The 68,633-nt window shown below is 53.8% G+C and overlaps 3 protein-coding genes and 1 long non-coding RNA gene across 14 annotated transcripts in view; 2 read left to right on the top strand and 2 right to left on the bottom strand.

Moving 5' to 3' along the window:
• The window catches only part of PLIN3 (perilipin 3), a 23,419-nt gene extending 12,839 nt beyond the window's left edge, over positions 1-10,580 (bottom strand). For all 4 annotated transcript variants that reach the window (XM_034996565.1, XM_034996566.1, XM_034996567.1 and 1 more), the window contains exons 1-4: positions 10,542-10,580; positions 7,394-7,476; positions 3,016-3,214; positions 2,762-2,844 (exon numbers count right to left, since the gene is read on the bottom strand). In XM_034996565.1, the coding sequence (XP_034852456.1) occupies positions 2,762-2,844; positions 3,016-3,214; positions 7,394-7,459 (348 nt within the window). In that variant the 5' untranslated portion in view covers positions 7,460-7,476; positions 10,542-10,580. The remainder of the gene's footprint in view (positions 1-2,761; positions 2,845-3,015; positions 3,215-7,393; positions 7,477-10,541) is intronic.
• Positions 10,581-16,370: 5,790 nt separating this feature from the next.
• Positions 16,371-22,803, top strand: LOC118006059. 7 transcript variants are annotated; one of them, XR_004677931.1, is made up of 5 exons: positions 16,371-16,612; positions 17,271-17,324; positions 18,651-18,785; positions 19,631-19,865; positions 22,004-22,803. It is a non-coding gene; the product is annotated as an uncharacterized LOC118006059 (long non-coding RNA). The 7 variants fall into 7 exon arrangements; XR_004677933.1 differs by having other exon boundaries at positions 21,969-22,041; XR_004677930.1 differs by lacking the exon at positions 22,004-22,803 and adding an exon at positions 21,253-21,609.
• Positions 21,681-35,595, bottom strand: ARRDC5 (arrestin domain containing 5). 2 transcript variants are annotated; one of them, XM_034998656.1, is made up of 4 exons: positions 31,311-35,595; positions 30,777-30,869; positions 29,456-29,661; positions 21,681-22,249 (listed from the first exon to the last, which is right to left on the bottom strand). In XM_034998656.1, the coding sequence occupies exons 1-4, from the start codon at positions 31,561-31,563 to the stop codon at positions 21,722-21,724; spliced, it is 1,080 nt and encodes a 359-aa protein (XP_034854547.1). In that variant the 5' UTR covers positions 31,564-35,595; the 3' UTR covers positions 21,681-21,721. The 2 variants fall into 2 exon arrangements, with proteins under 2 accessions (XP_034854547.1, XP_034854548.1); XM_034998657.1 differs by lacking the exon at positions 30,777-30,869.
• UHRF1 (ubiquitin like with PHD and ring finger domains 1) lies at positions 34,812-63,990 on the top strand. The gene is made up of 17 exons (XM_034998655.1): positions 34,812-34,919; positions 36,219-36,385; positions 44,906-45,169; positions 45,672-45,832; positions 47,801-48,016; positions 52,502-52,602; positions 52,715-52,901; positions 53,241-53,364; positions 53,460-53,567; positions 53,868-53,972; positions 54,778-54,884; positions 56,772-56,934; positions 57,021-57,158; positions 58,525-58,672; positions 58,760-58,914; positions 60,608-60,712; positions 63,628-63,990. The coding sequence occupies exons 2-17, from the start codon at positions 36,233-36,235 to the stop codon at positions 63,772-63,774; spliced, it is 2,382 nt and encodes a 793-aa protein (XP_034854546.1). The 5' UTR covers positions 34,812-34,919; positions 36,219-36,232; the 3' UTR covers positions 63,775-63,990.
• Positions 63,991-68,633: the final 4,643 nt, after the last annotated feature.

The following is a 68,633-nucleotide window of genomic DNA, read 5'->3' as shown; positions in this document are numbered from 1 at the left end:
GAAAGTTCAAAACCACACCACCCCCATCCTCACCCTTCTCAGGTGGCACCCCCTCTGAACACCTAGACCTCTCGTGTCCATGGGAATTCATTTCTTCGGGGTGGGAAAAGGTGCCCACTGGGCTGGCCCAGCGGACCACACCACGTCTCACAGAACCGGGGACCACTACCTCCTCCTGGGGCGAGCCCAGGGCGGGGGTGAGGTCACAGGAGTCCAGACAGCACTGCGCCTCTGAGCTGGGAACAGCTCTGTTGGATGACCTTGTAGAGCGTCACCCCGAGCTCATCCCTTCTATAAACAGAAGGAATGTTGGCCTCATGTGGTGGCAGGACAGGAGAACGCAAGCGCCCGGCCCTAAGGAGGTGGCTCCGTGGGGAAGCTTCTCCAGCCTTCTGTGAATTGGACAGTTTCCACCTTTAACGCCCAGCCTGTTAATGGCCTTTGCTGGGGAGACCCGCCTCCCCGGCTGCACTGAGCCCTGCATGAGCAGTGGGGGCCTGCCTCTGGGGGACGTGGTGTATAGCAGTCTCTGGCCGACAGGGGGCGCCCGATAGCGGGGGGGCCTCAGGGCAGAGCCTAGAACTGGAGTAGCGGCGGGCTTGCCCCGCTGCCCCTTTGGGGACCCGAGTTCTGGTGAGAGAAACTCGGATACGAAGAGCGTGGCCTCGTGTCCCACATGGCGAAAGTGGAGATTAAGTATCTACTCTGCGCCAGGCTAGCTGATGGGCGCCAGACAGAGCAACCAAGCAGTCTGTGCCCTCAGCCCACTTGGGAAGACAAACACGCAGTTAAAAAGCCCTTCAGGGCGCCTGGGTGGCTCAGATGGTTGGGCGTCTGCCTTCAGCTCAGGTCATGATCCTGGGGTCCTGGGATCGAGCCCCGCATCGGGCTCCTGGCTCGGCGGGGAGCCTGCTTCTCCCTCTCCCTCTCTCCCTGCTCATGGTCTCTCTATCTCTGTGTCTCAAACGAATAAATAAAAAATTAAAAAAAAAAAAAAATCCTTTCAGATGGCGTGGAACCTTACAAGCCCATACAACTGGGACACCCACATTCAGAGCAGCATGATTCACAAGCCCCAGAAGGTAGAAGCAATCCACTTACAGATGCGAAGATAAATAAACACTGTCCGTCCACACACTGGAATATTGGTCAGCCACGGAAAGGAAGGGACCCTGCCACCTGCCACGACGTGCAGGGACCCCGAGGACACTGTGTTCAGTGAGAGGAGCCAGACCCAGAAGGACACATCCCGCAGGACCCCACTCCCAGGAGGTCCCCAGAGGAGTCCCGTCCACACAGACAGAGAGGAGAGGGTGCGAGCCGGGGCTGGGGCAGGGGGTGGGGAGTCCGTGCTTCATGGGGACAGAGTCTCCGTGTGGGGAGATGGAAAGTTCTGGAGACAGAGGGTGGGGGTGGTCTCAGGACAGTGTGTGTGCTTCACGCCGCAGAGCTGTGCACTTAGAGATGTCATTAAAGATGACAAATTTTATGTTGTAGAAGAACTAATGTAACTGGTACACGAATGTCCAGCAGTATTTTAACAGCCAAGAAGTGGGAACCAGCAAAATGTCCATCAACAGATGAACGGATACACACAGTGTGTCCCCCACACACGGGCGTGTCACTCGGCTGTGGACGGGGGCCAGGCGCCCACACACGCTGCCCCAGGGACGGACCCCGAGCCCATGATGCTCAGGGAGGGAGCCAGACACAGAAGGCCACACGGGGTGTGAGTGCACGTGGCTGACACGTCCAGAACAGGCTCACCCACGGACAGGAAGTGGATGAGTGGTAGCCAGGAGTGTCTGGCAGGAAGGAGATTAACAGCTAAGGGATGTGGGGTTTCTCTTGGGGTGATGAAATGTTCTAAAACGGGTGGTGATGGTTATACAACGTGACTATACTTGAACCACTGAGTTGTAGACTTTGAATGAGCTCATTGTGCGGTCTGTGACTCACAGCTCAGGGAAGCCGTCGTGGTGGGTGCCAGAGTGATGCTGGCCACGGGCCACGTGCAGCTCTTCAACTTAAAATTGGTAAACTGAGTTCCTCGGTGACACCAGCCACATTCTAAGGGCTCCGTAGCCACGTACAGCTGGTGGTTTCCATACTGGACGGTGCGGACATCGGAGACAGTTCTGGACAGAGCTGAGCTAGAAGGACCTTCTTTAAGAGGGAAGGGAAGGCCTCTGAAGAGGCAGGATTAGAAGAGAGACCTGAAAGTCTGGTTCATGAAGAAGGAAGTGCACATGCAAAGGGCCTGGAGTAGGACTGGGATGGACGTGTTCACTGAATTTGCTTCCCTGGGCCTCCCCTGAATGAAAGTCCCACAACAGCAGGCACTCTGTTTCTACCCGTGTCCCGTCCACACAGGTACTGATGTTCCTCAACACGGACCACAGAGGCTGGCGGGGCTGGAGCAGGCCAGAGGAGGTGGGCAATGAGGGCTGGGGGGCTGTGGGGCCAGATCGGGGCACGCGGGCTGTAAGGACAGCCTTGGCTTCTGCCCCAGGCAAGGTGAGAGACACCAGGGGATTTTGGACAGATCTGACTGGTGTTTCGATCACTCCTCCAGGTGCTCAATGGGGAGCAGATTCAAGGTGGGGGTGGGGACAGACCGAAGAGGGGTCAGGGAGGAAGCTGTCATGTGGGTCTATTCTAATGGAAGCGGGGGTGGGACCACAGACTCCATCCCCCTGGAGGCCCCCACCCCCACTGAGCCCCCGTCCCCCAGGGGCTCCTGATGTCGGAGCTCAGTTACCTTCTCCGTATGCTGCTGCAGGATGGGCAGGTTCTCCTCCAGCTTGTCCAGCCCCCTCTGGGCGTACTCGCTGGCCGATGCGACTACATGGGCAAGACAGGAATCGTCAGTCCCAGCACGTGCGCACCCCTCGGGGCCTGGAAGGCCGGCCGGTGCTGGTTTGCGGCAACAGGGCCAGGGATGGGGCAGAACCCCTCCCCACACCCCCGGAACAGCCAAGAGGTAGGTCCCGGGCTCTCCGGGGCTTCACTCACTCTGTGGTTCCAGCTTGGAGAGGATGGGCTGGGCCCCACTGACAGCAGCCGCGGTGAGAGTCTTCACGCCCTTCTCGGCCGCGTCGCAGACGGTCTTGACGTGGGGGTGGCTCTCCTTGGTGGAGGTGTAGGCCGCCGACACCATGTCGCAGGTGGAGCTGATGAGGGGCATGCTGGCCACGCGGTCCACCACGCTCGGCTATGGGGACAAGCAGCTCAGCGGGCTGGTCCTGGGCCTCGGGTGCCCTGCAAGGTCGATTTCACTCCCGGCCAAGCAACGGCTCAGCCCATGCTTGCCTTGCATCCAAGTGGTTGCACAAGCCCATGGCACCTCCTCCACCTTAGCCCTGCCGCTCATCTGTTTGCACGTGCACTTGACACCCACTGCGGGCCGGGCAGACAAGAGCCCCACTCTCACAGAGCTTCGCGTCTACCACTGGGCCCCACAACTACGGCCCATGGGGCCCACACCTATTTTCTGATTCTTGTCTGGTTTTTCCTAACAGCTGAATCGAGAAGTTCACACATCAGTAATGCCACCATCTTACAACACACGATTCCAAGGTCTTTAGTCTTTTCGTTAGATTGTGCAACAGTCGTGGCTAATTCTAGGACTTAGCCATCACTCCAAGAAAAAAAAAAGTCACTCCTCATTCTCCCCTCCCCCAGCCCCCACGAGCCCCCTTCCCGTCCGTGGATGAGTCTGTTCTGGACGTGTCACCCATGTGGACTCACACCCCATGTGGCTGTGTGTGTCTGGTTCCCTGAGTATCATAGGCTCAGGGTCCGTCCCTGGGGCAGCATGTGTGTTTAATTTTTTTAATTGTGGTAAAATACACATAAAACTGGGTGCCTGGGTGGCTCAGTTGTTAGGTGTCTGCCTTTGGCTCAGGTCATGATCCCAGGGTCCTGGGATCAAGTCCCACATCGGGCTCCCTGCTCAGTGGAGAGTCTGCTTCTCTCTCTGCCTCTCCCCCTGCTCACGCTTGTTCTCTCTCAAAAATAAAATCTTTATAAAAAAAGACACATAAAACTTACCATCTTAACCATTTCAAGTGCACAGCTCAGCGGCATGAAGCACACTCACACTGTCCTGCAACCACCCCCGTCATCCATCTCCAGAACTTTCCATCTCCCCAAACGGGGACTCCCCACCCCCCACCCCAGCCCCGGCTCCCACTCTCTCCTGTCTGTCTCTGTGGACGGGACTCCTCTGGGGACCTCCTGGGAGTGGATTCATACAGTATTTGTCCTTCTGAGTCTGCTCATTTCACTAGGGATCGCATCCTCAAGGTCCAACCACGTTGTGGCAGGGCTCGATGCTTTATTCCTTTACGTGGTTAATACTCCATTGCTGGCTGGTTTTGTAAATGAAGTTTTATTGTTACACAGCCACCCCCATTCATTTACCCTCTAAGAGCAGAACAGTCATCGAGAGAGCCCTTCTGAGGCTCAGTTTCCCCACCCATCACATGGGGAGTCATTCCTGTCCAGTAGGAGTCACAAAGATCACTCGTGTGAAGGTGGCAGCAAGACGACTCAACTCACAGGGGCTGTGTGGAGAACTTGTGTGTGGACTCACTCAATCGCCAGTCCCGGGAGGTGGGGAGTGTTCATCCACTTTATGGAAGAGTTAACTGAGGTATGGAGAGAGTAAGTCACCTGAAGGCAGGTGGATCTGCTAGTGGCAAAGCTGGGCTTCAGGCTCAGGCCATCTGCCTCCAGGGATTACCCCGAGGCCTCTTGAGGAGTTCATCCCAAGTCTCCCCTGCAATCCAGCAACTCCGCTTTTAGGAATTTAACCCGGGACAGAAACACACGTCCACACAGGAGGCAAAGTGAATGTTCATGGCAGCCTCATTCTGAATGTCCAAGAAGTGGAAACAGCCCAGATGTCCACTGCTTGGTGAGAGGATTAAAGAAAATGTGGTAGGGCGCCTGGGTGGCTCAGTTGGTTAAGCGACTGCCTTCGGCTCAGGTCATGATCCTGGAGTCCCGGGATCGAGTCCCGCATCGGGCTCCCTGCCGAGCAGGGAGCCTGCTTCTCCCTCTGACCCTCCCCCCTCTCATGTGCTCTCTCATTCGCTCTCTCAGATAAATAAAAATAAAATCTTTAAAAAAAAAAAAAACAAAAAAAAGAAAATGTGGTATAAAGTATGTTTTTAAAAATTCGTAGCCTCGGGCGCCTGGGTGGCTCAGATGGTTAAGCGTCTGCCTTCGGCTCAGGTCATGATCTCGGGGTCCTGGGATCGAGTCCCGCATCGGGCTCCCTGCTCCTGGGGAGCCTGTTTCTCCCTCTGCCTTTCTCTCTCGCTCTGTCTCTCATGAATTAAAAAAAAATCTTAAAAAAAAAAATTCGTAGCCTCAGGGCATCAAGATGGGCTCACTCAGTAGAGCATGTGACTCTTGATCTCGGGGTCCTAAGTTCGAACCCCACGTTGTGCACAGAGTTTACTTAAAAAAGAAAAAAAATTACAGCCTCCAAATGGTCAATAGATACATGGAAGATGCTCAGCATCACAGATCAGTAGGGAAATATGCCAACACAACCAGATACCACCTAACACCCGTGAGGATGGCTACTATCAAAACGAAACAAATTAACAAATGATGGTGAGGATGGGGAGAAGTTGGAACTCTTGGGCCTTGTGGGAGGGAACGTTGAGAGGGCACAGCCACTGTGGGAAACAGTGTGGTGAATTAGAAAGAGTTACAAATAGAAATTACCCTATGAGCCCCCAATTTCACTTCTGTGTATATAGACAAAAGGATTGAAAACAGGGTGCCTGGGTGGCTCAGCTGATGCTCTCAGGGTCCTGGGATCGAGTCCCGCATCGGGCTACCTGCTCAGCAGGGAGCCTGCTTCTCCCTCTCCCTCTGCTGCTCCCCCTGCTTGTGCTCTCTCGCTCGCTCTGTCAAATAAATAAATAAAAACTTAAAAAAAAAAAGAGATGAAAACAGAATCTCTAAGAGATCCTTGGACACTCATGTTCAAAGCAGCATTATTCACAATGGCCAAATGGTGCAAACAGCCCGAATATCAGTCGATGGATAAACGGATGAACACAGTGGGGTCCATCCAGATAATGGAATACTAGCCGGCCTTACAAAGGACATCCTGACACCTGCCTCGATGTGGGTGGACCTTGAGGACAGTGGGCTCAGTAACAGAAGCCAGGCCCAAAGAGACAAATCCTGTAGGATCTCATTATGAGGGACCTAATGTGAAAGGTTCTACTTTCGCAAAAATGATTTTATGTTTCTACTTACATGAAACGTCCAGGAGAGGTAAATTCATAGAGAAAGAACATTAGTGGGTGCCAGGGACTGGGGGGAGGAGGGAATGAGACTAAATGGTAATGGAGATGGGGTTCCCATCTGGGGTGATGAAAAGCTTCTGGAATTCGATGGTGGTGGTGCTCATACATCATGAATGTACTGAATGCCACTGAACTGAACACTGAAAATAGTATATATATATATTTTTAAAGATTTTACTTTTCAACAGAAAGAGACACAGCAAGAGAGGGAACACAAGCAGGGGGAGTGGGAGGGGGGAAGCAGGCTTCCCACTGAGCAGGGAGCCCGATGTGGGGCTCGAACCCAGGACCCTGGGATCATGACCTGAGCCGAAGGCAGACGCTTAACAACTGAGCCACCCAGGTGCCCCAAAAATCATACTTATTTTTGTTATGTGTTATTTTACCATAATTTTAAGAAAGGAATGAAGCACCGACACCCACTACAAAGTGGATAAACCCCCCAAAATCGTGATGCTCAGTGAGAGAAGCCAGACACAAACGGGTCTCAGGTGGTTAGGACTCCATTCGAAATGTCCAGAACAGGCAAATCCACAGAGACAGACAGCCGATGAGCAGTTGCTGGGGGGGAGTTGGGGGGGGACGAGGAATGAGGAAGGAGTACTAATGGGGCGGGGTCTCTCTGGGGGGATGAAACATGTCCTAACCCTGTATGGCGTTGATGGCTGCAGAACTTGGTTGTTGACTAAAAACCACTCGGCAGCATCCTTCCCAAGGGTTCATCTTAACATATGCAAATGATATGTTAATAGAGTTGCTTATGAACTGTATATAGTTGTTACTGCAGCGAAGTTGTGAAGGGAGAGAGGAAATAGGGGTTGACTTCCTAGGATGACCCTCCAAGCACCTGCAGACAGGATAGCGGTGGGGGAGGGGGGAGGCAGGCGGTTTCAGAGAGGACCCCGGATCTCCCCAGAGCCTCCAGGGATTCCCAGTTCTGCCCCCACCCCCACCTGTCCGGGGTCTGCGTGAGGGCTCTCCATCAGCTGCAGAAAGAGATCGGTTGCCCCCCCCAAAGTGTGGGAAGCCTCACCCCACAGGTCCCAGCCCTCCCTCACCTGCTGGACCGGTTCTTCTGCTGTTGCCTGGCTGCTGGCAGTGGCTTCTGTCCCGTTGGTAGACATGCTTCTTTGAGTAGGCGCTGTGGTGGACAGACGGGCTAGTCAGGGTACAGCGTGCCCTGTCCCTCCCTCCAGGAGGAAGCCCACGTTCACAGCTGTCGTCCGACCCCTCACCCTGTTTCTTAGAGCCCTGCCTCTCAATTATTCACAAGCACCTGTGGGCCCATGCAGTGGCCGGAGCTGATTCAGCAGGACCAGGTGAGGCGGGCAGTCTGCATCCCTAACCAGCCCTCAGGTGCTGCTGACGCGGCGGGTATCAGGGCCGCACCTCTAGGGCCAACCCCACGGGCTCCACTTGGCCAACACTTCGGGGAGACACCTGCAGACACCTCTGCGGACAGCCATTTGCCAGTGGCTGCTTTTAAGAGTCATCAGCCCTGGGGCCCGGGAATCTTTTTTTTTTTTTTTTAAAGATTTTATTTATTTATTTGACACAGAGAGACACAGCGAGAGAGGGAACACAAGCAGGGGGAGTGGAAGAGGGAGAAGCAGGCTTCCCGCTGAGCCAGGAGCCCGACATGGGGCTCAATCCCAGGACCTGGGATCATGACCTGAGCCGAAGGCAGACGCTTAACGACTGAGCCACCCAGACGCCCCCAGGACCCGGGAATCTTGAGAGGATGGTCCCACACCTGTATTTCCACGTGGGCGGAGGTGTGTGCCTGTGTCGGCCACACGAAGAGCGTGGAAACACCCCGGTTCCCCAGCAGGAGGGCCCCAGGAAAACAAGGACCCAGCCCAGGGCAGTGGCCACAGGGTAGAGACCTACGCGTCACTGGCTGGACCAGGCTACTCCGAGACGAATAGTGTGCACGGGCTGAAAAATCTGTGCTTCGTTTGCACAGGGTCTTTAGACACAGGAAACTGTTAACAGTGACCACCTTTCAGGGAAGATCAGGTAGACGGGGCAGGCCTCTGACTTTTGAGCCAAATAGATAATATTACCAGTTCAAAAAAAAAAAAAAAGGTTAAGCATTAAAAACAAAACATAGGCACCTGGGTGGCTCAGTTGGTTAAGCGACTGCCTTCGGCTCAGGTCATGATCCTGGAGTCCCGGGATCGAGTCCCGCATCGGGCTCCCTGCTCAGCGGGGAGTCTGCTTCTCCCTCTGACCCTCCTCCCTCTCGTGCTCTCTGTCTCTCATTCTCTCTATCTCAAATAAATTAAAAAAAAAAAAAAATCTTTAAAAAAAAAAAAAAAACACCCCAGGGCGCCTGGGTGGCTCAGTCGTTAGCGTCTGCCTTCGGCTCAGGTCATGATCCCGGGGTCCTGGGATTGAGTCCCGCATCGGGCTCCCTGCTCTGCGGGAAGCCTGCTTTTCCCTCTCCCACTCCCCCGCTTGTGTTCCCTCTCTCGCTGTGTCTCTCTCTGTCAAATAAATAAATAAAATTTTTAAAAAAACAAAAACAAAAAAAAAACAAACCACCCACAAACCACGTCAGAGAGACCATGCCGGGCCTTACCGCAGACCAATCAAGTCAGACTCAGGAGGGAGGGCAGGGCAAGGGAGGCTCCCAGGTGAGGCTCAGGCCCACGTTCATAAGGTACAATGGGAGCCACCAGAGGTGCGCTCCGTTTTCCTGGCCAGGTGGGAGGAGGTGGGTAAACGGTCATCAGACTAGACTGCAGGAGCCCCAGCTCCGCCCACGCCGTACCGTGTTGGGCAAAGAGCCACCTCTTCCCTGGCCTCAGTCCTCTCACCTGTACAAAGGAGTTAAAGGTAGAACCTGCCCTCAGGGCTGGTTCCCCTGGTAATTCTGGGGTGAGCCTGTTGTGAACCCCTGACCTGGATTCTGAACATTTCCTTCTAGAGGAAGGGGGCCCCGCCCCCCAAGCAGAGCCCAGCAAAGTGCTAGAGTCCAAAGCGGCTCTAATCCCAGCTTTGCAACTCACTAGCAGTGGGAGCTTAGGAAAACAGCACCCTCTCTCTGAGCCTTGCTTGCCCCATCTGTAAAATGGGGATAACCATTCCCAGCTCCGAGTCCCTACAGATTGGCAGAGCGACATGGCGCGCTGAGCTCAGTGCCTCGCACATAGTAGGTGTTCAATAAACAGAACCATTTCACACAAGGGTGAAGCCAGCCAGGAATGTGCTTCTGCTTGGTACTAAGGTCCCCAAACTGGGAAGTGGAGGGAGGAGGCACGGCCCGGCCCTGGTGATCATCAGGAGTCAGTTATTCCCCTCACCCTCCCTGGAGCCTGAGCTCACCTGGGCATCTTGGAGGCCCATTCTCCCATCCCCTTTGCCCATCAAGCCCTCCTAGAGCGGGTTTAACCAAGGGCTGCCACTGCAGATGTCAGGACCCCACTGAAGTCCTTGGGGTCTGCAAGCTGTAGCGGCCAGAACGAGAGCTAAATGGAACCGGCTGCAGACGTCCAGCTGCACCCAGGGCACGCTAAGATACAACTTCCAAAGTTCCCAGAGACCGAGGTCCCAGGCCTGGCAGTTCCGGCACGATTCTGACAAAGGTCCCCAGCACTCAGATAAGGGGCAGGCCTTCCCAGCCGCCTTGAGCAATCCACTGGCCACACCCGCCTAAAGGAAGAGGGCGGGGTCTCCCCGCGAAATCGCCGCAGTCAGCTGGGGGACCAGAAACTCGGGCGGGGGAGGAGCTAAGCCCCCGGGCGGCAAACCCATTTGCCGAGGGGGGGGGGGGGGGGTCCTTGCTAGGCAGAAAGCCCCCTGATTGGGCGCTCTGAGGACCCAGGGAGGGTCGATTTCCTGTGCAGGATAGGCTGCGGCTCGCCTCCAAACTGCGTTTGCAAAGCAAGCACACTTTTAGCAGGGGGGGGATTTACCCCCCTCTTGATATTGCCACTTATGGGCTCTTTCACGCCCCCCCCCCCAACGAATGTCTCAGGAATTGGAAAAGGAGAGAGTTTGAAAGTTTGACTCTGCTCCAGGGGTTTTTTTGAGGGGGCGGAGGGGGAAGACAGGAAAGCTCAGCCCAAGCTGGAGACCCTTCCCCAGGCCGCAGAGACCACAAGAGCCCCCAGGAAGGTTCTCCTCGCTTCCTCCTGCCCTGGGACGCCCCGGGACTCGGCGGACCCCGCCCCCCACCTCAATCGGGCCCTCTCGTCTCACCGCGGTCAGCGGGACGTGCAGGACTCGACGGCCAGCTCCGAAACCGTCTTGGGCCGGCCCTGGGGAGGCTTTTATAGTCATGGGGCGGGCGCTCGGGAATGACGGACCGGAGGACCAATCGTATCGGGAGGCTGGCCGCCGCCGGGCCACGCCCCCGCTCGGTCCGGGACGTTAGAGCCGCAAGTGAAGTCCGGGAAGGGCCAGACTTTTGCGGGCGGCGCGTGCGTCGGGGGACCCCTGTAAGACGCCTGAGCCAGCCAAGGGCGCCCCCTCCCGACCTAGGGATCCTATGAACTCGGCCCAGGGAGGTGCTCTCCGAGTTCTGGGGTCCACGGGTCCCCCTTTTCTCCAGGGGCGGTGAGAACTCAGAGATCGTTGCCTGTAAGATCGTGGCATGTAAGAAACATTATTGTTTTCTGAGCCCCCAGCGCGTCAGGAGCCGCGCCCCAACCCTGGGCGGGAAGGTTATGCAGCCAAGCTCGACCCAGCAGTATGAGCAGCCTTCACCACAGCGGTGAACAGATAGGGAGTGCTTTCCTCCCACCCTGACCCGCATGGCACCATTCAATCCTCCCAAAACTGTTCTTTTATCATCCCCATTTTACAGATGAGAAAATTGAGGCCCGGAGACGGTCGGCCTAGGGCAGTGCGGGGATCAACTCTGGATCTAGGACTCCTGGATCAACCCCTTCCTGAAGCAGCACCACTTGGATTACCCCTCCCCCCATCCTTTATCCTCTTGGTCTATAAAACAAAGTCTCAAACTCAGATGGCCCCAGGGGCCAAAAGGAAGTAACTGCCTCCTCCAAAGTGTTGGCGGCATGGCAGAGTGTTGCTCTGTGGAAGACCCACCCAGAGATTCCCATATCCATGGGGATTCCAGAGTAAAGAAAGTGTCCTGCCTTTTAGAAAACCGTTGGGCCAAATAAAGCCCAACCGGGGCCATATTCAGCTCAGGAGCCACCAATGTGCCACTTCTGCTAAATTATGTGGGGTGGGGTGGGGCAGGGCGGGGCCTCTGGAACCTCTGGAAAGAACATGGAAGAAAAGCTGGTGTCTGTGACTAAGTGCATTTTTTGGACAGTGGCTACATTGCACCATGCAGCAGAGCTTCCTGAGATGCTGGGGATGCTCTAGAATTCTGCGCCATTTAGTATGGTGGCCACTGGCACAGTGGGGCTTTTGCACATCAAGAAACTGAATATTTACATCTAAGTAACCACATGCAGCTACTCAGATTCTCAAGTGAGTCTGAGGCGCCAAAAGGATTAAAGCAATCAGCTGTAACAGTTAAAAAATTTCACATTTGCAGGGGTGTCTGGGTGGCTCAGTCGTTAAGCGTCTGCCTTCGGCTCAGGTCATGATCCCAGGGTCCTGGGATCGAGCCCCGCATCGAGCCCCGCATCGAGCCCCGCATCGAGCCCCGCATCGAGCCCCGCATCGGGCTCCCTGCTCAGTGGGAAGCCTGCTTCTCCCTCTCCCACTCCCCCTGCTTGTGTTCCTTCTCTCGCTGTATCTCTCTCTGTCAAGTAAATAAATCTTTTTAAAAAAAGACTTCACATTTGCTGCTGGCCTTTTTTCCTACTCATGCATTCATTTTCCTACTCACTCATTCAGCAATTTTTACTGAGCTGCTGTGCTGGGAACACAGCAGTGAGTAAAACAGATCCCAGCCTTGTGGTGCTCACTGTCAGGGGCAGAGACAGACAATAAACAAGAGAAAGGAGTGAAACGCATAATGCGTCAGGTTACTGAGAAAAGCAAAGGACTAGGATGGAGAATCGGGGTGTGATTTTTTTTGTGGCACACCCACAAAAAATGGGGTGGTCAAGGGAGGCCTCCCAGATTGGCATATGAAAGCAAAAGTGAGGGAGGAGAGGAGAGAGCCACGTAGAGATCTGGGGAAACAGCACATTCAAAGGCCCAGAGGCAGACCATGCTTGGTAAGTTGGAGATGCAGCCAGGAAGTTGATGTGGCTGGAGTGGAGTGAGTTATTGGATGTATAGAGCTCAGAGAGGTTAAGTGAGTTGTCCAAGGTCACACAACTCCAAAGTCACTGGGAGAAATGTCTGGTAGCCTTGAGCTTCTGAGTGGCCTTCAGTGCTGGGATGTGGCCAAAATATTCCTGGTAAAGGAGATGTAACTCAATTCTGATTTGCAAAATAAAGTCCTGGTGATTTTGCCCCACATCTTTTCAACAAAAGAAGAACAGCTATGCTCACCACCTTTCCTAGTATGGCACTCAACCCCCACCTCCAGTTCCCTGTGAGTGCAATCAAGGGCGTTTGCCATTGCACATGTGCACATGGTGGGAAAGGGGAAAGAAAGGGCATTGCCCCACCGGCCCTTAGCACTTCCTTTCCAGCACCACTGCCGCCGCCTCCTGGAAGTCTTCCTGCCTACCTCCTCAGGCTCTCCCAAGGTGAAGGCTGCCAGACTAAATAGAGGATGCCCACTTCAATTTGAATTTCAGATCAACAAGGAATACACTTGGGGGTTATAAGTATATCCCATGTGATATCTGGGATATACTTACATTCAAAAATTATTCCTTACTGACCTGAAATTCAAATTGAGCTGGGGATCCTTTTAATTTTTTTGGTTTTGTTTTTGTTTTTGCTAACTCTGACAACTCTACCTCCAAACTCAGATCCCTTTTTCTGCCCCAGCTGTGTCCCCTGGAAAACTGTCACCTCCCAGCCTTGGTGGGCTCCTTGAGGGCAACACCTGTCCAGGATTCCCAGCGTGGCATGTAAGAAACATAGTTTTCTGAGCTATTTTATTACATTATTCAGAGGCCTCATTTTTATTCTCCCCATTTTCTGGATGAGGAAGCCGAGGATTACAGAGGTGATTAACGTGCCCCAGGTCGCACAGCCAGAAATAGCCTGAGTTTGTTTGAGATCTCAATGTACTCTCCTCCTCCTCACCCTGCCTCTTCTCCCTCTCTCCTCCTTCCCCCTCCATCCCCCCTCCTCCTCCCCACCTCCCTTTTCTCTTCCTCCTCTCTTTCCTCCTCCTCCATTCCACACTTTCCAGTGGAAGGGCTCTGAAAATTCCCCAGTTTTTTCCCACTGAGCCTAGGGGAATGAGAGACAGACCAGCATTGTGCCACAAGGTGGCGTGCTGTCCCAGATTGGTCTCCTGACCCAGGTGTCCACACGCCCCCCATCTACCCTCTGACCCTTACGTCCTTCCAACCATCCATCCATTTATCAAGTATCTCCTAATATTGTGAGCCAGGCCAGGCCTGGCCATGAGGACCCAGTGATTTACTGGATATGCAGTCATTCAACAAACAATTATTAAGCACCTGCTGTCTACCAGACCCATGCTGGGCAGCCCTGAGGATTCAGCCTCCACCTCCACCTTCAAGGCACTCATAATCCAATGGGGAGACATGCATGGGACCAGCAGGACTGCCTTAAGACTTTCACAGCCCTGGGGTGCCTGGGTGGCTCAGTCAGTTAAGCGGCTGCCTTGGGCTCAGGCTCATGTCATGATCCCAGGGTCCTGGGATCGAGCCCCATGCTGGGCTCCCAGCTCAATGGGGAGTCTGCTTCTCCCTCTGCCCCTCCCGTCCCCTGCTTGTGTTCTCTCACTTACTTGCTCTCTCTCAAATAAATAAATAAAATCTTAAAAAAAAAAAAAAAAAAAAGACTTTTACAGCCCTAAGGCACTTTTGCCATGGTGGGTCCCTCCCTCCATGAAAAAATACTGCAAATGATCTTTTACGACTGCATTGGTATTATATTCAATATTTTCTTCTGATTTTAAGATAAATTACAAACAAACCATTTCCATCGGCCCTTAGAAGTGTCATGGGCCCTGGGTCTCCTGTGTCTGACACATGAGTTGGCTCTGGTGACCAAGTGCATAAAATATAGGTGATCGGGACTGTGATGGGGGCTACAAGTACACGGGAGTACCCAGAGGAGAGCTGGCCCCAGGTTGTGGCTGGTGCTGGGAAGCCTCCAGGAGGAAATAATGTCTAAGCTGAGGCCTGAGAGAGGAATCAGCGTCAGGCGGGTGAAGGTACTGAAGAGGTATTCCGAGCAGGGGGAAACAGAGTGCGCTCCTGCACAGTGAGGCTAGAAGGTAGAATGTGGCGAGGGCAGGGTGTCAGGGAAGAGAAACGAGATCGACAGTTGGGCAAGGGCCAGGCTGTCAAGAGCCCTGAGGACATTAGGGAGCCACAGAAGGTTCTGAAGCACGGTCAACAAGGGCAGTTTGGAGCATTGAAAAGATGTCTTGGGCTGCCCTATGGATAAAGGAAATCAGGAAGAAGAAAATGAGCCCACTTGCCTCAGGTTAAGTCTTAAAGTAAAGGTGGAAGTCATAGAAAGATGGAAGAAGGGGGGTGCAGGAGGACATTCCAAGAACCATGATGAATTATTCATTCAGGAAGTATTTATTAAACACCTCTGGTGTGATCTGCTGAATACAGCAGTGAAACAGAGAAAAAGGCTCTCTGGAGGAGGTGTACTCCAGGCAACAGGGATAGCCTGTGCAAAGGCCCTGGGGCAGCACTGGCCTGGTGTGTTGGAAGAACAGTGAAGGCCCTAGCGGCCAGAGCAGAGCGATCCAAGGGGAGAGAGGGAGGGGACAAGGCGGGTGGGCTAGGAGAGGACTTGGGCTTGTACCCCAAGGGAGGTGGGTAGCCTGAAGGGCTGTGGGCAGAGGAGGGGGGCGTCTGACTCAGGTGGGGGCGATGGTCTGTACCGAGGGTCCTGAAAGATCAGGAAGCTTCTGGAAGAGGGGGCTGGGAACTGGGAGCAGAGGGTCTTGGAACCCTGCTGGGGAAGGGCTTGAAATGTCCAGCAGAGGCTTTGGGCCTTTATTGTTGGAGCAGTGGGGAGCCACTGTTGGATTCCAAGCAGGGAGGCCTTGTTTAGGTCTCTGGGGAAGGGGGGTGGAGTCTTCAAGATGCAGAGAAAGGCAGGGGTGAGGGCAGGGCAGGGGGGAGCTGATGGCCCATGACCAGGCCCGCAGGAGGTGGGGGTAGATTGGGAGAGACTCCAGCAGGGAGTGGGCAGGCCACGCTTCAGAAGGCGAGGCTGACTAGGGCCTCTGGTGAGGGACCCAGGGAGGTGGAGGACACCTGGGCCATCCCCAGGGCTAGGACCAGCAGAGGAACAAGTGTGGGAGGACATTGATGGGCTTAGTTTTGCCTCTTTGAGAGCCCGCGGGCTAGGGTTGCGAATTTACCAAATAAAACTACAGGATGCCCAGTTAAATGTGAATTCCAGAGACACAATGAACCGTTGTTAGCATAAGTATGTCCCAAATATTGTAAGGGACATACTTATGCTAAGAAATCTTTGTTTAACTGTCTGTTTACCTGATGCAGCTCCGGCCAGTGGCTGGACAATCTGACCAACGGTGGCCCGATGGCCAGAAGGCAAGGTTTTGTCTCCTTGGGCCGGCTCGCGGCTCGCGGCGGGGAATCGGGGGTCTTTTAACATGCAGGCCCTGGCCTGTCCCCGCCCCCCCACCCCCGCCCTCGTGGCGCCAGCTACCCCCTGTCCCCTGCACGGAGGCACGGGCTTGGGGGAGGGGAGCTGCTCCAAGTCCCACTGTCTGGCCCCTGGGCAGCCCCTCCCAGGCCAGGCAGGTCCCCCTGGGCATCCCTCGCCCCAGAATGCCAGATCAGGGGTCCCGGCAGCCAGAAGGGCTCCACGTGGCCTTTGTCCCCCCAGTGCTGGTGGCCCGTCCCCAGCTCAGAGCCAGAAGTCTGAGGCCCCGTGGCCTTTCTGTAAAGTCCTGCAGGCAGAGCGGGCTAACTTCCTCGTCAGAATGTACCGGAAGGACAGAGGCCTAGGGGGCAGATGACCAGGAACTAGATCCCTCAGTGCCACGGCCACCCCCTGACCGCTCCCACACTGGGTGGCCTTGTCTGGGGTGGCCAGGGCACGGCCCTCCAAGCGTCAGCTGCCAGGATGTACCAGTCACGCTGGCGGGGAGAGAACATGCCGTTCTTGGCTCCCCTGGCTGCCCCTTTGTTCACAGGCATAGGTGGGGGGCTGTTGTCCTGGCAACCAGCCCCTTCCTCCTCGAACGATCCCTTGAGGTGAGGATTGAAGGCACCTTGGGTCTGGGGGTTCTGGCCGAGACGGTGCCCCCTGCCCCCCAGCGGGGGCAAAGGAGCACCCTCCCCCCAGCCGGCCCTGGCTGCTCAGGGCTCAAGTGTCCTGGCCCATGGGGGAGGCCAGGTCACCCCCTTGGGATTGGAATGCCGGAGGTGGCAGCAGTGAGGGGGGAGGACATTCCCAGCGGGGCAGGCGCTGTGGTGGCAGCTGCTGGGCCCCCGCCTGTCCTGTGTCCCCTGAGTTGGAGGCTGCAGCTGGTGCGGTGGCTTTGGTTCCTGGGGGGAGGTGTTATTTTGGGGGTAGGGGTGCGGGAACGTGAGAGGCGCCTCCCCCCAGGGCAGGAAGTGGGGTGGTCCCAGCTGTGTTCTCCCGTTGGCCCACCTGTCCCAGTGGGCACCACAGGCCACCGCACAGGAAGTGTTCCCAACGCCCCGCCTGTGTGGCCTCCTGAATCTGGGGCCCAGAGGGGAGGCAGCCAGTGGGGAGGGTGCAGGGGCCCGCCACTGTGAGTCAGAATCTTCCAAAAGCCCCCAGGTGCGGTAACAGCAGTGCCTGTGGAGTAAGTGCTTATGCATTTATAGACTGTTTAATCCAGCATCTTGGGGAAGGAGGGACTAATGATGAATTTGAGTTTTACAGGTGGGGATACTGAGGCTCAGAGACGCAAGTGACTTGCCCGAGGTCACACAGCATGTAAGTAGCAGAGCTGGGAATCTCATTAGCATTTACTATCAGATACACTAACTCAACATAGACCTCCAACCCTATAATGTGGACAGGGGCTACCACCTGGGTTCAGTTCTGCTCCCAGAACCCTCAGAGATTCTGTCTCCACTGGGGTGTCTGGAGACATTTTTGGTTGTTCCGACCGGGGGTACTCCTGGCACAGAGTAGGTGGGACCACGGAAGCCCCCCATCCCCACAGTGCCTGGGACACCCCCACATAGAGTGACCCAGCCCCACATGTAGAGTTGTGCCAAGGTGAATAATAGTAATTAACATTTCATAGCAATACCAGCTATTATTATTAATCACATTATTTTAAGTATAATAATTATTTACCGGTTTTACGGATGAGAAAACTGAGGTCCAGAGAGCCTGTATTTTGGACCCCCAGCCCTTCTCAGGTACATGAATCCTGGCTGCTTCCATAACACCCTGTCAGCTTTGCAAGAAGGAGACCCGGTGCCAAGAGGGGATATAATGAAGACTCAAACCCACAACCCCAAAGACAGGCTCAGACCGCCCTGGGTCCCCATCTCAGCTTGGCCACGCACTGGGGGCCCAGGCTGGCCATGTCACCTGCCTCAGCTCTGTGAACCTGAGATGGGTCCCTCCCTCCTTAGCTGAAGCAGTAAAAATAAGAGTCTCCATGGTGCTCAGAGAAGCACTACCGAGGGTGGTTAGGGGATCTCATCCTGGCTTTGCGAGCCTGGGCACCTCCTGCACTTCTCTGAGCCTCTGTTGGCTCGTCTGTGAAATGGGGCATTCATGTCCTAACTCAGAGGATGGAGAGGATTAAATGAAGCCGTCCACAGCTTAGCTTGGTGCCTGGGGCACAGTGAGCACGATATAAGGCTTGGATATTGCTATGATTAAAAACATTTTAATGGTGGTAAAATACACATACGTAAGCTTACCTTAATTTATCTTAGCCATTTTTAAGTGCACAGCTCAGTGGTGTTAAGTGCATTCACATGGTTGTGCACCCATCCCCACCATCCCTCTCCAGAACATTCTCATCTTGCAAAACTGAGACTCGGGCCCATGAAACACTGACTCCCCATCCCCTGACCCAGCCCTGGTGCCCACCACCTACTCTCTGTCTCTGTGGATGGGACGCCTCTAGGGACTTCCTAGAGGTAGAAGTAGACAGGAATGTTCCGTTTGAGATTGGCCTACCTCAGTTACCGTAACATTCTCGAGGTTCATTTATGTTGTAGTGTGTATCAGGATTTCCTTCCTTTCTAAGGCTGAGTAATATTCCGTTATTGTGGATGGACCACATTTGTTTATCAGTTCATCCATCTGTGGACACTCAAGCTGTGGGACCAGCATGGTGATAATGGAAAGAGTAAGAGTCTAGAAGGATATTAAAGGTGGATCCAATGTGAGAGCAGAGCCACCTGGGAGGCCGCTGCCGTGATCATCCAGGTAAGCATTGATGGTGGCCTGGATTCAGGTGGTGGCAGGGGAGATGGAGAGAAGTGGACAGGTTAAGCAGTTACTTAGGAAGTAAAACAGGACTTGGGAGAATAAAAGGCTGAGGTGGGGTCTTCATAGACATGGGGAGCTGAAGACAGAACAGGTGGGGTAGGGGTGGGGAGAAGATGAGATGACAGGTTTTGTGTGGCTGCATTGAGTCCATGTCCCTGAAATGTCCAAAGGCCTCCATAAATGTAGCTACTTGTATGATAAGAGTAGACTAGGGGCTCTCAACTGAGGGTGATTCTGCCCGCCCAAGGGATTCTTGGCAGCGTCTGGAGAAATTTCTGTTGTCACAACTTGGGGGATGCTACTGGCATCTAGTGGGTGAAAGCAGGAGATGCTGTTCAACATCCTACAATGTGCAGGATCGTCCCCATAAAAGAAACATCTGACCCCAAATGTCAATGTGCAGAGCTGGAGGAATCCTAGGTAGACCAAGGGCTGAAAGAAGCAATTGTCAATTTCAGCAGCTGTTGTTTATTCAATAAAGTTTTATTCCTTGTCTTTGCAACAATCAAGTTTCCTGGGCAGCTCCCCTTCAAACATTCCACCCCAAGCAGCTGGCAAAAAAAGGAAAGAGAACAAGACTCCTGTGGCAAGTTTTTAATGGATCTGGCCTCAAGTGACTTAACATCACTGGGCCAGATCAATCACATGGCCACACCTGGCTGCATGGGATGCTGGGAAATGTAGTCTAGCCATGTGCCTGGGAGGAAGAAGGAAAGTGTGATGTGACTAGAGCTAGTCCTTGCCGTGGTGTTATTGTCCTCGTCATTTCTGTTATTATTTAGATCTGTCATCTGCAGAGATGACCCTTGAAAGTCATGCATGTTTCAGGACCTGGTAGAGGAGGGTGAGAGGTGCTGCCTGGTATGGCTGGAAGGCTTCCTGAAAGAAGGGGCATGGATGATGTGGCTTTGAAGAAAGCAGACGCCAAAAATCTGAGAAGTGGGAGAAGAGTAAGAATGGTGTGGCATCAGGAAGTCATTCCTTCATTCCTGACCATGCAGATCCTTGTAGGCCAGGGTGAGTGCCATGGGGACCCAATGGGCTGAGGTGGCCTGATTTGTGCTGAGAGTCTTCTAGTTGCTTGAGGAATCAGATCACCAGGTAAAATACAGGACACCCAGTTAACTTGGAATATCAGATAAACAACAAATGATTTTTTAAGCCTCAGTATATCCCATATGCTAAAATAGTATTGTCCATCTGAAATGCAAATGTAATGGGGCATCCTGGATTTTTATTTGCAGGGAGGACAGAATGTAGCAGACAGGTCAGGTGCAGGTGATTGATGATCATGGATGAGACATGGGCAGATGTGCAAGCCCTGTGTTGGGAGAACTTTGGCTTCTACCCTGAGTGAGGTGAGGTAGCCCTGAGAGGCTGTGAGTGTAGGAGGGCCATGCCCTGACTTGGGTAAGAGGCCCCCCAGACCCAACCCTGGCACTTGGCAACCACCTGCCCCTGTGGATTGCCCCAGCCCAGCATCTTTCCCCTTCAACAGTGCTGACATTTGGGGCCAGATCATTCTCTTTTTTTAAAGTTTTTATTTTAAATTTCACTTAGTTAACATACAGTGTAATATTAGTTTCAGGTGTACAATACAGTGATTCAACATTTCCATACATCCTCCCCCCGCCCCCCGCCCGGTGCTCATCACAGCAAGTATATGACTTAATCCCCATCACCTATTTAACCCATCCACTGACCCACCTCCCCTTTGATGACCATCTGTGTGTTCTCTGTATTTAAGAGTCTGTGGGGGCCAGATCATTCTTTTTCTTTTAAGATTTTATTTATTTATTTGAGAAAGAGTGAGGGCGAGAGCACAAGCAGGGGGAGCTGCAGAGGGAGAGGGAGAAGCAGGTTCTCGGCTGAGCAAGGAGCCCCACTTAGGGCTCCATCCCAGGACCCTGGGATCATGACCTGAGCCAAAGGCAGACGCTTAACCCACTGAGCCACCCAGGCTCCCCAAGGGGACAGATCATTCTTAATTGTGGGGGGCTGTCCTATTCACTGTGGATGTTGAGCAGCATTCCTGACCCCCACCCACTCAATGCCAGGAGCACTTGCAGTCATGACAACCACAAATGTCCCCAGACATTGCCCAGTGTCCCCTGAGGGGCAGGATCCCTTTGGGTGAAACCCACTGGGTTAGGGGATTCTATGGACCCCCAGGAGACTACATTCCATAACCATCTGACCGACTGAGGATATCCTGGGATACTGCAAATATTTAAATACACACACTGAGTGGGAGGGAGAGAGGAGGGAACTCACAGACACTGCAGGGTCACCCTGGTTTCCTCCACTTGATCCATTGGGGATTTATTCTGGTATTTAGTGTGAGCTAGGGATCAAACTGAATTTTTCCCCCAGATAATGAATGCACGTTTTCTCCCTCTTGGAGCTATGGACCTTTGGGGCCGGATCATTCTGTGGGGTGAGGCCAGCCTGGGCATCGCGGGACAGTGAGCAGCATCCCTCCCTGCTCACCCAATGCCAGGAGGAGCCCCTGTTCCCCTTGGTCGTGAAAACCAGGACCACCAGACTTTGCTAGTGCAGCTGGAAGGCAGAATCGCCCCAGTTGGGGACCCTGGGTCAAGGCACTGTAAGACCCCAGCACGGAAATGGGTCTGGAGCCCTAACCGGGGGGGGGGGGGGCTACTGGAAGACCTTGTCAGTTCCCTTCATCTTCTCCTGGCCTTCAGTAAACTATCTGGGGCTGGGAGAAACTGATGCCTAAGTGGCTGCATTGTGGGAAGTTTCAGACACGTGCCATCCACACCCCGGCCCATCTGAAGCCCATCTGTGCCAGACAAAAAAAAGGGCTGCCCATAGAGTCTGATAAAGCTTTTAATATTTAGAAGTTTGGGCACTTAATTCTGGCACTCCTGGCTCTCGGGAGATGCTGCCCCCTCCAGCTGTGGGCAGCTGTCTGGGTCCACAGGGGCACTGGTGATGATGATGGGAACCTTGGCCTTCACACTGGTCAGGGACCAAGGCAGGTGGACCGTGCTGACCAGCTCGTAGTGGGTACTCATGATCTCGCCGTCCCGCATGCCGCTGCTCACGGACAGCACCTGCGGGAGGTTGAGGGTGCTGACGATCTTGGTGGTGTTGAAGGGCGTGATCTGAGTGTTGGCCTCCTGCCGAAGCAGCTCACTGCTGTCCACCCGAGACCGCCGCTCCGCACCGGGGGTGAAGCCCTCATATTGCACGTGGACGTAGAGGGCGAAGGTGACCGTCTTGATGCACTTGCTGGTCTGGTTGTGGATCTCCGTGGTGAAAATGACCCTCTCCCCTGGCGTAAAAGTGTTCTTGTCCATCTGGATTTGGAGGCAGATGGTGCCCTGGCTGCAGCAGTTGTAGGAGACCTTCTTCTCAGCCTCCACCGACAGAGGGTTCTAGAAGGGGGGATGGACAGCTGTGAGGGATGGTGGCCACAAGATCTGCTCGCCTGCCTGACATTCCTCCATCAAAGCTCCTGCAAACCTTGAGCTTTTGGGACTCTCCTAAGTAAGAGGCACTGAAATAGGATCTGGAGCCTTGGGGATTTGGCAGCCAAAAGCCTGGCATGATCTCCCGGCTTGCCTTAATCAATACCCTTCGCCTTTCTGAGTACCAATTTCCTCATCATAAGCCTAAGAAATCCACAAGACCCTGGCTTGACCCTCACCTCCCATGCTCACTTGCTGTGTGACCTTGAGCAAGTGCCTTGACTTCTCTGGGCCTTGGTTTTCTAGAAGACAGGAAACGTCTCACAGTCTAAGCCCAAGACTTGGGGCTTACCCGGGCAGTTCAGACTTTAGGAGGAAATATTACGGGCTCTGAATCATGAAAGGAAAACCGTAGAGTTGAAAGTATGTAGTGTGTTTAAATAAATGCCTCAAAATGCAGCCATTCTATCAACGAGTCAGCTGCTGATTTGCAAATAAAGTCGCACATGCATTATATTTAATGAGTGGCTTCGGTGACATTTTACTTTTTATTTGTGGATAATATGTTAAAGGATTTGATGTGATGTGGCCGGGGGCAGGGGGGCTTAGAATGATCACTCTCCACTTTTGCTGGCTTCCGGTGTCTCCTTGCAGAGAAACGTGATACTTTTACAAGCGTGTGTGTGTGTGTGTGTGTGTGTGTGTTCTTTCAGCATACCGAGAGAGAGAGAGAGAGAGAGAGAGAGAGAGAGAGAAAATAGTGTGAAAAATACTGCTCAAACTCCCCTCCCACTTCCCATTAGTGACATCAAGTTGTTCACTTGAAATTGGCCCTGATGGGTGTTATTTTCACCAGGGAAATTGGGAAACATCACGGCTGCCCCACACCAGAGCTGCTTGTTAACCATTTCTTGGCATAGCACTGCCATATTCCTAAGACCCGCTTCATCAGCATTTACAAATTCTCCTGATTTGTTTCAGATCTCTGCTCATTTACAAAATAAGATTGCAGGGGCGCCTGGGTGGCTCAGTCGGTTGGGCAACTGCCTTCGGCTCAGGTCATGATCCTGGAGTCCCGGGATCGAGTCCTGCATCGGGCTCCCTGCTCGTCAGGGAGTCTGCTTCTCCCTCTGATCTTCCCCCTTCTCATGTGCTCTCTCTCATTCTCTCTCTCTCAAATAAATAAATAAAATCTTAAAAAAAAAATAAAGTAAAAACATGAGAGATCTGGTTGAAGGCCCCGCGGACCCCCTCCCTAATGCCATCCCCTCATACTCCTTGGCTCCCTTTGTCCCGAATTGGGGGTTTATTATATCTGGATTTTTAAAAAAGATTTATGTATTTATTTAAGAGAGAGTGAGCACAAGCAGGAGGGCAGAAAATTCTGCCTCTATCTGGTTGAGACCCATCATGGGATTGCTCTCGGCCATGAGTTGGTGAACTTTTTCTGGTAGGAACTGATGATAAATATTTTAGGCTTTGCAGGCCACACACAGTTATGTGTCATATACTATCCCCCCCCCTTTTTTTTTAATCACAGCTCATGGTTAAAACATAGATTTTAGTATCGTGGCAAAGAACACAAATCTGTATTTTCATCTGCATCGAGATCTATGAAAGAAATATGTTTCATGAACTACTACTTATGCCTGCTGGTACATTCTGCTTTATTCCATTTATTGTATGCATTTAAAAATGTTCATTGCGGGGTGCCTGGGTGGCTCAGTCGGTTGAGTGTCTGTCTTGAGCTCAGGTCATGATCCAGGAGTCCTGGAATCAAGCCCCACATCGGGCTCCCTGCTCAGCGGGGAGCCTGCTTCTCCTTCTGCCTCTCAGTGCCTCAAAATGCAGCCATTCTATCAACTAGTCAGCTGCTGATTTGCTCCCCCTATTTGTGCTCTCTATCAAATAAATAAATAAAATCCTAAAACAATATATTCATTGCAACCCTCTGGATTTGTTTTCCTGTTATGTTTAGTCTTTCTTTATTCTATTATTTTGCTTTATATAAAACCAACATTTTGTAAACATTAGCTGGTTGTAACCCACCAAATTAATTTTGTTCTGATAAATTCTATATTCAACTTATTCACAACTATTATATCCTGTCCAACACATTGATGTTATAAAAACAAAGCTGTTGCAACCCACCGTATTTATATTTTGTTCTATTCTTTCTTCTTTTTTTTTTAAAAAGTTGATTGCAAGGGGCACCTGGGTAGCTCAGTCATTAGGTGTCTGCCTTCAGCTCAGGTCATGATCCCAGAGTCCTGGGAGCCATATCGGGGTCCCTGCTCAGCGGGAGGCCTGCTTCTCCCTCTCCCACTCCCCCTGCTTGTGTTCCCTCTCTCGCTGTCTCCCTCTCTGTCAAATGAATAAATAAAATCTTAAAAAAAAAAGTCGATTGCAAGCCACCAACCATATTTTCTTCACTTCCTGTTCTACTTATTTTATTCTCTGTTCTGTTTTCTTATTCTATTGAAAAAAAAACACACACAATGTTTGCAACCCACAAAATTAACTTTTTTTTCTGATATTTTCTAGTTTGGTCTTGCGTATTCTTTCGTTTTATACAAATATACTTGCACCCCGCTAAACTGATTTTGCAACCCATGATCTGGTCGTGACCTGAGGTTTGAAAAACACTGCTCCGGATCGGATGCCTTTCCTCTTGGGAGACCTGGGGCTGACCCCTGACACCAGGTGACCTCACCTCTACCCTTGCCTCTGGCCCCCTTGCCTCCTCAGCGGTCCCCTCCCTCCCTCTCCTCCAGGAGGCTAATTGCAGGCAGTTTTATTCTAAATCCCTCCAGTCTTATTCGAAAATTCCTCGCATGCGTTAGGACCCTGCGGGCATTGAGGAACTTGCTGCCCTAACTCAAGGCCAAGCCGGTAGTCTTGGCCTGCACCTGAGACAGGGGCCCAGCAATTCCAACAGTGGCCCAGTGGAGACTCCCTCGCGAGGTCAGGCAGGGTGGCCAAAGTGCCCTGATTCCCAATAATGTCGGGGATACACACCCAACACTGGATTTCCTGGATCTGGGAGTGTTTGGGAGCCCCGCATTCCTTTGGCATGTGTGAAGCTTTGGGGGGATTCACCCAAACAGTATTTGTTGTTGTCAGCTTGGTGACAAGTCCAAGGAAAACCCATAGCAATTAAGACCAGCCTGGTCCCTGCTCTGGCGAAGGGGCGGGGAGGGGAGGGGAGACACGGACACACAGTCGGCTCGCTGAAAATGAAACAGGTCATTTCTGATCCGGACAGTGATGAGGTTGTGGCTGGAGGCAAACCAGGGGTGTGAACGAAGGAGAGGTACGGTGGGGGTTCCCTTGGAGCCAATGTTTAGGAAATGTCTCTGGGACAAGCTCCTCTCCCAAATAGTACCGACTGTCGGAAGAGACAACACAGGTCTGTCTTTCAAGATTCTAAAGGTACAAAGAGTGGAGAAGAGGTGGGGAAATTGGAGCCCGTGTGCAGTGCTGGAGGAAAAGTAAAAACAGTCCAACCACTGTGGAAAACAGGCTGGGGGTTCCTCAAATGTTGAAGGGAGTGATCATCTGACCCAGCAACTGCACTCCAGGTATCGAGCCAAGAGAAACAAGAAGATACATCCATGCAAACATGTAAGGGAATTTGCAGAGGCGTGATTCACAGTAGCCAAGAAGTGGAAACAACCCAAGTATCCATCAATGCACGAACGGATACACAAAATGGGGTCCAGCTGCGCAATGGAATGTCATTCAGCCATAAAAAGGGATGAGACACCGACCTATGCTACAAAGGTGAGTGGAATCAGCCAGACGCAAAAAGCGTCCATATCGTACAATTCCGTTTCCATGAAACGTCCAGAACAGGCAAATCCATAGAGAGAGGAAGGGGATTCGTGGTCACCATGGCCTGGGGGAGGGAGTGTGGGGAATTCGAGGGGTGAGAGCTAAGGGATCCAAGATTTCCTTTTGGTGTGATGACAGTATTCTAAAATCGACAGTTGGTGATGGCCACACAACTCTGTGAACACAGGGGAGGTCATTCAATTGTACACTTTCAATGGGTAGATTATAAGATATGTGAATTATAGCTCAGTAAAGCTGTTGAAAACAATTGGAAGGGGAAAATGTTTGCTCCTCCTAGCTCCCCGGCTCCCCTCCCAGGGGGGCATGTCTGTTGCTAGTTTCTGTGATCTCCTTCCGGACACGTTTGTTACACCTGCAAGGAAGTACATTTCTCGCATGTTCTGAACTTTGCTGTGCTCACTGAACCCAGTGACTTAGTAGAGGTCCTGATACTAAGAGCTGCCTTGTTCTGCCTCTGTTTCTAACTTACCTATAGCGCATTCCTTTGAATATTCCTTTGCTACTTTAATTCCCTTAGCAATGAACATTTAGGCTGATTCTAATTTCTTGCCGCGAAAACATTGCTGTGGGAGGTCACAAGTGAAAGAATATCAGTGGGAGAAATTTCTAGAAGGGAAATGGTTGGGGCAAAGTGCATGTTCATTTTAATTTGAATAGATACAGCTAAATTGCCCTCTGTTGGGGTTGTGAGAGTTTACTTAGCCACGTGAGTGCCTACATGGCTTCTGAACAAAGATCTGAAGGAGGAGGGGGAAGGATAGGAAGGTCATATTATAGTGTTCCAGGTGGAAGGCAACAGCCTATGTAAAGGCCCTGGGGCAGGACCAGGCCTGGTATATTGGAGGGAACAGCGAGGAGGCCTGTTTGGCGGGAGCAGAGAAAGCGAAGGGGAGAGGGGGCAGGTCATGCAGGGCTCTCTGGACGGGGGGTACTTTGGCCTTTACCCTGAATGAAATGGGAGACCGGGAGGGCTGTGGGCGCAGAGGAAGGTCATCACCTGACTGTCTCTGGCTGCTACGAGGACAGACTGTTGGAGGTCAAGACTCTGCCTCTACCCAGGGGTGCCTGGGTGGCTCAGTTGATTAAGTGTCTAACTCTTGGTTTCAGCTCAGATCATGATCTGGTGTTTGTGGGATTAAGCCCTATGTCAGGTTCTGAGCTCAGCATGGAGTCTCCTTCAGATTCTCTCTCCCTCTCTGCTCTTCCTTCTGCTTGCATGCGCTCTCTCTCTCTCGCAAATAATTTTTATAAATCTTAAAAGACTCTGCCTCGGGGTGCCTGGGTAGCTCAGTTGGTTGAGCGACTGCCTTCGGCTCAGGTCATGATCCTGAAGTCCCGGGATCGAGGCCCGCATCGGGCTCCCTGCTCAGCAGGGGGGTCTGCTTCTCCCTCTCACCCTCTTCCCTGCTCATGCTCTCTATCATTCTCTCTCTCTCTCAATAAATAAATAAAAGTCTTTAAAAAAAAAAAAAGACTCTGCCTCTACCTGGTTGAGCCCCATCATGGCTCACTGCACCAGAGTGATAACCTCTGTCCTGGTCCCCCAGCTCCTGCCCTCCCCCTGCCCCCCACTATCTATCCTCCCCAAAGCAGCCAGAGGGAATCCAATGATGACCCCTTGCCCACCAGGGCTCTTACCTGCATCAGGTTAAAGTCCAAGTCTTCCTGAGGCCTCTTATTACCTCCCTGCCCTTACCTTCTTCCCTCTTGCTTCCTCCTTCACTCTGTTGCAGCCATGTGGCCCCCTCACTGTTCATCCAACACGCCAGGCACAGTCTTGCCCCAGGACCTTTGCACGGGCTGTTCCCTCCATCTGGAACCCTCCACCCCAGATATCCCCATGGTTTCCCCGCCTCTGCTCTTTCAGTTCTCTGCTAAAATGTCACCTCCTCCAAAGGGCCTCCCTTGCCCAGTCTGGTTAAGACAGTACTCAGTAGTTGAAAAAACACGCTATTTTCATATCCTCAAAACTTATCTGTAATAACTCCTGTTGCTGCTACGACCTTGATTTTTAGAGCTTCCCACTTACGGGGGCACCTCCTGGGTGTGCAGACACCTCGCTGAGCACTTCGCGGTCTTCATGGGCACCCATCAAGGGAGGTATTACTCTTCTCATTGTACAGATCAGGACAGTCAAGGCTCTGGGAGGTGTTGTGAATTGCCCAAGGCCATCTAGCTAATGAAGTATCTGTCAACGAAATCTCAGGCTGGGTCTCACCCAACCCCAACATTTCACCCCAGTTTCTGCCTCGTGCCCCCTGCACTCTAGATTAGCTCTGAAGGGAAGGCCAGGGAAAGGCCACAGTCCGCTCAGGGTAACACAGGGAGCAGGTGGTCAAGCGGGCCTTGAGCTCAGGTCTGGTCATCGCAGGGCTGTTCCACCCCTCCAAGCATCTGCCCTTCCTGGGACCCTCCAGGACCATCCCAGGAGGTTGGCCGGGCTGGAGACGATCCCTGTGACACTGGTGGTGGAAGCAGCAAGATTCTTGGGGCCCATCCCCCAACCCATGCCAGGCACTGTGGGAAGTTCGGCAAGCTAGGCACTATCTCTCTGTCCATTTCACAGATGAGGAGATAGAGGCACAGAGAGGCAACGTCATTTGCAGAGGGTCGCACAACAGGAAGGTGGGGGCTCTGGGATTTTTACCTGGATCTTGAAAACTAAAATCCAACCCCCACCTCCGTCTCAGCTACCATGCTCTAATAACAGAGTCCCCAGGGGAGTGACTTGGGGCCAACGTCACTCCAGCCACCTCGACTTCTACCTCTGCACCTGGGCCTCCAGGAACCATCCAGAAAACCTCCTCCTTTGCTCAGCCAGACCACAAGCCACCCCTTTTCCTTGCTTCTTTTGGTGGGGGCACCATCTCTGTTGTCTAAGGGCTCAAAGACCCTGGAGTGTCACCGGGCGTCCAGGCCTCCCACCCCCAGGTCACAGGGGAGGCCTCTGAACAGCCTTGACTTACTATAGGGTCAAGGACATTGGGGCCCAGTCATTCTCTGGGGGGGGGGTGTCCTGGGAACTGTGGGGTATTGAGCAGCACCCCTGGCCCCCACCACCTCGATGGCCAACAGCCCCCCCAGTCCTGTCAACTGTAGATGTTCCAGATGGCGGGATTATCCTGGTTGAGGGGCTCCCGCTGGCTTTGTTCCTACCCTGGTTTCAGATTCACCTTTTGGGAACTCTCTGGACCCCCCGGGGGAGCCATCAGCACCTTTCCTTCTTCCTAGTAGGGGCCGGCTCTGTTCCCTGCCCTCCCACCTGCCTCTGGTGAGCTTGGAGGACAAGCCCCACCGCAGCCCCTCCCCCATCACTACCTGCAATGGGTTTTCTTTGTGGAAATCCGAAGTCCCTTGAACCAACAAGTACATTCTTTTCTTCGCCAGAATATGCTCCCGGCCCATGCAGGAGGCTTGCACGAAGTAGAAGACGTGGCCAATTTTGCTGGCGAAGGTAGAAGGAAGCCTGGGAGGTAAGCTGAAATGGAAGTCAAAGGTGTGGCTGCCTGCACTTAACCAATTATCTGAAAGCAAAACACACCGAGGCCATCAGAAGGTTCTAGAATCTTTTTCCTTTTTAACCCCCCCCCTTCTTTATTTGTTGTTTTGGCAGGAGCTTTGTTCTGGGCCTGGCCCACCTGTCCCTGAGCTAGGCTGAGTTCTGTGCTTTTAGGGATCTGCATGATCCACAAATATTAGGCCTAGGCCTCAGCTGGGCTGGAGGGAGGAGATGCCTGGGTGGATGAGGTGGCTGGGGTGCTCACCCCTACTCTGGGCCTGAGAAACTGGAGGTCCAGCACATTGGTTTAACAAACCCCTCTTGAGCCTCTTTCTGTGGGCCAGAGGCTGTTTTAGGCATTATTTTCAGCAGTGAACAGGGCCAGCACAGCTCCCTGCCCTCACAGAGCTTGGCCTCCAGTGCGCAGCATACAGTAGGTGCTTAACATTGGTTGAGTGGCAACTGAGGACCAGGGAGAAACTCACACGGCCCCCATTTCTGCAACCTCCCCCATTTTATTTGTTTCTTTCATTCGTCCAAAAACCTCTCATTATTGTGTCTTGCCCACTGGATGGCAATCCCAGTGACTCCAGGGACCTTGTTTGTTTTATCCATTGCCCCACCCCCAACCCGTGGCCCAGTGCCGTGTGCAGAAGGTGCTCAATAAATGTTTGTGAAATAAATGAATGAATCTGTCAGAGGCTTGGGCTTATGCTTTTGAGGGGAAATGCTTGGCAATGGGAAAGGGTGGTACCTGATGCTGGGGGTGTTAGGATGGGAAGTGTTTGGGTTGAAAAAACACAGAGCACTTACTGTATGCCCCACACTATTCTAAGCCCTTTATATACCATTCAGTCACTAAGTCCTCAAAGCAATCTTATGAGTGATCCCTTTTTCTGGTTCCCATTTTCCAGATGGGTTAATGGGACACAGAGAGGCAACAGGACTGCTGAGCAGTAAGGGATGGTATGTTGCCATTCCTCCCCTAGATATCTGCATGGCTGGTGTCCTTCCCGTCACTCAGATCTGAGCTCAATTCCCTCTTCGAAGAGACCTCTCCACGACCTCCCAATCTAAAAATTTTAAAAGTCTAAAATTAAACTTTGTTCAGCCAGGCGTTGGCCGAGAGTTGTGGCATACCTGGGAACACTCCCATGAACGCATTTTGGAAAGGACATGCGGCTCCCAGGCAGCTCAGCCTCCCTGACGTCTGTCCAGACCGTGGATCTGAACCTGCTGGAGTTGGGGCCTGGTTATTCTCTCCCTAGAATAACCTCCTCTCTCTTTCCCTGGGACCATAGGACTCCTTCTTTTGTCTCCTTGGCATTTCACTGCCAGAGGGAGATTTATCTGTCAAATAACAAGACAGATTTTTTTTAATTGGCCTTCCCAAGTGGTCATTGGGCTAAGGATAGCATTTATCCCCCCCCAGGGAAACAACTTTGAAAGTTCATTTCGAATATCTGGGTTCTGATCAGCTCCTCGTGTCTTATTATTTTCGTGTTAATGTGTATCTGATGGTCATTGTTATACATAGCTTCCCTCCTGGGGAGGAACCAGGCCTCTGCCCATTTCTGGTATCCCTGGGGGTTTGCTGATCCACTAGCAGATGTGTTTACCTTCCGGACCCAGGTTCCTATTATGGCTAGAGTTGGCTGCTGGCTTTGTCCTTACCCTCTACTGGGAATGTCTTCATCTTGTGCACGTAGTCGGCCTTGTTGTTGCAAATAACATCTCTACTATAATCACGGGATGCCCCGATTTCTTCATTCCACTCCACATAACCCCTTCCCACGAGCTCCACCTTCACAATAGGGTCCACCAGGGTGCTGTTCAGGATTAGAACCACCTGCCCTTTTATGCTGGAGCCGGCTAGGTAGACTGCATCCTTGGGCAATACTAATTCGATCGACTTCACCACAGACATGGGGGGTTGGGGTGGTAGAGAAATATTCTCCCTGCCCCCCCATGCCACTGCCCCCCCATGCCGGTTCCTTTGCCGCAGTGAGGTCACCTGTCTGTGACATCATCCAGCCAGCGTTCTGGGAAGGGGGTCCCTAGTGGCTGGGATGGGAGATGAGGCTGTTGTGCAGGGGTGGGACAGCTTGGGAATTCCAAAGTCCTCACTGGTGTATGAAATGATAGCCTGACCCCTTTTTCCTAGGAAATAACAGATAAATAAGCCAAACCAACCGCAAGGCCCTAGCGTTCCTGCCCCACAGGGAACACCTGTCATCATGCCGGGAGGTTAGAGGCCTGGGTGGGAAGAGCTCCTTACGAGCTCTACTTAGAGATGGGGAGGAATGAGGAATGAGCCCCAAGGTCTTTTCTGCTCTAACAGATGGCCCCCAAATGTGGTATGTGTGCTTCTCAGGGTTCATACACTGGTTAAGCTCATACACAGTCATTGTCATTTTAATGGCTCTCTCTCTATACCAACCAGTCCGTTAGAAAAAATTATAGATATGGCCAGGACATGAAATCTGGTGTGTCCTGACTGAATGCTTAGAGCACTGTGTCCTCCATCTAAACACGAACACCATCTCCTTACACGTCTGACATTTCTCTTTACACCTGTGTCTCCCCCATTGAATGGGAAGTCCTTGCAGGGTGGGACTTAGTCTCTGTAAGCTTTGTGCCCACCAACGTCTCCTTTACTCCGGGCCTGGTTCAGACAAGAGGGGTGTCAATAGGTTTGTTGAGTGACTTAACGACCTTCAAGAATGTATCATTTTGCAAAAAGGAAACTGAGGCCTTTCGCCCTCTGATGGGTTTCCTGGTGCCTAACTCGCCCATGGGCTGATGCCTAAGCAGGAGGGCCACTGGAGCAGAAGAGGTGTCAGGAAGTGTCCATTCTCCAGACTCTAGCAGGCCTCCTTCATTGTCTTTGTTGTATCTCGCTTTATTATTTCATGTGATGTCTTTTGTAGACATTGCCATCTTGTCTCCCTGAGTGGTTTGTAAGCTTCTTCTGGAGAGGCCTGGCATAGTCTTTCACTCATGTTTGTTAACGAACCTAGGCAACCTCTCCAACTTTCTCAAAATGACTGGAGAAATGGGGCCATTTCTTTCTGCAGGGAAAACCAGACCTCTTTTTGAGTTACTTGACTTGAGATATCCAAGGGGCCTGGGCTGAGCCCTGCTCCAAATACACCTGAAGAACGTATTCCCTCTTTTGGTCCTGTTGGGTTTTTGCAAAAGTATTTGCAAACAAATGATATGCTCTCACCAGGAATAGGCCAGGTGGCTGATTCTCAATGTGAAAGATCTCATCTGCCTCCCAGACTCAGGGAGGCCTGCCTGATACCTGCCTGTCCCTGAGATTGTGGTCTATACTCGGCTGATGACTGTGGGCCCAGAAAGACACTCAGTAGCACAGACGGAGTCCTGAAATTGGAGAAAGTTAACAGCAAATTCTGGACTTTGTATTTTGGACTCTATCTGTTCCCTATGACTTCTATAACAAATTCCCACAATTTTAGTGGCTTAAAAAACACAAATTTATTCTCCTACAGTTCTGGAGGTCAGAAGTCCAAAATGGGTCTTAAGCAGCTAAAATCAAGGTGTTCTAGGGTTCTAGGAGAGAATCTGTCCCTCACCTTTTCTGGCCCCTATAGGTTTCCCACATTCCTTGTCTGTTGGGTCTCATCATTCCAACCTCTACTTCCCTTGTCACTTCTCCTTCTCTGACTTGGCCCTTTTGCCTCTTTCACTTGTTAGGACGCTTGTGATGATTTTGGACCAGCCTGGATCATCTAGGATACTCTCCCCCACCCGGAGATCTTTAATTTGATCTCATCTGCAAAGTCCCTTTTGCCACGGAAGCTACCATATTCACAGGCTCAGGGATTAGGATATGACTAGCTTTGGGAGAGGGGGGACATTCTTCTGCCTACCACTTGGGGAAAGAACAGAAGAAGGACCAGTGCCTAGAAGGGACTCTGCTCGGGTCCAGAGAAAGCTGTACACACAGAAGTTGGAGGTCATCACTCTTCTGCTTACAGCCTTCCCGTGCTGCTCACTGCTCTCAAGAGATAAAGACCAAAGGCCCCCTTGAGGCCTTAGATGACACCTCTCTGACCTCGTCCCCTCTCTGCCCAGCTACACTGGCCTCCTGGCTGCTCCCCCTACATTTCTAAGCCTTTTCCGGCCTCTGAGCTTGCCCGTCCCTCCTCGACCCATCTGTCCTTGGTTTCTATCTCAGATCTCAGCTCAAATGTCATCCGTTCAGAGAGGCCCACCTCAACCAGAATGTCCTCTCTGCGCACCCCCACATGCCTCTCCAGCTACTGTCCTGTCTTCATTGCACGCAGTGGTATCTGAAATGATTTGCTTTACTTATTCATTTTTTGCCTGTCTCTCCAGAGAAGAAATTACCCTTCTGGAGACCACCAACAGGGTTGGCCTTGTCCATTGTTGCCGCCCCCCCAGCTCCGAACACTGTGTCCAGGCACTTTGTAGGTGCCCAGCATGGGTCACTGTGTGCCCGCCAAGACTGGCCAGAGCGGAGCAGGCAGGGTGGAGGGGGCAGGGCAGTCCTGCCCGCCTGGACAGCGGGAGAAGGCGGGAAAACGAGGCGGGAAAACCCAGCAAACAAGCCCTGCGGGTGGGTAGGGTGGGGAGCTCTAGCAGGCCCTGACGCCAGGAAATGGAGCGTGGGGCGATCAGGCTGGCCATCGGGGTACAGGCGGTCTCGAGAGGGGCCCCCACATTCTACTGCAGTGTTTAAACATTGATTCCGGCCTTCCTTACCCTACTGGTCAGCGCATGCCCGTGCTCCGGGAGAGGGGCTGTGGAAAAGGACTTAAAAGGTCAGGGGGACTCTACCCGGGGTCCCTGCCCCGGGGGGTCCTTAGGGCTCCTGAGGGACACGCAGAGTCGGGGGGGTACCCAGCTCCCGCCACTGGGCCGGGTCGCACACTGGGTGCGCCCAGCAGACCGCGCAGGGCTGGGCGGGGCCGTGGCCCGCTGGGCGGAGTGGGGGTGGGTGGAGGAGGGGGCGCCCCCCACCCCCTTTCTCGCTTCCCGCCACTGCGGCGGCCAATCACCAGGCAGGAGCCCGCCCCTGGCGCGGCCTCCCGCGGCCCCGCAACTCCCAAACGCCGAGTTTTCGCGGGAAAAAAAATCAGAGCAGCTGGCAGCGCGGCGGGCAGTGGTGGCCGTCCAGGCGTTCCGGGTCGCAGGCAGGTCCGCGCGGGGTCCGGGGCCACGCACGCGTCTCTATCGCCATCCCCAGCCGGGCCAGGCGCGCAGGCAGGAGAGCGGATCGGGGCGGCCGGAGAGGTGAGCCTGAGGACTGATCGGGGTGCCATCCTGGGCCGGGGGAAGGGCCCGGCGGCACCGGGCGCGGAGCCTTTGCAAAACTTTCGGGAGCGGCCCGGGGACGCGCGGCCAGTACCGGCGCACGCGTGCCCCGTAGCGTGGCTGTTCTCCACGCCGTCTCGGGCTCTGCCCCCGCCCCGCCGGCCCTCGGCAGTCGTCCCCCGCAGCCCGGGCGCCGGCAGGGGCGAGAGGAACATACCCAGAGCCCCGCGGGGGTCGCGCCGGCCGGGTGGGGGAGGGCCTGGCGAGCCACAGGGGAGGATGTCAGGCTCCGCGCCTGCGCGCGGGCTGCCCCGGGATTCAATTGTCGCGCCCGAGCCCGATTTCGCGCGCCCTTAGTTCCCCGGGCGCGCCTGGGCCAATGGGGAGCGGGCGGGGCGGGGCAGCCGGGCGCGGCGGAGCCAATGAGCGAGTCGGCTCAAGTGAAGGGGGCGGGACTTGGCGCGCGGGGCCCCTCGGCCCGTCCCGGCGGTGGGGGTGGGCGTGGGCTAGTTGGCGTGGCCCGAGCGAGCGGGCGGGAGAATAAGAGGGACTCTGGGCTCGTGGGTCGGGGTCCCGGGAACGCGAGCCTGCGCGTGAGGGCGCCGCCGGCCCAGGTGAGAAGCGCGGCGCGCGCGGGGGTGGCCGGGACGGGGCGGCCGGTTGCCATGGCCACCGCGGGGGCCGGCAGTGTCGCGCACGCGCGCGGGGGCGGCGGGGGCCGCGGGCACCCGGGGTTGGGGGCTCCAGGGTCGGGGGGGGTGGTCCTTCCCCTTCGGTCACACTTAGTTGAGTTACTGGGACTTCTGAAGTTCCAACCCGCGCCGGACTTTTGGGTTTTCCTCTTGCGTCAGTGTTAATCCAAGGAATGGATGAATGAATGAATGAATGAATGAACGAATCAATGAACGAACGAAGAAACCTGGTTCCTCGCTATTTGGCTGTGTCCTCCTTACTTCTCTGGATCTTGTGTGTGTCCCCCCCCCACGCCCCCGCCGTGCAAGACGGAGTGGGTTGGACTGAGCGGTCCGAGATGCCGTTTGCCTTCCCCTCCCTCCTCGTTCCTGCGCCGTTGCTGGTCATTAATGCGTTAATTTCATTTACTCCGCGGGGCCCTGGTCAGCGGTGGTTCTTCCGCGGACCAGCGCGCTGGGAGGGCGTCCTGGGAGTTTCCTAGTGTCCACAGACTGGACAAAAGCCAAGATGACCTGAGCATGGCACGGTGTGGTCTCGGCAGCAGCACGTGCCACTGACCCAGGGGTCCCGCTCTCTCGCCTTCAGCACCAGCAGATACCATGTGGATCCAGGTTCGCACCATGGACGGGAAGGTGGCCCACACTGTGGACTCACTGTCCAGGCTGACCAAGGTGGAGGAGCTGAGGAGGAAGATCCAGGAGCTGTTCCACGTGGAGCCAGGCCTGCAGAGGCTTTTCTACAGGGGCAAGCAGGTAAACCCGCCCTGCCGGCTGCCGCCCGCCCAGCACCTTTGTTCTTGCCTGGTCCAGGCATCGTACATATACTCTCCCCGCCCCTCGTCCGGTCCCGCTTCACGTCTCCACAGAAACCTCAAATGCCTGAGCCAGGAACAAAGGCTCCACTTGCAGATCGACATACCGGGCAGGAAGCTGGCACTCCAGTCCGTCGCTTTTGGGCTTTTAAGTCTGCCTCCCCTGTTTTTTTGAAGGTTCTCTCAATATAATTTCTAGAAAAGGAAGTTGGAGGTGGCCAATGGAGGACTGATGAATTTCGAGGAAGAGCCTAGAATCCATTCTCAGACAGTAGGACGGAAGGGACCAGGTTTTTCTTTGAAACATACACTGATGGCCCCACAGCCTGCACCTATTTAGAGTTTGACTCCACAGGGTCTGTTTTCGAGAAATTTGGATCAGCTTGTTCAGAGGCCGGAGATGGCGCTTGCTGGGCAGGAATTTCTGCCAGGAGCTTGTGCTTTCCTCGGGGTCTGCGGGCCCCGCTTTTCTGTGTCCTCTCTTCTTGCTCTCTCCCCGGCCCCTGGTAGTGTTTAAAATGGCCACCCTTGCTTTCTCAGCTGCCCACATTTGGGACACTTTCTCCAGGGGTAGTGGGGGGGTTTCCGCTTTTTGTCTGTGTCTTTGGTGGGGGGGGAACGGAGCATCCTACTGTGGGATTTCCCCTGGTAAGATAAGATGGCACGGCACAAAGTGTCGGTCCCGTCTGCGGGGGCCGTCGTGGAGTGGGGTGCACGGTAGGGACAGCGGTGGCTTAGGGACGGTGTCCTGGATTAAAAGTCTTCAGTTGGGCTGCGTGTGCCTGACTTTGTTGTTGTTGTGTTTTGAACTGGGTACTGCCGCCATCTGCTGTCTCCATTGAGAAATAAACGCTCTGCGCCCGGCCAGGATTTTTGGGGGCTGGGAGGATCCAGTTTGCTTAACTCGAAATGAGACCTGATGATTAACTTCTTGGGTTCGTGGTGCCCTTGGGGACCTTTCACCTCCTTCCTGGGAGAGACGCGATGACTCGAACGTCTTTAGAAGCTGAGTTCACCCGCCCTGCCTGGGGAGGGGAAGCCGGTCCCGCGGACTCATTCGCCCGCGCGGTGAGCAAAGGCAGGGCTGTGAGTAAGCTCTGCCGAGGTGCTCTCTCCCGCCGCCTCCAACGGCTCATCTTTTGTGGCATCCAGACTGACTTCGATTAGCCACTCGATCTCTTTGTTCAGCAGCAGGTCCTTTCACAGAGTTTCTGAGAACCCTCGAGTGTGCCTGCTGAGCAGTTCATGGTGTGTTTCAGAGGTGGGTCGGATGGAGTCCTCTGAAGTGGGGGGATCTGGGAGCGCCTGCCTCATGCCAGGCACTGTTGTCACGTTTCCATCCGGCAGAAAAGTTGCAAGAGCCACGAACCCCCAAACACCTACCCTTAGAGCTTGCCCCTGACACTCGGCCACATTCCAGTTAGCACGGCTTTCTCTGTCCTCCTGTCTGCCCACCAGTCCGTTGTAGTTTTTGGAGTGCGTTTCAAAGTAAGTTGCAGACGCGGGTTCACGCCAACCCTGAGCACTTCAGCATGCCTGCCATTAACTAGGGTCCAGTACGGGTTTGTGGGTCTCATTTTTCTTAGGTAACACACATATATAGCGAGATAACGCACACGTCAGGCGGACCATTTGGAGTCTGGACAAATGTCTACACCCACGTAACCAAACGCCCATCTCCCTTCATTTGTAACACGAAATCCGACCCATACAAAAGCGCTTACGCCCCCTTGGAAAGTTATAAAGCCTGGTGATACCAGGAACACCTGGGGGCGGGAGACGCGCAGGGTGTACCTTTAATTGGCGGGCCATCAGCGATGAGAGTCGGAGCTCTTGGTGCTGCTTGCTCACAACACGGCTTTCACATTTAGCACAGGCTTCCTGCTTCCCCCGTGACCTCTGTGACTGCCGCCCGATCCCCTGCCTGGCGCTCTGTCCCCGCTCGGCGGCAGCTTCGTGAGGGAACGTGCAGTCGTCTCTGTTTTCCGGCCGAGGAAGCCAGGCCTAGAGCGTGATGCAACTTCCCGGGGATGCTGGCAAGGCCCTGGCCTTGGGGACGGCGAGGGTGGGGGGACAGGGTAGGGTGGGGTGGGGCGGACGGGACACGGACAGACAAGGCATACGGCGGCACCTCCCAGTGAGCCAGTGAGTCGAGTCTGCAAACAGGCTAGGCTAACAGCAATAGAAAGCAGCCTAGTTTCCAGTGGGCGGGGCAAGAGCGGTTTTTACAGAATGTTCTAGAGCGTCTTCGCAATCCTTTTCCCCTTTTTTTTCTTCCTCCCTTTTAAAGAAACATGTCGTCGCAGCCCAAGGTCTGCAGTGAGGTTGATTGAGAAGATAAAGCAGAACATAGTTGAGCCTTTCTTCAGGATATGGGAGGGTTTCGTGGCCGGCTTGTTTGGGCTGAAGAGGTTGGCGGTTATGTCGTTTGATTGGCGGAAATGCAAGAAGCCAATGGGGGCAGGGACCCAGGCCGCAGGCCCAGCCTGGGCAAGGGCAAGAGGCATCTGGCGCCTTTTTCTTGGCTGCCCATAAAAATAACAATAGCTGTCATTTGTGGGGACTCCAGCACGCTCAGGTGCCGGGCTGTGCCCTTTACATAATCTTCCCCAGGTCCCCTGCCCAGGTGGCTGCGGCCCGAGCTCCGCGCAGCTCTCGCCAGCGTGGCCGGTGCGGGGCTGGGCCCAGCCAGCTTGCGGTAAAGGCACCGTGAATCAGCTCCGGGTTTCTCCCTGTCGGCCTTGCTGACATGCGAGGCTGGCTCATTGTCTGGAATTGCCCCCAGTTGAGAGGTACTAATTTAGTAGATAATTGATATTAGGAAAACAGCGAAATCGGCTCACTGGCCTCAAAGGCCATGTTAAGGTCCGTCAGAAAGATCAGGCTGAGATGGTGCCCTGGGAACGGCCTCGTGAGGGTCACTCGTGTCCTAGCACCCCACCAATTCAGAGTGGCTTTTCCCGAGTGTGATCCCTGAATTCCCAAAGGGCAGAGCGGGGCAGCAGAGTCCTGTCCTTAGGCTGTGTGATGGAGGGTCCCCTTCCCCTGGGAGGGCTCCCAGCTGGAGGGCATGCCCTTTAAGCCAGGCGTCAACAAACCCTTCATGTAAATATTTGTGTCTGTGAGGACGGTTCACTCCTGCCATTGGAGGGGGGAAGCAGCCACAGACAGGATGCAAATGAATGGGCATGTCCCAGTCCAATAAAACTTTATTTACCAAAACAGGTGCAGACTAGACCTTCAGGCTGACTGTAGCTCGCCAGTTACGCCCTATCGTGCTTCCATCCAGCGTCCTTAGTTGACGATCCAGGTTTTACTGTTAGGAACAGCACTGCTGTGGAATGTACTAGAACAGGTCCCCTAGGGCACTGTGTTGCAGTTTTTCTGGGGCAGGGTGTGCAAAGCATTTGGTCTCAGGACTCCTTTCCCCCCTCCACGACCAGTTGAAGACCCCAAAGAGCTCTTGTTGATGTGGAGGGGTCACACGTGGCTTTGAAGTGCCGTCCACTCCACTCGCTCCCCCCAAGGTGGGACGTTGTGTTCCCTCTGCCGCATCTGGGCTCCTGCTTCGTGCAGTTTTCTTCTCTCACATCGCTGTCCTTCTGTCTTGTCTGCATGTTGGGTTGCTGCCGAGCCTGGAGGCTGAGCAGGACAGGTGGGGGGCCGGGACTACAGCCCCAGGAAGGGGGGCGGAGCCGTTTCCTGCTTCCTCCCTCTCAGCCTCCCAGCTCAGCCCAACAGGCCCTCGTCAATGCTCCCTTTCCTCCTCTAGCTGTAAGTCCTACTTGGTATGAGGCTCACTGTCCCCTCCACCTCTTGCCGAAACGGCTACGTAGAGCCGACCCAAGAACCACCACTTGCCAAACTCAGGGACGTGTGTTTCCTGCCTCTGGGCAGCACCCGGCACCCTGTAAAGTATCCCTGGAAAATGTTACGAGGGGGCAGAAAGTGGACAGAAACGGTAGACATGGCAAGCTTTAATCTCAGTTTCCAACAGGAACCAACATGCGTAGCTGTCAGATTGTATACGTGTTTACTTCGCTTTTACACGGTGCGCGTGGCCAAAAATTCCAAACGTCCAGAAATGTCCAGAAAGCATACTTGGATTAAAACAGAGAGGAAGACATAAACACTGTGGGCAGTTTTGTCTTTCGACTTGAATCTGCTGTATAGGGTTACGTGCCCCAAATCATACATATGTGTCCTATTACAGGCGGTTTGAGGGATTTTCAGTGCAAAGTTTGCTTCTACGAGTTGTCAACTTCAGGTTTAATTTTAACATCAGGACCTCTAATGTGAGGTGCAGATCATCTGTTGTGCAGTGTTTGTAGCTTTTATTAATACCGTTATTCTTGGTTGGAATTTTTGGATTTTTTTTTTTTTTTTTAAGACTTTAAGTAATCTCTGCACCCAACAACCCCGAGATCAAGAGTTGCGTGCTCCTCCAACTGAGCTGGCCAGGTGCTCGAGAACTTTCAGATACTGATAATGAATCTGAATGTAGAACACGTTGGCGTGAGGCAGGCCTGGGCCTGGCCTCTCTCCCCCACTGTGGTTCCCAAACGTTTGTGCACAGCTTTGGGCAGGCAGGGTGGAGGGATAGGGGCACACAACACACACCCTCTCCTGTAGCAAAACAGTTGTGTAGCCTTCCTGTTGACTGCAAGGGCCCTTCTGGAAAGTTCTAGAAATGGCCGCAGGAAGCAGCCAGATAAGCTTGTACCGGGAGGTAGAGCCCTGTGCCAGCCTCCCCTAGCCTGAATGCCCCCTTCCCTGCCCCGTTTGTGCCTCTGTCTGCGTTCTTGCCTCAGTAGGCCCGTTGGCTTCCTGCACAGAGCCTGTGCCTGAGCCAATCCGTAAGCTGATGGAACCTGGCTTCCTGACCCGTCGTGGATGTGAGGGGCCCGGTCATGCTCCTGGTTCCAGCTTTCCCCCTGCCTCTCCGTTGTCCAGGTGCCTTGGTTTATGCTTTATTTCCCGTCCCCTGATTTGTCCTTGTTTCCCTTGATACATGCGGGAGTCGTGTCTGCTTTGCCGCATTTCCCCGTCACGTGCACCTGTGTGACGAGGCCACGCTTTTCCCCACAGTTAAGGCTGCTGTGAACGCCCTGTGAGGTCCCTGTACGTTTCTCTTGGGCACACACGTGAGGGTCTCTCTAGCTCAGTGGTTCTCCCCGGGGGTGATGCTGCTCCTCTGGGGATGCTTGGCAGTGTCTGGGGACGTCTGTGGCTGTCACATCTGGGGGTGCTCCTGGCATGGAGTGGGCGGGGCTCAGGGATGCTGCTCAGCCCCCCAGAGTGCCCAGGACGGCCCCCCACAGAGCGATTGGGCCCGATGTCCGCAGTGCCGAGGGGATGTCTGCCTCACGAGGTGCTGGGCCCCAGGGTACATGTGTCTTGTTCATTTCTAAGGCCATTTGGCCTGCCTTCTGCTGGTTTCCTTGTCCCAGTTATACTGGGGATGCTTGTGTTTCTTCATCTTTTCAAATTAACATATTTATCGGGCGCCTGGGTGGCTCAGTTGGTTAAGCGACTGCCTTCGGCTTGGGTCATGATCCTGGAGTCCCTGGATCGAGTCCCGCGTCGGGCTCCCTGCTCGGCAGGGAGTCTGCCTCTCTCTCTGACCCTCCCCCCTCTCATGCTCTCTATCTCATTCTCTCTCTCAAATAAGTAAATAAAATCTTAAAAAAAAATTAACATATTTATCGTGAACTTATGTGTTTATAGGCTTATTTACATTTACGTATTTGTTTCTGAGTCTTAGGTGCTTAACAGTATCAAGAGGGAGGTTCAGTGATCTCTCCTATATCCTGCCTCCCACACGCCCAGTCCTCCCAGCTACCAGCCTCCGCACCCGAGTGGCACGTCTGTTACATTCAATGAACCCACATTGACCCATAGTTGACATTAGAGTCCATTCCTGATGTTGTGCATCCTGTGGGCTTGGACAGAGGGAGGAGCCTCCCGGCCCTGAAGCCAAGGTCCTCTGTGCCCCACCTTGTCAGTCACACCTCCTCCCCCAGCCCCTGGCCCGCCCCCACTGATCCTTCTGCTGTCTCCACAGTTTGGTCTTTTCCAGAATGTCACAGAGCTGGCATCATATGGTATGCACCTTTCGTGGACTCCTTTTTTTACTTTTTGAAAAAAACAACAACAACAAAACGCTTTATTGAGATGTAATTCACATGCCATACGATTCACCGCCTTCCAGCGTGTAATTCGGTGGTTTCCAGTGTCTTCAGAGTGGTGCAGTCGTCACCGTAGGCAACGCTAGTACATTTTCTTCACCTACGTACTTTTTAGTATCCCCTTCTCAGCCCTGGACAACCAGTCACCTGCTTTGCCCGTGGATGAGCCAGTTCTGGACGTGTCACCCACGTGGACTCACACCCCGTGTGGCCTTCTGTGTCCGGTTCCCTCCCTGAGCGTCGTGGGCTCGGGGTCCATCCCCGGGGCAGCGCGTGTGGGCGCCTCTGCTGTTCGTGCCGAGGGACGCCCCCGTGTGTGGGGCACACGTGTGTATGTGTCCCCCCGTCGATGGACGCTGGGTTGTTTCCACCCTTAGGCTGTTGTGAGTCCTGCTGCTGTGAACATGCGTGTGCAGGTTGACTTGTCTCTTCCTTCGCATCTGTGTCCCCTCTACCCATTGTCACCGCTGCCCTGTGTTGGCCCTGTGGGGGGGGTGGCATCGAGTCTCCCCCCACCCTGGCCTCCCCGTGGTCCGTGGGCAGGGCTGGGCACATTGGAGGTTCCCCCCTCACCCCAGGCAAAGCCTGGAGCGGGCCCTGGAAACCCCATGGCTGTAGGCAAGTGTTGGTGTGTTCAGATGCCTTTTTCTCGGGGAGTGGGGCGACCATTCATCCGATGCCCAGGTTTATGCTGAATAAACTCTAGCAGCCGCCGCAGTGAAGGGCTTTGGACCCTGGAGCTCACTTCCCTGTGACCCCAGGGGCTGCTTGCATATTGACGGCATCCAGGCCTTGGAACCAGCAACTTCTGGTAAACATTGGGAAGGAAGGAAAGTTGATTATTTGTGTCTTTGTTTCCCTTTCTCTTTTTTTTTCTTTAGGAAGCTGCTTTTGAACCGGGTAGTGCTGCCCTCAGGGGACACTGGCAGTGTCTGGGGGACATCTCTGGTCCTCATGACCGGGAGTGCTCCTGTCATCGAGTGTGTGGGGTCAGGGATGCTGCTTCCCCACAGTGCCCAGGATGGCCCCCTGGAGAACAGCCCGGTCCTGTATGCCCCCAGTGCTGAGGGCGGAGACCTGCCTTAGGGACATCGGGAGAGAACAAGATGCACTTGAGGGTCCTTGTTGGGTGCCATGGGACAGTTTATAGTAAGAGATAAGTCCTCGGCCTTTTGTGCCACCGGGATGCGGCTCAGATGACATAATTCCTTCGCACACCCTTGCCAGGCCACGGCCAGGGTGGCAGACCTGAGCTGTGCCAGCACACAGGATCCCGTCAGTGACTCGTGTGTGGGGGGGATTCAGAGAAAGGCATTCGTAGAGGGGCGGAGCTGGAGCCAGAGCTGGAAGGAAACCAGCGAATGTTGGGTCTGTGTCTCCTTTGGTTCATAGCGGCTAGGGTCTCTCCTCGGCACCATGAACATCGGGGCTGGATTGTTCCCTGATGTGAGCGTGTCCCGGGCACCGTGGGAGGGTGGGGAGCATCCCTGGCCCCACCCCAGTCATGACAACCAGGACGACCCAGGTGTTGTCAAGCGTCCCTGGGGAGGGCAGGGCAGGATCACCCTGGGTGAGACCCCCTGGGTCAGGGGATTCCACTGAAACCCCCCCTTCCCCCCCAGGAGTCTGTGTTCTGTAACCATCTGACCCGCTGAGGTTCTGGGATGTTGCACACATTGGAATATATACACTGATTGGGGGGGAGGGGTGACTCTCCCACGTTGGGGTCACTCTGGTTTACACCGTCTGACCCGTTGGGGATTGATTCTGGTGTCTGGTGTGAGCAGGGACTGGACTTAATTTTTTTTCTGTAAGTAATTAATGCAAAGTTTCTCTGCCTTGACACTTGCAGACGTTTTGAGCCAGGTCACCCAGTGTTCCCTGGAGGGCAGGCTTGTCCTCAGGTTGGCACCAGTGATAAAGGCGGTGTATTGTTACTGTAATAAAAGTGACAAAAGAGCGAATATTAAGAAACGCTCCCCTGACGTGTGATGGGTGTACCCAGCACGGCTGGTCATGCTGGGTGCTCACAGGACATTCTTCGGGTGACGCAGGGAATCCTCCTTCGCGAGGCTCTAAGGCCTGAAGGATGGGGGTGACCGTGTGTACCCCGCCCCCGGCAGTATTGATCTAGATCTGCTGTGATCTAGATTCTGTCCTCCATGAGGGCAGATTTGGTCCTTTGCTCGCGGCCTGTTCCTGCTGCCTGTCACCCAGAAGGCGCGCGCTAAATGGCTGGCGGGCCGGTGACCTTTGTCTTGGTGTCTCTGCAGATGGAGGACGGCCACACTCTCTTTGACTATGACGTTCGCCTGAATGACACCATCCAGCTCCTGGTCCGCCAGAGCCTTGTGCTCCCTGCCAGCAACATCAAGGAGAGGGACTCGGAACTGTCGGACACGGACTCGGGCTGCTGCCTGGGCCAGAGTGAGTCTGACAAGTCCTCGAACAGCGGTGAGGCGGCCTCGGAGGCAGATGGGAAGGCGAGCTTGGCAGATGAAGACACATGGGACGAGACAGAGCTGGGTCTGTACAAGGTGAGTCTCTCGCAGAAGGTTTGGGGTGGAGCGTGCTCCCCACGTGGCCGCTCTCTTCACCCCCAGGGCCCCAGGTAGCCTGCCTTGTGCCCCTCCATCATCACTGGCTTTCCAGTAGCCCAACTGCAGGGTCAGGCGAGCTGCCCTCCTTCCCTTGGCTGGGCCCCCTGGTCTTGCTGTGCACATCGCCAGTGGGTGGGCTCCCGAGGCTTCTCTGTGGAAACAGAGTACTCCAGCATCCCTTCGTGATCCTTGACGGCAAGTGTCGTGTCTGGGTTTTGCGGGGATCTCTCTCTGCCCTTCTCAGTGGAAGGAGAATAAGAGAATCACCAGGCCCCGACGTCAGCAGTGCCGTAGCTAGGAAATCCTATTACAGTCACTTGGGTTTGCGTCCCGATCCTGAAGCATCCAGCGCCTGAGAACCCAAGCAGTCTCTGGTCCGTGCTGCTGGTCGGACTTGTCTTCTCTGGGTTGGATGAGAGTGTTTTCTTGTTCCTGGCAGGCCAACGAGTATGTCGATGCTCGGGACACGAACATGGGAGCGTGGTTCGAGGCCCAGGTTGTCAGGGTGACGAGGAAGGCCCCGTCTCAGGACGAGCCCTGCAGCTCCACCTCTAGCTTGACAGCGGAAGAAGACGTCATTTATCATGTGAAATACGACGAGTGAGTATCACTGTCGTTGGGTGGGCTGGGGTGTTGGCTGTGTCCGTGGGACCTGGAGTTTGGCACAGGCTTGGGGATGATGATTAGGATTTAACCACCCAGAAGGCCACCGCTAGAGGACTGACGTCATGGGGACCCACCGCTAGGCTGAACCCCTCCTCAGGTCATCTAGTTGGAAATGTGCGCCCCCCCCCCCCCGTTGCCTGTCGTCTTCTGTTCATACCATGTATCGCCACTGCATGAAGCCTTTCTAGTTTGTTGTCTGTCCCTTACTGGCATGCACAAGTACTTAGCACTTAACCGTGTGCCGGGCACAGGGACTCCTTGTCTATGTGTGTAGAGGAGGTCTTGGACGGGCTCAATGGCCACCACAGGATACTACAGGCTAGGTGGCTAGATCTCACGGTTCTGGAGGCTGGAAATCCCAGATCATGGTGCTGGCGGGTTCCTGCTGAGGGCCGTCTTCCTGGCTTGCAGACTGGCTGTCTTTTCGCTGCCCTCACATGGTCTTTCTTTTGTGAGTCTGAGAGAGAGAGAGAGCGCCCTGGTGTCCCTTCCTCTTCTTGTAAGGACTCCAGTCCTATTGGATTAGAGCACCACCTCTATGACCTCGTTCAACCCTATTTACCTCACCAGAGGCCCCATCTCCAAATGTAGTCACATTAGGGGTTTGGGTTTTACCATGGGGATTTTGGGGGACACAACTCAGTCTGTAACTGAGGGCAAGCGGGCCTCGCCACTGAGAGCTCACATTCTGGGGGCTGTAGGGGCCTCTTCCCTGCCAGTTTCTGGCACCTCCTCAGCTTAGCTCTGTGGAAATTATCGGAGTAGTTGGATGAATGAGTCAGTTGGCGCAGGACTCCCAGCCTCCTGGTTGGGGTTGTGAACTGCAGCCTTGGGGCCAAATCCCGCGACCTGGATTTGTAAAGAAAGCTTTATCAAAGCCCATAGTCGCCCATTTGTTTCTGTTTCACCTGTGGCTATTTTCCTTGGTGATAGAGTTGAGGATTTAGAGACCTTCCAGCTCACAACGCATCTGACCCTTTACAGGAAAAGTTCGGCAACCCTTGTTCTTGGTGATTTCCTGGGGAAAAGGGAGTGCTCAGCCCTATGGGGAGTTGACGTAGATTAGGGATTCCTCCTCAGCGGAGGTTTAACTTTGTTGTTGAGAGAATGTTTCTTTCAGTCCAAGTATTTTATGCCTTTTTTGAGGCTGTTAGAATATTCCTGCGTATCTGGAATAATGAATTCCTATTGTATTCTAATATCCAGTAGGTTATATAAGTGGAATGAGGTGGTAGACCCCTATCCAAAAGCGCCTCCGGTACAGACCGGTGGACGCAGTGCAGGGTTTGGCCTCCACACATGTCCCATATATTTGTTCCCCAGGGCTGCAAAAACAAAGGACGTTGGATCGAGTGGCTTGTAATAACAGAAGTTTATTCTCTTGTTGTTCTGGAGGCCAGAGGTTCAAAATCAAGGGGCCGGCAGGGCGCCACTCCCCCTAAAGGCTCCCTCTTTGGCTCTTACAGCTTCTGGTGATGGCTGGCAGTCCTTGGCTTGTGGCCCCATCCCTCCATTCTTTGGCTCTGTCTTCAGGTGTTGCTCTCCATCTGTCTCATTCCCTCTTCTAAGGACTCCAGTCACTGGATTTAGGGTTCCCCCCCTGCAGTGTGACCTCATCTAAGCTTGATGACATCTGCAGAGACCCTGTTTCCATGTGAGGTACCAAGGATTAGGACTCCCAACATGTCTTTTTGGGGGACACCGTTCAACCCACAACACCTTCTGTAATTTGTGTCTTCTCGGCCTGGGTATTTTCCATACTGGGAGATGAGATCTTCGGGGTGACCAAGTAACCCGAACCCATGTTGGCACAGCCTTTTCTGCCTCGGCTTCTATCTCCCGTCAAGGGAATGAAGTTGGGTGTGACCCCGGGATCTGATAAGGATGGGGTTTTCCTCCCAGCTACCCGGAGAATGGAGTGGTCCAGATGAGTTCCCGTGACGTCCGGGCTCGTGCCCGAAACATTCTCAAGTGGCACGAGCTAGAGGTGGGCCAGGAGGTTATGCTCAACTATAACCCCGACAATCCCAAGGAGCGTGGCTTCTGGTACGATGCAGAGATCCTGCGGAAGCGTGAGACCCGGACAGTGCGGGAGCTGTACGCCAACGTCCGGCTTGGGTGAGTGGCACGCGGCCCTGAGGCTGTCCAGCCAGGGCTCCAGAGGTGAGGCCCTCAGTCCCTCACATCCCTCCACCTGGGGGACTGTCTCTGAACCCCAGGTCCCGACAGTGGGGATTTCAAGATGCTTTTTTCTCTTTTTTTGTGTTGTTCCGAATTTGGTGAATAGGTAATAATCTCAAATGTGTGAAAATCCAGAAAGTACTGAAGGAATATTCTCCCTTCTCTATCCCTTGGTCACCTAGTACTCCTTTCTGGAGACCACTCTCTTCTTGTCGCCTTCTGGGGATGTTCTGTGTGTAAGCAAGCATAAACATGTACAGAAGCAAAGCACATGTAGGATGTACTCCACATCAGGGATCAGCAAACGGCTGTCCACAGGCCAGATCCGGCCCTCTGCTTGTTGTGGCAAATAAAGTTTTATTGGCACACAGCTATGCCCATCTCTTTACTGATTATCTGTGGCTGCTTTGGTGTTACAAGGGCAGAGTCGATTAGCAGAGAGAGAGGCTGTGTGGCCCACAAAGGCGAAAATACTGCCTGGCCCATTGTAGTAGGTATTTGCCAAGCCCTGTTCTACCCTGCCTCTGTGTGTGTGTGTGTGTGTGTGTGCACGTGCGCGTGTTAAGATATATATAACAGAAAACTTAACATCTTAACCATTTCTAAGTGCACAGCTCTGGCGTGAAGCACACTCACCCTGTCCTGCAGCACCCCCACCCTCCGTCTCTAGAACTTTCCATCTCCCCACACAGAGACCCTGTCCCCATGAAGCACGGACTCCCCACCCCCTGCCCCAGCCCCGGCTCCCACCCTCTCCTCTCTGTCTCTGTGGAGGGGACTCCTCTGGGGACCTCCTGGGGGTGGGGTCCTGCGGGATGTGTCCTTCTGGGTCTGGCTCCTCTCACTGAGCCCAGTGTCCTCGGGGTCCCTCCATGTTGTGGCGGGTGTCAGGATGGCCTTTTTGTGGTCAAATAATATTCCATCATGTGTATCATGCATATATACACAAATATTTGGGCAACAGTGTCTTGAGTGCAGGCACAGCAAGTGCAAAGGTCCTGGGGCAGGGTCATAGCTGGTACATTTCTAGCAAGGAAGCCAGTGGGGTGAAGTGGAGGGACAGAAGGTGGGAGGGATCGAGACTGTGGGAGCCTCTAAGCAGCATGGTCCAGAGAGGTTTGGAACTGGTGTTCTTTCTCTAAGAGCTGGCAGCCACTGGAGCATTTGGGCACAGAAGCGACATGCTTTGACCTACAATTAAGAATTTTAGCTCTGGCAGCTGAGGGGAATGGACTGCAGGGGGCAGTGTGGGAGCAGGGACACCAGGGTGGAGACCCACACAGGCATTTAGGGGCAGGGTCCCAGGGCTCAGGCCAGGCTGCAGCTATGTTCTTGTTAACGTGTTCTTTCTTGCTTTTCTCTCATTTTCTTGTTTTCAATTTCATTGATTTCTGCTCTCCTCTTCTGTATTTTCTCCCTTCTCCTTTCTTTGGGTTGATTTTGTTCTTTTTCTAGTTTCTTGAGGTAGCAACTTAGACTGTCCATCTGAGGCATCTCCCTCCCTAACGCCTGCACTCGGTGCTATAAATTTAGTCCTCAGCACTGCCTTCATTGATCTCCATGTGAAAGTTTGCTATGTTGTATTTTTCTTTTTCTTCACCGTTATATATATATATGTATATATATATATATATATATTTTTTTTTTTTTAATTTCCTTTGAGGCTTCCTCTCTGGCTCCTGGCTTCTTTAGAAGTATTGTGTTTAATTCCCAAGTGTTTTGAGACTTCTGCATTGTTCTTCTGTTACTGATTTCTAATGTGACTTGATTATTGTTTCTTCTATGGCCCCTGGTAGGGTCTAAGTTGGTGACTATTCTGTGGTTGCTTGAGGAGAAACCAGTATATTCTGTTGGGCAGAATGTTAGCTGGTGGTGCTCCCTTCTTCGGATTCTTGCTGATTATCTGTCTGGTTCCCCATCAGGTGCTGAGGGGGTGCTGGGGTGCCCATCTTCGCTGTGAATGTGGCTTCCTCTCCTCTCCTCCTAGCCTCACAGTTGGAGGGCACGGTTGTCTGGTGCACACACACTTAGGGCAGTTATATCTTCCTGGTGGAGAGACCTTTCCATCATGTTGTGATTTCCCTAGCAGTTTCCTTGGCTCCAACGTGTGTGCGTGTATGGACACACCTGCTTTGCTTCTTCAAGTTCATGTTTGCAGGCTGTATCCTTTTCTTCCCTTTTACTTTCAACCTGTGTACTTGAATTTGAAGTGAGCTTCTTATAAGCGGCATATAACTGGGTGCGTTGTTTTTTAATCCACCCCGGCATCTTGTATTTTGATTGGCACGTTCAGACCATTCACACTAGGCGATCATTGGTAGGTTACGTCTGCCAGTTTGTCATTTGTTTTCTTTTTGTTTCCTCCGTTTCTCTTTTTCCATCTTTCCTGTGGGTTACCTAAACACATTTTGGGATTCTGTCCTGATTGTGTATTGCCTTTTGAGTGTATTGCTGTGTATAGGTTTCTTAATGGTTTCTTTGGATTTTACCGGTTGTCCCTTTTGTCAGAAACCTATCTTTACTTATGTCCCTTTGTACTCACGGAGTAGCGGATGGGGTTCGGATTTTTATTTCAGTCCTCACCTGTGACTTCAAGAACTCCTAAGGAGGATAATCTGTCGTATGTGCCCACTTTTCTGCTTTTTCTGTTTTTCTTCTGTTGCTCCTAAGATTCCTTCCTGTATCATTTCCTACCTGTTTGAGGAGCTTTCTCCCTTATCCTGTAAGGGTGTGTCTGCTGGCAATGGATTCTGTTCATTGTCCTTCACTGAAGAGCGCTACCGCCCCTGTCCTGCTGGGTGGCTCTCGAGCATGGATTCATTTCATCCATACATGCTTTACAATTCATTTATTTATCTTTTTAAGATTTTATTTATTTGAGAGAGAGCATGCACAAGTGGGGGGGAGTGGCTGGGGGAGAGGGAGAAGCAGGCTCCCCTCTGAGCAGGAAGCCCCACATGGGCTCCATCCCAGGACCCTGAGATCATGACCGGAGCTGAAGGCAGACGCTTAACCGACTGAGCCACCCAGGCGCTCCACAATTCATTTCTTTAAAGTGACTCTTTTTTAAACAGTTATGATGATGTTATCACAATGTAAAGATTAGTCATAATTTTTTTTTTAATATTTTAGTTTGTGTATTCATTTTAAGTCCTCTCTATGCCTTAGTCATAATTTCTTAACGACATACTCAGTCACTGGTTCGTCTTCCAATTACCTCACTTGTTCTTCTTAACCGTTTGTTGGGTTGGGATGAACGGAGCACGCACAGACTTCAGTGAGGTCAATCCGTATCATTTAAGCCCCTTTTATCTTCTGGCCTCCTGTCCTTTCCTCCTTCCCCCTTTCTGTACCAGGTTACTTACTGAGGAAGCCTGGTCGTGTGTCCCACAGAATCTCCGCGGCCTGGGTTTTTGCCTTCCACACCTCATGGCGCCACGTCCTCCGCGCCTCTGCCCCCGGGTTTCCTGCGAGCTGGTGGGACTGTGTGTGCCTGTGCGGCCCCGGTCTGGGGCCACGGTGACTTGTGCTGTTGAGCACTCGAAATGTGGCCAGCACGGGCCGAGGTGAACTGGAAGTGTAGCACCCACACTGGCGTCAAGGGCTTCGTGCTGGGAAAGAACGTGAAGTAGCTCGTGCGTAGTTCGGTCCTAGTCGTCACCCGTGGAGATAATACCCGTGTATGTCAGGTTACATAAAACCCAGCGTTGATTCCGTCCGTTTTTTTTGTTTTTTTAAAGATTTTATTTATTTGACAGAGAGCACAAGTAGGCAGAGCGGCAGGCAGAGGGAGAGGGAGAAGCAGGCTCCCCGCTGAGCAGGGAGCCCGAGGCGGGGCTCGATCCCAGGACCCTGGGATCATGACCTGAGCCGAAGGCAGATGTGTAACCATCTGAGCCACCCAGGTGCCCCAGATTCCATCCGTTTTTACTTCATCAGCATGGTGGTTGGAAAATGCAGAATTACACAGGTGGCATGTGTCTGGGACTCCCACTGGCTTGCCATTGGATGCTATTGATGGAGATACGGGATTGATCCCTGGTGGGGCGGGGGGGGGGGGGTGTCACTTGACCCTGGAGGAGTTTTGCATTCTGAGAGAGGGAGACTGATCAGACTTCACTTTTAGGTTTCGTGTGTTGGGCCTTGTTTAATCAGTGTTGCCTGCTGAAAGGTTAGAAATGATTCTCTCAAAAGCATCATGTACCGAAACTGTGGTTTATATGTTGTCTTTGTCTTAGTGGGACTTGAACTGGCAAGGGGAGAAGCTCAGTGCATGCGTGAGGCCCTGATAGAACTAGATAGAACCAGAGGTGTTCCTGTGCTCTGAGAAATGTGTTAGGTGACCGTGTGACCCGCTGAGGCGTCTTGGCAGGTTGGCCAGCTGGAATGTTCTAATGACTTCTAATGACTTCTGCCTCACAGGGGTGGTTCTCTCAATGACTGTCGCATCATCTTCGTGGACGAGGTGTTCAAGATTGAGCGCCCGGGCGAGGGGAGCCCCGTCGTTGAAAACCCGATGAGAAGTGAGTTCTGATTCTGCCCTTCTGACTCCCACGTCGGTTGTGGGGTGGGGGCTCCCGTCCCCGCTCTGCTCGGCCGGCCCCGCCGCAGCTGAGCCCCACCTCCCGTGTCCAGGGAAGAGTGGGCCTTCGTGCAAGCATTGCAAGGACGATGAGAGCAAGACCTGCCGGGTGTGCGCCTGTCACCTGTGTGGGGGCAAGCAGGATCCCGACAAGCAGCTCATGTGTGACGAGTGTGACATGGCCTTCCACATCTACTGCCTGCGCCCGCCCCTCAGCAGCGTCCCCAAGGAGGACGAGTGGTGAGTGGACGGGCTCCTCCTCACTGCCCGTCGAGTTTCCCCGGGGGTGTCCCGTATCCCAGCTGGATTTACCCTCATTGCTGGGAGGCGCCGTGAAATTCCCGTGGGAGAGGGACGAACGTCTGGCGTCGTAGAACGTTCTCGCTCAGCGTTGCCCACCAGGGCACACGTGGCTACCGAGCACGTCAGACGTGGCCCGTGCAACCGAGGGGCTGGACTTCCTGCTTCACATTAGTGAATTTAAACTGAAATGCTCCCCCTTGCCCGGACCGCGCCGGATGGCAGGGAGCCCAGGGAGGGGGCGGGCGTGGGCAAGAGGTGACGTCCCTGCTGTCCCAGGTATTGCCCCGAGTGTCGGAATGACGCCAGTGAGGTGGTGCTGGCAGGGGAGAAGCTGAAGGAGAGTAAGAAGAAGGCGAAGATGGCATCAGCCACGTCCTCCTCACAGCGGGACTGGGGCAAGGTGAGGCGGCCCCACGCCCCACGCCCCGCGCCCCTGCTGCCCTGCCTGCCCTGCATGCGCTCACCCTGCTCTCCCCTCTGTTTCTGGACGGACAGGGCATGGCGTGCGTGGGGCGTACCAAGGAGTGCACCATCGTCCCGTCCAACCACTACGGACCCATCCCGGGGATTCCTGTGGGCACCATGTGGAGGTTCAGAGTCCAGGTACCCCCAGACTTCCTGGGGTCTGGGGCTGGGCCGATGGGTGCTGGCCTCCCAGAGGCCCCTGCGCCTGGGTGAGGACCACCCTGGGGGCAGGTGGCAAGGCTGGACTTCAGGCCAGCTCCTTCTGAGGTGTGGCTCAGACTTGGGGTGTCTGGGGGCGAGGCTCTTGTAACAGGTGTGATGCATTCGGAAGAAAAGTCAGGCCGCTGGCTTTGAAAGTGGGAGCAAGGAGGGTGGGTTTGAGCTGCCCTGTGGCAGCCAGTCCCAAAGGTGCCGTTTATTTCCTGGTGGTTTTCGTAGGTCAGTGAGTCGGGGGTCCATCGACCTCACGTGGCGGGCATCCACGGCCGGAGCAACGATGGGGCTTACTCTCTGGTCCTGGCTGGGGGATATGAGGATGATGTGGTGAGTGTGTGGGGGGGCGGTTCCAGACTTTTAAAAAAATTGTGTATAAAATAATTTTATATGCATAAAATTTGCACTTAACTAATTCTAAGTGCATAGCTCAGTTGAGCGCACTCACACTGTTGTACGACCACCCCCACCCTCTGTCTCCAGAACTTCCCATCTCCCCACACGGGGACTCTGTCCCCACGAAGCACGGACTCCCCACCCCCTGCCCCAGCCCCGGCTCCCACCCTCTCCGTTCTGTCTGTGTGGATGGGATTCCTCTGGGGACCTCCTGGGACTGGGGTCCTGCGGGATGTGTCCTTCTGGGTCTGGCTCCTCTCACTGAGCCCAGTGTCCTCGGGGTCCCTCCACGTCGTGGCAGGTGTCAGGATGTCCTTCTGTTCTAAGGCTGGATCCTATTCCAGTGCGTGGATGGACCGCACTGTGTGTATTGTTCATCCATGGACAGTGGGGTTGTTTCTACCTTTAACTGTTGTGAATAATGCTAGTGTGAACATGGGTGTGCAAACGTCTCTTCAAGACCCTGTTTTCACTTCTTTTGGATATAGGCCCAGAAGTGGGGCTGCTGGGTCGAATGGTAATTTGTTTCTAATGTTTTGAGGAGCCTCCGTGCCGTTGGCTGTAGTGGGCTGCGCCAGCTTGCGCTCCTTCTGCTAGCACGTGGCAGCCCGGGTTCTCCTCGTTCTGTGTCGTTGACAGTTGACCTCCTGGCAGGTGTGTGCGGGGATGTTTTCACCTGAGTCTCGTCTCTCCTCTCCTGTGTGTGGAGGGCTCAGCCTGCCCTGCTTCTCTGTTTCAGGACCACGGGAACTCTTTCACGTACACGGGCAGTGGTGGTCGAGATCTGTCTGGCAACAAGCGGACTGCGGAACAGTCTTGTGACCAGAAGCTCACCAACACCAACAGGTTTGCAGAAGCAGGTTTTCTTCTTTCTTCACCAGCAGGCTTCTGCCTCGTCCTCTGGCAGCTACGCGGGGAGGGGGTTGGTTCTTTTTTGGGGTGTACATCCAGGAAGTTAGATTCCCGTTAAGAGTGTGATGGAATGTAGAGATGACGAACATCTGTTTCTTCCCTTCTGTTTGTTAAAGACTTGTGAGTCGTTCAGATGTGTTAAAGAAAACTTTTCCCCTGAAAGGCCAGATAATATTTCTGGCTTTACGGGCCACCTGGCCTTTGTTGTAACCACTCAGCTCTGCTAGCATAGCACAAAAGCGGCCTCAGAGCCCACATGAATGAATGAGCATGGCTGTGTTCCAATAAAACTTTGTTTACAAAACCAAGCAGTGGGCCAGAGATTGCTGACCCCAAACCGCAGGATGGGGAAGGACTTTGTAAGCACAAAAAGTATCATAAAGCCAAAGGGAAAAGAGAGAGATTTGATAACCTAAATATTATAAGTTATGTCAATAGAACCCATATGTAAAATGAACGGGCAGATGACTATTTGGGGGATGAGTCTGCTACAAACGTGATCTATGATGGTTATGTTCTTCTATATAAAGAGCTTTGCAAATCAATAAAAACTAATCGAGAAAAGCAAAGGACATAGAGGACATACAGGACATACAGATCATTCACAAGAACAATGCAGATCTCCAGTGGCCAGGAAAACTTGAGTTAGACTCTGGTCATCAAAGAAATACAAATTGAAGCAATGTTGAGATACTGTTTATTTCCCCTATAAAATTGGCCACAAATTCCAAAATGTTGAGAAATGCCAAGACGCAGGCTAGTGTCCCACTGTTGGTAGAAATACAGACGGGCGCCGTCTTTCTGGAAAGCTCTTTACCTCTATGTGTGAAGAGCCTTCAAAACATTCTTACCCGTGATCCTGTGAGTCGACTTTCAGAATGTGTTCAGGAGATACGGGGGCATGAAAATTCTATACGTGGTGGTATTCTATCATTATCTAAGATGGCAAGAAGAACTGAGCACGAAATAGAAAGGGGCAGGGAGCTCATGTTAGTGTACAGGGACTTGTCTAGTGGAATATTTTAATTTCTTTTATCTATTTATTTATTTATTTGAGAGAGAGAGCACATGAGATGGGGGAGGGTCAGAGGGAGAAGCAGACTCCCTGCCGAGCAGGGAGCCCGATGCGAGACTCCATCCAGGGACTCCAGGATCATGACCTGAGCTGAAGGCAGTCGCTTAACCAACTGAGCCACCCAGGCGCCCGGAATATTTTAATTTCGATAGCTGTTAAAAGCCCTCGGTCGGGAAGCACTGGCCGACGTGAGGACTGCCCCGAGCTCACATTAGGGGTACCGGGGGGCACACACCTCCGCAGTCATCCTGAAGGAGGTGCTGAGCCTGAGCCCTGGTCTGCTTGTCCCGGGCCTCTGTGGCCCTCGGGATGGCCCTGCCCAGGTTCGCACACCTCCACCCGGGGTGTGGAACTTCTTCTCGCATAATCCCGGAGCCCAGACTCTGACCTCGAGGGCTGGGCGGGGCCGTGCTCCTTCTGAAACCTCTGGAGGGGGATCCTCCCTGCCGCTTCCAGCTTCTGGTGGCCGCTGCTGGTCTCTGGTGTCCTGTGGCTTGTGGACGCGTCCCTCCAGCCTCTGCCTCCTTCACGGGGCCTTCTCCCCGTGTGTCTGTGCCTCCACTGCCCTTATAGGGACACCGCACTAGTCCCCCCCGATCTCCTCTGAACTTGACTCCCATCTGTGGTCACCCACTTTCCAAAGGTCACAGTCACAGGTTCTAGGGGTGAGAGTGGGACCCTCTCCTCTAGGGGGCGGGGGGAGGCGATCCAGCCTACACCTTGTGGGGCCCCGGCTCTGCCCACAGGGCGCTGGCTCTGAACTGCAGTGCCCCCATCAACGACCGCAAGGGGGCTGAGGCCAAGGACTGGCGGTCCGGGAAGCCGGTGCGGGTGGTGCGGAACGTGAAGGGTCGCAAGCACAGCAAGTACGCGCCCGCCGAGGGCAACCGGTACGACGGCATCTACAAGGTGAGTGGCTGGCCCTGCCCCGCCCGGCCCTTGCGGGGCGCCCTCAGGCCCCGCACGGCGCCCACCTCCACCGCGCTTCCCCATAGGTCGTGAGGTACTGGCCAGAGAAGGGCAAGTCCGGCTTCCTGGTGTGGCGCTACCTCCTGCGGAGGGACGACACTGAACCTGGCCCCTGGACGAAGGAAGGGAAGGACCGGATCAAGAAGCTGGGGCTGACCATGCAGGTGCGTCCCGGCCGGGCCTGTCGCTTCCGGCCTGGGATCCCAGCTCACCCCCCTCGGGCCCGTCCGGCGCCTCGTGCTGCACAGCCCGGGCCAGGAGCTGGCCTGCTCTGAGCCTCGTCTTCCTGCCGGTCACCGGGGGTCGTGGGAGCCTGCTTTCTTGGCCAGAAGCTCTCCGGGCTTTCTGTGATCTTAAATGATTTCCAGGCACCAAGCTGGTCGCCCCTTGCTGGCTGTAGCATTCGGATTCTTTAGCCAGTAGATCTCGGCTGTGGGCTGCTGGTGGTTGTCTTTGCACTCAGAGTTGGAGGGCGGAGAGCCAGACTTCCTTGTTAGAGCTGTGTTCAGGGAGGAGTTTGTGCGAAAGCAGCGTGGAATCCGGGATCTTCCTTTTTGCTAGGCTCCATGCCTCCTCCAAGCACGCGCAGGCAAACCCACAGAACTGGCGGGATGTGGGGAGGAATGCTCCCTCAGAGCCCTCGCTCACCTCCTCACGGCAGCTGTATGTCCCAGAGTTCACCCGGTGCGCGGCGCGCCTTTTCTGCACCATAATTACGGTGTTTCTGTTCATTATGGCAAGTCTCTTTACAGCTGATAACTCAGTGTGGGACTATTTAAGGAATCTTAATTGCTACTGAGAATCAGATAGCGCCTCCCCCAGGGGGTCATGAAGTTGTCTTTTGAACACGATGTTTGCACCATGGAGAATTTCAGAAGCTTGAGGAACCGGGGAGAAAAATAGTCATGGGACAGGATCCACCAGCATCTGGTGGGAGTATTTGTGACTTCATGTTGCTGAAGACACTTGATGGTTTCTAGATGACACACTGGAAAATCCCACATAATAGGAGGTGCCTCAGAGATGGGGTTATCATCAAATAATGCCTGCAGACTCCTCAAAATTGGGTTGGCAAGCCAAGGCCTCGGGGCCGCGTCTTTGTAAAGGAAGTTCTCTGGAGGCCCAGCCTTGCCCATCCATTCCCTTCTGGGCCCTGTCCGCTTTCGGGCTACAGCAGAGCTCTGAGGCTTGGCCCCTCGTGGGAAAGCTTGCCTGCCTCTGAATGAACGAATAAGGATAATGATTAGACTCTCTCATTGCTAGAGCTGATGGTGAGCATTTTCTGTGCATTCCCTTGTTCTCTTGTTGGGCGCAGATGGCACCCTTTGCCCTTTTATTTCTGGTATGTTTGCCGGGTAGAGGTTTATTTGCCAGAGGTCCCCTGGAGGCTGAGTCAGGAGGAGTCCAAGTTTCTGAGGCGACAGTGGGGACTGGGGAGGGACTGTCAACGAGGTGAGGGTAGAGGGCGGGGGCAGGAAGGGCGCCCGGACCCCCCCGTTGCTCCTCACGGCCGACTCCACCCTCTTGCAGTACCCAGAAGGCTACCTGGAGGCCCGGGCCAGGAAGGAAAAGGAGAAGGAGAACAGCAAGAGAGAGGCCGAGGAGCAGGAGGAGGAGATGGAAGAGGAGGGGGCCTTCACGTCCCCCAGGAAGGGCAAGCGCAAGAGCAAGTCCGCAGGTGAGTGTCTCTGCGGGCAGCCTCCCCGGGCCTCCCCGTGAGCATGTCCGGCCGCCTGCCCTCACCCCCTCTGCTCTGTCCCTGCAGGTGGCAGGGCCGGTGTTGGGTCCCCGGGAGGGACACCTAAGAAGAGCAAGGTAGAGCCCTACAGCCTCACGGCCCAGCAGAGCAGCCTCATCAAGGAGGATCAGAGCAACACTAAGCTGTGGAGTGAGATCCTGAAGTCGCTCAAAGACGGGCCGGTGAGTGCCCGCCGCCCCCACCCCTACCCGGCCTGGGTGGCCTCTCCCCTCATCTTTGTTTACGTGGTGATGTAGAAATAATTCCCTATCGTAACCGTCTCTAAGTGTGTAGCTCAGCGGCATGAAGCACACTCACCCTGTTCTGCAACCACCCCCCCCTCCGTCTCCAGAACATTCCATCTCCCCACACGGAGACTCTGTCCCCATGAAGCACGGACTCCCCACCCCCTGCCCCAGCCCTGGCTCCCACCGTCTCCTCTCTGTCTCTGTGGATGGGACTCCTCTGGGACCTCCTGGGAGTGGGGTCCTGCGGGATGTGTCCCTCTGGGTCTGGCTTCTCTCACTGAGCATGGTGTCCTCGGGGTCCCTCCATGTCGTGGGCAGGTGTCAGGGTCCTTTCCTTTCTAAGGCCAAGTGATATTCCAGCGTGTGGGTAGACCACATCGTGTTTGTCCGTGCACCTGTTGGGGGACGCTGGCTGGCTTGCACCTCTGCTGTGACCTCCCAGGCACGGGACTTCTGGGTCATAAGGTCTGTCTGTGCTCAGCTTTCTGCGGAACGGCTAAACCAGGCCTGTCTTTTTTCGATCCTCCTGCCCTGAGCAGGATGAGTGACCTAGATGGGTCGCCGCCTGCTCGGTGTCCTCTGGCCACCGCCCATACCTCCTGGGAACGGGCTGTCTGTGCCTCCCTCTGGACAGTCCCCTTGCAGTCTGCCTGTTACTCTCACGCGCTCCCCTGGGCTCTCGGTCCTGGTTACCTTGTCTCGGGGCCTTGGCCCTCACGGTCCCCTCAGCCTTGAGTACCTTCCCGCACAGTGCTCCTGCAGGGGTCCCCTGCGGCCCCTGTGGCGAATGACCACAGACCTGGTGGCTCTGAACACCGATTTCTTCTCTCAAAGTTCTGGAGGGCAGAGGCCAAAAATGAGTCTTTCGGGGCTCAGCGCAGGTGTGGGCAGGGCCGGTTCCTTCCAGAGGCTCCTAGGCTCCCCAGTTTCTGGAGGTGCTGCGTCACTGGCCCAGCATACCGTTGCAGACTGTGCCCCCATGGTCACACGGGCTTCTCTGAGGGTCAGACCTCTCTCTGTCCCTCTCACATGGTGGGCTTCCTGCGTAACTTAGGATATTGTCCCATCTCAGGGCCCTTAATCCCATCTGTGTGAAGTCCCTTGAGCCATGTGAGGTGACATGCACAAGTTCCGGGATTCAGAGGCAGCATCTTGGGGGCCATGACCTAGCCGGCCGCGTGTCCTCCACAGAGCGCTGCCTGACCGCTGGCATTCCAGGGACTCCCCCCCCCCCCCGGCCCCCTGCTGTCCTCCCCCCAGCACTGCTGTGACATTTCTGTCCCCACCTGTCTCATCTTCGGTCTCCCCCGCTGGCCTCCACCCTCCAAGTGGGCCGGGTTTCTTCTGTTTTACCCGCCGATGGGCCCCCACACCCAGGCCTCACGCAGCCGCACTTGGTACCGGTGTACTGAGGGAAGAGCCGCTGATAAGCCCACTCTCGACTCGGAGCCGGGTGTGCTCTGGGCCGCGGGTGCCCCTCGGCGTGACTCTGGGCATGGCCTGCCTCTCTGGGCTTCTGTTTTCTTGTCCTCACGTGGGGCAAGAGCTGCCTCCGGCCCCCAGGTGGGGGCGCCGGTTCTGACCCTGTCGGAGGAGGTCCGGTCCACTCTCACGCACTCTCCTCCAGTTCCAGAAGTTCCTGAGTAAGGTGGAGGAGGCGTTCCAGTGCATCTGCTGCCAGGAGCTGGTGTTTCGTCCCATCACGACTGTGTGCCAGCATAACGTGTGCAAGGTGAGAGGGGCGGCCATGGGCCGGGGGCGGGGGCTGCTCAGAGGACACTGTCCTCCCCCTCCCGTGCCCCCGCCAGGCTGCAGAGTAAAATGCAGCACCTGGGCCACCCCGCCCACCTCTCTGTGACTTTAAGGCACACTGGCCCTCCGCCTGTCCCTCCAGCAGGCCATAGCCTACCTGCCTTAGGAGTATTCTCTGGTTCTCCCTCCCCTGGAACGTTTTCTCCCAGGCTCCTAGGTGGCTGGGGATCCAGGGCAGGAGAGGATAGGTGGCAGTCTCAGCCTGAGGTCTGATTATAACAAATGTTGATTGAGCATGCTGTGGACTGGGACGGAGAGGTGTGAGGTGCTTGGCTCCTAGAGGAGCAGGAGGGAGGGTTTCCTAGCGGAGGTGACATCTCAGGTGGGCAGAATGGCGTTTGCAGAAGCCTGGACAGGCGGGCAGGGCGGAGCAGCTGGGGCCTGTAGGGGACGAGGGCTGGGAGGTGGGCCTGGAGGGTGGTCAATCAGGAGGGCTGGACTGGAAGAGAGACTGGGGGTGGGGGGGCGACATGGGGTGGCCGAGGTCTCCTCTGCAGCCGTGCTGACACTGGGGTGGGTCAGTCTCTGTGGGCAGTGAGCTCTCCCTGCCAGGATCACCCCCAGTCGTGATAGCCGCAGAGGTTCCCGACACCACCTACGTCCCCTGGAGGCAGAATTGCGTAGTTGGGCGTGCTGGTGAGCAGGAATGGCTGTTTTGCGGTGTCTTCTAGTTAGAGTCGCTCAGTAGGAACTTATGGGCAGTGCAGGCAAGCAGTTGTGGTGGAAGGGACTGTCCCTGCCTCCTGGCCACCCTTGCTCTCTGAGCTACTGGCCCCCTTTCTTGCCTTGGGGTCATCTCGGTTCAGGCTCCTGTGTTAGCTGTCCCACCAGGGGAGGGCCTCCAAGACCATCAAGCAGTGTGGCAGGTCAGGCCCTTCCCTTTCCTGTCCTCGGGCCCTGCTGCCCTGCCATGCGGTCCGCTAAGTCCCCTTGGCAGTGTGGCCCGGGAGAGAAGCCCTGCGCGCCCCAAGCAGAGGCTCAGCCCCTCCCGGTCGTGTAGCCTTGGAAAGCCACCCAGGCCCTCTGAGCCCCCGTTGCCTTGGTGCAGAGGAGCGGGGGCGACACCCTCCCGGCCAGCTTCTGGGCCAGCACGCAGGCAGAGGCGGGACAGACGGCGGGGCCGGCGGGTCAGGCCTTAGAGCTGCGGCGGGTTGTGGGGAGGCCGCTTCGGAGCGTCTCAGCAGAGCCAGTGTGGGTGCTGGGGAAGGGGCTGTGCGTTTGGTTTGTCGCTGGTCGCTGTAGGAACCGCAGCCTCTGAGCCGTCCTAGGAAAATGGCTTTGGCCTACGTATCCCAACACCTGACTTTGTTTTTACTCTATTAAAAAACTTATTGTAGTGAAATACCTACAAAGTGAAAATTGCCATCGTAACCATTTTCAGTGCATAGCTCCGCGGCATGAAGCCCACTCACTCGGTCCTGCAGCCACCCCCACCCTCCATCTCCAGAACTTTCCATCTCCCCACATGGAGACTCTGTCCCCATGAAGCACGGACTCCCCACCCCCTGCCCCAGCCCTGGCTCCTACCCTCTCCTCTGTCTCTCTGGACGGGACCCTCTGGGGACCTCCTGGGAGTGGGGTCTTGTGGGATGTGCCCTTCTGGGTCTGGCTCCTCTCACTGAGCCTGGTGTCCTCGGGGTCCCTCCACGTCATGGCAGGTGTCAGGATGTCCTCCTCGCCCCCCTTTTTTTTAAGTAGGCTCCATTCCCAGTGTGGAGCCCAATATTGGGCTTGAACTCAAAATCCTGAGATCAAGACCTGAGCTGAGACCAAGAGTCTGATGCTTAACTGACTGAACCACCCAGGCACCCTTTCCCTTTCTTTTTATGGCTGAATAACATCCAGTGCGCGGATGGACATTTGGGGCGTTTCCATCTTTTGGCTTTTGTGAATAATGCAGCAGTCCAGAACCTGATTTTTGAATGTGGACCTGAATCTTAGTTGTGTTGAGTAGAAAGAACTGCCTTCGGTCTCTGGAATCAAGGCTGTAGATGATTGAAAAAGGATTGAGGAGTTTTACAAATGGGAGCAGAAGCCACAGCCTGTGTCCAGTGGCTGGATGTGCGGTGGCATCGGCAGGCTTTCCGCCTTGTTGACCTTTACCCCCTCACCCGCTTGCCTGATGCCATCCTTCAGGTGCGTGCACATGCAGGTGGCGTCTTCCCTGTTTCTGCGAGTGGGAAGCTGGCTGTCCAGGGCTTGTCTGCCTCTTAGTTCTGTTCCCACCTGGCTTGCTTCTGCAGCTCTCATGCAGAATGGTGTATGAACCCAGAAGTCTGGCTCGGGGCCAGAGATCCTGCCTTCCTTTCGCCCTTTCTTCTCAGCACGTATTTGTTGAACGTGTGTGTGTCAGGGTCCTGTGCTCGGTGCTGGCGGGGTCAGCAAGACCTCTCCAAGTGGCAGGCAATGTCTGGCCTGCTTCACACAAGGACGTTAGTACAAGGCGATTCCAGAAGGTGGAAGGTGCTGTTTTAAGACAAGTAGGGTGAGGGCTGCTTCTGATATTCTAGGGTCATCAGGGAAGGGTCCTCTGAGGAGGTGACTTGAGCCGAGGCATGAGTGACAGGAGAGCCAGAGGACAAACCCGTTAGGTGGCATGAGCCACAAATGCCAAGGCCTGGAGGCCAGAATGGGCTTGGAGTCTTTGGGGAGCCCCAGGGAGGCCAGCCTAGAGGTAGAAAGTGAGACCGAGGGTCAGGGACCCTGTGAGAAGTTGGTGATTGTTGCTCACCCCCTGCTGGGGGATCGTGGGGTCGGTGGTTGTTGCTCACCCCGCGCCCGGGGGACATGGGTGGCTGGCTGAGACGGTGCTTCTCACTTAGCCCTCTCTTGCAGGACTGCCTGGACAGATCCTTCAGGGCCCAGGTGTTCAGCTGCCCAGCCTGCCGCTACGACCTGGGCCGGAGCTATGCCATGCAGGTGAACCAGCCGCTGCAGGCCATCCTCAACCAGCTCTTCCCCGGCTACGGCAGCGGGCGGTGATCCTCAAGCACTTCTCGCCGGCAGTTTTTAAAAAACATGTCACAGGGGTCTCTGCCCCCTTTTGTTTTTAGTGGGTTTAACTTAAACATGTAGTTTTTCCTGCACTCCCTAAACAGCCTTGTCTTCCTGGTTTTGTTTTGTTTTTTTTTAACCTATAAATTTTCAGGAGTTTGTATTATGCTCAAAGAAAGTTGGACTTCTCTGTGTTTTTATTTTGGTTTTAAAAAAAATACCAAGCCTGCAGTTTATCAGCAAAAGACAAATTTTTTCTGAAGATGGAATTAAAAACGCCTTGGCGCAAAGGCTGCTTGTGTTCCCAGCGCCAAGTTCCCAGAAGTTCCCGCCGCCGCCGAGCAACAAGGCGCCCGGCTGCCTGGAACCGTCTCTTCAAGGTGTGTGGCTTGGGCCCCCGAAGTTGAAAGCGAGCGCATCTCCCTGATGGCGTTTTGCCGCCTAAAAGCCAGCAAGGTGGTGCCTGGTGGTGGCCCGGGTGGGCCTGGCCCTGCTGTCGCCCACTGGGAAGGTGGCAAGAAGAGAAGTCCCGGCCGGCCGGTTTAAACACCTGTCCCGAAGCCATGCCCCCCAGTCCGCTTTCGTGTTGCAGTTCTGCACGCAGAGCCCTCTGCCTGGGTGCGTGGGGGGCTGCCGCCGCCACCGGACTAATCTGCGCGTGGCTGGGCGTGTGGCCAAGGGCCGGCCCACCTGCAGCACCATGGAAGCACACGTTCGAAGCCATGTTCAAGTGCCTTGGGGTCTTTCTTTTGTTGTAAACACGAGGCTCTCTTTTAGCACTGAATTGTTGAAAACGCTAGCCAGATTTTAAAACTGGGGCTAGCCAGTTCTTCCTGATACTGGGTGAGTGTTTGGGGGTGATTTCATTTCTGTGGATCCTTTCAATTGAATTGTCAGCTCACTAACTGAGAATTTTAAGAGGAATTTTTTTTTTTAAGTACTTTTTTGAATGAAATTTTTTTGTAGTTATTGTATATGTACCAAGAAAGCTATAACTTAGGGTTTGGTTGTGTTTTTGTTTTTTGTTTTTTTGTTTTCTCTTTTTTTGGTTTTGTATTTTTTTGGAATGATTTGTTGATTTTTTTTTTTCCTAACTTTACCAAAGTTTGCAGCTTTTACCTCAATAGAACAGGAATATTTTAAATCCCATAACTGCAGACAAACTGGAGCGATACTGTTTTAAAAGTTTTTCTTTTCTCCTTACTAGGTTTGTTAATGTATTAGGAAGAAACAACAAAATCCTGTGTAGGCTTTTTCTAAAAAGTTCAGTATTCTTTGTCCAGATTTTAGATTCTCAGAATAAATGCCTTTTACAGATGGTCGGGTTGTGTCTTCTGTTTGTGAGGTGTTTTGTGGTCCGCCAGCCGGGCACCTCAGTTCCTCTTCTCCAAAGCCTGGGGACACAGACCCGGCAGGCGGCATCAGTCCTGCTCGGAGGACGGGACAGGTCGAAGACAGAGTGACGGGCCGTGGCCCTAAGCGCCACTCAGGAGGCGTCAGGCTTTGACCTTAGCAGGGTCCACAAACCCGAGCCAAGGGGCCAAATCCAGCCTTCCAGCTTGGAACCAGGGGTCACTTAATGCTCGCCAAGGTGAGTGGCACTGTTCCCCATTTATATTTGGGGAAACAGACAGCCATGATCTCCATTAGGAGATGGGCCTGAATCAGCAACCAGGAGTCACATGATCCCGGAGAGGTCTCTATAGGCCTGGGGATGTTTGGGCACCAAGGGGGCGAGGGTCCTGACAACCTGAAATGCTGGCTCCGCAGAGGTCAGAGGCCAAGGAGAAGGCAGGTTTAACGGTCGACTCCAGGGAAGGGAGCAGCTACGCTCTGCAGAGGCCATTATTCACATCGACCTATTGCCTGCACCTTTTTTTTTTTTTTAAGATTTTATTTATTTATTTGAGACAGAGAGAATGAGAGAGAGAGAGAGCACATGAGAGGGGGGAGGGTCAGAGGGAGAAGCAGGCTCCCTGCCGAGCAGGGAGCCCGATGCGGGACTCGATCCAGGGACTCCAGGATCATGACCTGAGCTGAAGGCAGCCGCTTAACCAACTGAGCCACCCAGGCGCCCTTGCCTGCACCTTTTATTGATGGTTAAGTAATGATGTGGGCAGATCTGATTTGGTAACAAGGAAAAAGTTCTGTCTCTCTGGGTCCTTTCAAATGTGTCAAGTGTGCCCTTGAACGCATGCTGGGGGCAGGGTGGTGGGGGCTGCTTCGTGGGGTGGACAAGAATGTTCTAGGTCTGCTGATGGCTGCACACATACGGGGATGTACCGAAATGCTTTGAGTTGTACACTTCTTGAGTGGGTCAGTTGTACGGTAGATGAATTATGTCTCAAAGAAATGTCAAGTGTGAGTGTGAAATAAAAACAGGAATGATGCCCAGCTGTGAGGAGCAGAGGAAATGCCACGAACGTCCCCAGGCGGGCCCTACCCCGGGAACGGAACACATGGGGGTGGGTTCCTTGTTGAGATTGTGGGCTTTTTGGATGTTTCTCTCATTTGGAAAGTTAAGAACAATGTCATTGTTAAAAATTAGCAAAACTCAGACCTGGAATTGCTATGCAAAAAAATCACAATATTAGGCATGTTTGTTTCCTGGTAGGGTTGGGTTGGGTTTGGTTTTTATTGTTCTATAACAGCTTTATTGAAATGCACTTCACATTGCCCTAAAGTTCACCCATTTAAAGCGTACAGTTAACTGGTTTTTAGTACGTTCAGAGTTGAGCAACCATCGCCTCTAGTTACAGAACATTCTCATTACTGTAGAAAGAAACCCCGTCACCATCAGCAGTCCTCCCCCACCCGTACCCCCAGGCCCCGCACCTTCAAGCCCCCTTCCTGTCCATGGATGAGCCTGTTCTGGACGTTTCATGCACACGGAATCACACAGTGTGGCCTTCCGTGTCTGGTTCCCTCCCTGAGCTTGTCCATGTTTTACTCCTTTAAAGGCTGAATAATATTCCATTATATGGGTTAACCACCTTTTTATTTATTTCTTTTAAAGATTTTACTTATTTGAGAGCGCAGGAGCAGAGCAGGGAGGAGCAGATGGAGAGGGAGAAGGAGACTTCCCGCTGAGCAGGGAGCCCAATGCGGGGCTCGATCCCAGGGTCCTGGGATCGTGACCCGAGCCAAAGGCAGACGCGCAGCTGACTGAGCCACCCAGGCACTCCTGGATTAACCACCTTTTTAAACCCACCTCGTTGACTTTTTAATGTAAAGTGTGTTCCTTCTTTTCCTCCACTCCAGGTTATAAAATCGGTTCACATCGTCAGGCTTTATTTACACTTGCTGTGCACCTGTATGTATGGGTACCACAGTGTTCGACCTCAACAGAGCCCTCCAATATAGTTTTGACTCCTAGCCATCTTGCAGTTGAGACACAGGGAGGTTAAGTGACTTACCCAAAGACGTGGCAAAGCCAGGGCACATACATAGGTGTATATGAATTTAAACACAAAGTGAGGACAGTGCTGTATATTATACTGCCTTATCCCGGTTTTCTATTCATTTCAGTTCATTTTATAAGTGACCACCTTGTCTAGCACCTTAGTAAACAAACGTGAGCTGTGGTCTGGTGTGTGCATGTTTGTGTGTTTGTGTTCAAAAATGGGAAACCTACTACATGTATGTCTAGTGATGCATACTTAAAGCGAAATGGAATGTCAGAATTCCTCCTCCTGGGGAGCCTGGGGGGCTCAGTTGGTTGAGCAAGACTCTTGGTTTCGGCTCAGGTCGTGAGAGTGAGCCCCGCGTTGGGCTCGGCGTGGAGTCTGCGTGAGAGATTCTCTCTCCCCCTCTGCCCCTCCTGCCATTCATTCTCCACCCCCCCCCCCAATAAACCAATAAATAAAATCTTAAAGTGAGCCGGCCCTGGGCTGCTCGAGGCTTGTTCAGGGAGAGGTACAGCAAGGCTCCCAGTCCCAGCCTTTCATGAGATTCGCACCTGTCTGCAAAGACCTGAAGAAAACCCAGGTGATTTATCCCCCGGAGAATTTGCCCATTTGAGAATTCTGTGTCCTTCCTACTTCGCATAGGACCCTTTTTTTTAATTAAATGGCAGCGCTTGTACTTTTTTCCCCTAACAATCTTATTATGCAAACTTTCAAACAGAAAAGTTGAATTGTATGGTGAACCCTCAAATACACCCTCTGTCTGGATTCTTGTACAATTGTTAATGTTCAATTTTTACATAATAGACGGCATTAAAAAAAAGTCTCCCCAGACAAAATAAGTTGACAACCTATTTAGGTGCTCCAATTAAAAAATTTTTTTATTTTTTGAGTCTGTGTCATCCAAATACCCGGAACTCACTGTGTTACAGGAGAACAGAAGGCCTGTGTGTATTTTTGGGGGTCGGGGAACCTCCATTTTTGCACCTTGGATATTGTGTTACCAAAATCCAGTGCCATTTGTCTCTCCCACTGCTTAGGGAGTTCCTTGGGGGCACATGTTCTTTCCCAATTTTTTTTTTTTTAGATTTTATTTATTTATTTGACAGAATAGTGAGAGCAGGAACACAAGCAGGGGGAGTGGGAGAGGGAGAAGCAGGCTTCCCGCCGAGCAGGGAGCCCGATGTGGGACTCGATTCCAGGACCCTGGAATCATGACCGGATCGGAAGGCAGACGCTTAACGACTGAGCCACCCAGGCGCCCTGTTCTTTCCCATTTTCAAAGTTTAATTTTAACTACATGAGGACTCTGTGAATATGGTCCCAGGAGAAAGGACAATCTCCCTGAACAGATTCAAGTCCCCACAGACTACCCCCTTTTTTTTTTTTTTAAGATTTTATTTATTTACTTGACAGAGACACAGTGAGAGGGAACACAAGCAG

This window comes from Mirounga leonina, unplaced genomic scaffold (assembly GCF_011800145.1).
Source record: "Mirounga leonina isolate KUSES-001 unplaced genomic scaffold, KU_Mleo_1.0 Mir_94, whole genome shotgun sequence".
Classification (NCBI taxonomy): domain Eukaryota; kingdom Metazoa; phylum Chordata; class Mammalia; order Carnivora; family Phocidae; genus Mirounga; species Mirounga leonina.
This window is presented reverse-complemented; position numbering and strand designations above follow the sequence as displayed.

Coding starts and splice junctions, on each gene's coding strand:
- ARRDC5 (XM_034998656.1), bottom strand. CDS start 31,563: ATGTCTGTGGTGAAGTCGATCGAATTAGTATTGCCCAAGGATGCAGTC. Junction 30,870..31,310: donor GAAGACATTCCCAGTAGAGG/GTAAGGACAAAG, acceptor CAACTCCAGCAG/GTTCAGATCCACGGTCTGGA. Junction 29,662..30,776: donor GTTCATGGGAGTGTTCCCAG/GTATGCCACAAC, acceptor TTTTGCTTTCAG/ATAATTGGTTAAGTGCAGGC.
- UHRF1 (XM_034998655.1), top strand. CDS start 36,233: ATGTGGATCCAGGTTCGCACCATGGACGGGAAGGTGGCCCACACTGTG. Junction 58,915..60,607: donor AGTCGCTCAAAGACGGGCCG/GTGAGTGCCCGC, acceptor ACTCTCCTCCAG/TTCCAGAAGTTCCTGAGTAA. Junction 60,713..63,627: donor GCCAGCATAACGTGTGCAAG/GTGAGAGGGGCG, acceptor CCTCTCTTGCAG/GACTGCCTGGACAGATCCTT.